General features: G+C 39.5%; 1 protein-coding gene across 1 annotated transcript; it reads left to right on the top strand.

Annotated features, from left to right (window-relative positions):
* Positions 1-10,490: 10,490 nt before the first annotated feature.
* On the top strand, positions 10,491-35,632 carry LOC139736894 (stress-activated protein kinase JNK-like). Its single transcript, XM_071647554.1, has 11 exons — positions 10,491-10,540; positions 20,278-20,469; positions 23,262-23,391; positions 24,966-25,163; positions 26,855-27,020; positions 28,858-28,929; positions 30,179-30,370; positions 31,442-31,566; positions 33,102-33,165; positions 34,270-34,380; positions 35,406-35,632. The coding sequence occupies exons 2-11, from the start codon at positions 20,303-20,305 to the stop codon at positions 35,540-35,542; spliced, it is 1,362 nt and encodes a 453-aa protein (XP_071503655.1). The 5' UTR covers positions 10,491-10,540; positions 20,278-20,302; the 3' UTR covers positions 35,543-35,632.
* The last annotated feature ends 25,316 nt before the right edge of the window (positions 35,633-60,948 follow it).

Here is a 60,948-nt window from a genome sequence, read left to right as displayed (position 1 = left end):
CATCATTTTCAAGCTTAAAGTCTGCTCTTTCAGAATATGGTCTTAACTAAAAATTCATGTCTGGCGATTTTTTGTTTGTTTTGAGGTGCAGGGTCACATTTGGAAAATCTGTTTCTGCCGGAAAAAAAAAAGAGTTGATAAACGCAATTATGAGGCTCATGTCGTTCATGATACTGTATGCCGGGCGTTAGCTCTAGAACATGATTCATGGCACTTCTTCACATTGTGCCATGATTTATTCATTCATCATGACTCCATCTTGAGTTGAAACAACCAGCTTATGAGCTGTCAGTCAAATGGTAGAATTATTTTCCTTTCATGCAGCTGATCTTGAGCAGAGTACCTGTCTTTCATTCACTATCATTCACTGTGTACTGTAAGAGCAATTATTTTTGCATACAGATGTTTGGTTTTCTTTTTTACAAAAGAGAAGGTAACAGACATTTTCGCGAGTTGTTGTTTTGGCGATTTTGACAGCGAGGCTATCATATGTGCACTTGTGCCTGTCCGTTTGCGACATTTCTGTGTGGTGTTAAATTCGCGGCCCAGCAGTGATGCGCGGGATATGTGAAAAGTAAACCCTCGCAAAATAACATCTGTAACAGTATGCTCATGGGATAGTTTGATGTTGATCCCTCAAAGGACTGATACTTCCAATGCCATTAATATCTACCACAGTGTACGTGTAGTTTGCAGATTACAGGGTTAAATACAAAAGTGTGTTTGGAATATATGTAGCTACTGCAAGCTTAGGCATATTTTTCTCTCAACTGCAGAGCAGCAGTGTGTGAAATAGTGGCTGTACCCAGAGACTAGCTTCTGTAGCTTTTGCGCCCGGTTCGTATTTGCTGCTTCTGCAGTGTTAGGAGCATTCAGTAGCAGGCATATGGGAGAGAGATAGAGAGCGGCCGAGAGATGGGGGAGGAAAAAAAAGTACTTTGGCATGAGTCATCGCCCACAGACAGCCAGAATACACATGGCTTGATAAACCTGGTAGTTCAGGGAATACCCTTTTTGCCCAGGATGACTCATACCTGATGGAATGTCATTTCATTCATGCTTTTTTTTTTTCCCTCCCTCTGTCTCTGGCCTGTGTAGTATACAACTGAGAGGGATTCCTTCCGCTAGTCTTGTACAAGGGGTATGCCTTGTTTTCTTCAAAATTTTGCCTTGCATTTTCAAAAATGAAGGCCTTATGAATATCGTGTGGTCGTTTTCACATTGCAAGGGCAGGGCTTTTACAATAGTCATGTATTACAGAAGAAAGCAAAGTAACATGTCTGGTCTTTTTTTTTTCAAAATTTAATGAATGTTGTTAGTCATCATATTAACCAATTTGGCCTACATGTACATTACAGATGATTTAGAGGCTCAGGTTATTATTGTTGTATGGTTCTTTTTCTGTTATCATCATTACCTCAAACACTTTACCATTCAGCAGAATGATTAATTTCTCATCGGGCTGTAGAAATGTATCATGCTCATTAAATGCCATTTTAGTGGCTTTTGCTTTTCAGTTGATTCATGATAATGCGATATTGCTCTACTTGAATTGGCAGACTTGAGTGCAGTGCATTATCAAATGATCATTTTTATTGGGTTAGTATCATGTTTCACATACCTATTATGTATTGTACAAAGGAAATGCTATGTAGTTGCTCCTGGCTTGTGAAAATGTGTGACGTCTACCGTTTGTAGCCTTGATCATACACTGTAGCCTGTTTTAGGATGATGCAAAACAAGAAGTATATATTCATGAGATAGATTGCATCAGGATATTAAGAAAGTTGAAATTACAGTTTGGCACTTAACATATCATCCATTGTAGGGTGAATTATTGAAAAATAGAATAGGCCACTAGATCGATGGCGCATTACAAATGCTGTGGTTATGATTATTGTTATTGTAATGTTCTGCAAATCTCATTAAGAGAATGTGTCATAGCTAATGTAAGAACTTATGGTTTTGACAGATTTGCCAATTGATAAAAAAAAAAATTATATATATATATATTTGTGATGAAACTACCTCTGTTCCAGTGTTACCAAGTACAGTGTCTGGTCAAAATTCCCAAGATTAGGAAATGAAACATGATACCTGAGACCCACCAGCTAGACTGACGTTCATACCAAGTTGATAGTGCACATATTTTCTTTCATAATCATTCTCCCTATCTCTGCTTTTCTTTCTGGTGACATACAAGTCATATTATATCTATGACGCGTGATCATGTACAAATGTTGTACAAGATGCATGAGTCTATTTCTCTCTGAGCTGTGGTACACAAACTCATGGTTCACATACTGAGCATTATGCATTGAAAGCCTATTCAGTCATTATCTATATTGCCATTGTCTGGCCTTCATACAGTTAGTCTTTTGGGTGGATGTCAGTGCAGACGTAGTTCACCAAAAAGCAATCCCCAAACCACACCCAAAAAACAACAGCATAGATTTCCAACCACCTGTGGAATTTACATTTTAACACTATATATATATATATATATCCGTTGGGTATATATCCGTCGGGAATATATGGTTTGTTGAGGGTCGAAAAGTGCTCAATGCTGTAAAGCAGAGCATATTAGGCGTACCTACAGCGTCAGCGTCACGCGACAGCGTGAAACCGCCGGTAGCAGACAAGGCACCAAAACACAGGTACGCCTATATATATATATATATATATATATATATATATATATATATATATATATTTATTTTATTTATTTTTTTTTTAAATCAGTGTGAGCCAAAATATTGTAGGACCTATTCAGTGTACATTAGGTCATATGATCGTAAAGCCCCTTACTGTGAGAGGGGGAAACCCCCCTTTTCATCTCCTCCACCCCCACCCCCTACCCCACCCCCCTTGGTGCCTTGCCTTCCTCTGCTGCCCTACAAAATCTCATGCCAAGCTGCTCTCTGAACTTGACATTTCTGTCAATGTCTTTGTCATTATGAATTTATTGGAAGGTACAAGGTAGCTTATGCTTTTAAAGCTAAATGTCATGATACCAGATGTTAAATAATGCAAAAAAAGACTGCAACTTTGACATATAGCACTTGCAGTCACAGTATTCTGTACAGCTGTACAGCAGAAAGCAATGTAAAGTGCACTCAGAAATGGCTACATAAACTTGTACAGCTGTACACTACCTACAATGTACTCTATCTGTATGCACAGTCTGGCCCTATCTGTGTGTGTGGCTGTGTGAGTGTGTGAATGTGTGAGTACATGTTCTTCAGGTTACAGCGGTGTGTGCTTTCCTGTATAGAACCATGTTTGTTTTCTTTGTGGTCATGTTTCCAATTTTTTTTTTTAACATGACTAGGCCTTTCTGGGTTTTTTTCCCCTCTATGTAGCACGCTAAGAGTGGTAGTGTTTTTGCACTATGTTTGTTTGGTTTGGTTCGCCCGTTGTTGTTGTTGTTGTTTTACTGGCAATGTTATGACTGAAAGTCATATAACTCGTGAGTGAGTGTGTAAAACCCAACTCATAGAATAAGAATATCTTGGACTATTTTAGCAAATTCACAGTTGTTACTGGCCCACACATGTACCTGTACATGTACGGTATGTATCTCTTGCAAGTTGCTAATTACATGTATATCACAGCTGTACTGTAATTGCAAAGATCTGCATGTATTGTACGTGGACATGTGCATCCAAGTTAGTTGCTGGGTAATCAGTTCTGCCTAACAAGATCAATCTAAACCAAGAACATGACCGGGGAAAGGAATGCTATGTTTATGTACATGTACATTAAACAGTTGTAGATACTGACAGGGTTACTTTGTTGTCTGTCTCAGAGCTTGTCACATGCTGTCTAATAACACTACAGGCAGTATCCTTCATTTGACGCTGGCTGTTGTATTTTTGGATTGCCAGAATTATATGCCAACCACAGGTGTGTACCCATTGCCGTTTCAATAGTAGTCTCTTGTCCTTTTATACCCAGTTGCCACCTTGTTAACACACTGAGATCCACGCTGTCGCAATGTGTGAACAGGGCCAAGACTACGGTGATCTATCACTTGGTCTACTCCCACTTCGTCTAATAGCCATTTAGTCTCAACCCACACGGTCTAATCCCATTTTGTCTACAAACAGTTTGTCTAATGACCATTTAGTCCAATTGCCACTTAGCCTCATTACCAGTTCATCTACTACCAGATGGGCTATGCCCGTTTTGTCTAATACACATAGGTTATTAGACAAAATGCAAGAAAATCTAAGGAATAAAAATTGCAATTAGACCATCTGGTCATTAGATGAAACGATAATTAGCCAAACTGGACATTTGACCAAGTGAGGATTAGACCAAACGGGCATTAGACGAAATTAGTAGTAGTGAGTTTAGCCGTAGTGGTGTTAGATGAACTGGGAAGTAGACCATCTGATATTAGACCAAGTGGTAATAACCCACGACTACCATGGTTTGCATGGATTGTGCTTCTGACCTCTGTGTTTGATCATATCACAGGATTTCTTAGGGAGGAAGTTGTACAAAGGGAAACTTCCCTTAGACTTCTGATTTATATATAGGGCCTATATATTTTTTTCATATTGATGTGGTCACAAAAACGGGGAAATGATAAAAGCTTCAAAGAAAGTGTGGCCAAATCCTGAATAGTTATCAGAATCTTGATCAAATGCTTCCTAATTCAACTGATATTTTCTCTTTTGTTCTTATGCAATTTCAATTGTGTAAAGGTTACTTCTAATTTTCTGGTCAGTTGCTGTTCAAATTGTTTAAAGATACGGCACATGTAATTCTGGACATTTTCATGACTGCATATAAAGCTGACAAAAAGGTTGTTTGTGTTGGTACTACATTTGATAAAAAGAAAATAATACACTTAACTTTTTATGATATCAAAGCTGTTTTATTAGCGGGGTGAACGCATTTGCAAATTGGGTAGTGAGCGAGGAGTCGACATTGGCGCATGCCCAGTGCGTAAAAAATATGTCATAGCACGGTGACCCTGGTGTCAACGTGCGAATCAAAAAGTGCCTAAAAAGTGTCCATCTCTCCTATCTCCATAGACTGTGCCTTGTGTAGATGAACTACACATGGACATTCAATTCTTTATTTGTGCTTGCACAGTCTCTGTCACATGATGTATTTTGACATTCACAAGGACACGTATTACAAGTGCCTTCATGTACAGTGGGCTGTACATAAAGGTACAGGTTTGGCAATGCCTTTTAGAAACATTAAGTGTCATTCCTGGTTGTTGTACAGTACACTGTATATTTGATTGCCACTAAAAAGAGAACATATTGAGATGAACAGTTGATCTAATACAGAATAGCCATGTACATGTATGACCCTGCAAATTTCCATTTGACAGAGTCACCAAAATTGATAATGCACATCGAGGGATTACTTGGCATGCCCAGTCTTGAAATGTCGCAGGGGAAATTGGGTATTTTACCAAGTTGCTTTTGTTTGTTTCTGTGTGTGTCTTTTTTTAATTAGATCTGTTGTTTATTAGTGTCAAGAAGCTTGCAATTTTACTGCAATCCTAGGAATGACTGTAAGGCCTCAATAGAGAAACATTCAAACTCTAGAAGGACATAGCAAGAGAGAGAGATGGACAGAGGCAGAGAAAGCAAGAGAGAGCTGCTGCGATTTTAATTATCATTCAATTTGATGACGGAGTTGTCGGCATTGCCACTGGCTCAACACGTATCTTTGGGTGTACAGGTGCAGACCCTCTGGGTTTTTGCAGTGTGAGGTTTGTGTGTATGTGTGTGTGTGTGTGCAGGGAGGTGCCTCCCTGGTGTGTGTGTGTGTGTGTGTGTGTGTGTGTGTGTGTGTGTATGTGTATGTGTGTGTGTTTTGGGATGGGAAAGTGGGAGGGGAAGGGCAAGATTAATCAAAGGGGGATTGGAAGGAATTATATTGAAAGACATTGATTTACATCATAAAGGCCAATTGTAGGCATGTCACGAGATGATCTACATGTACTGTACCCTTACATGTACCCTACATGATTTTCATGTACAGTTGAAGGTATGTGCAAAAATGACAGTTTGATGCCCTGACAGAAGTACTCTTATTAATATTGGAGTGGTGGTGGTGGGGGTGGGTAAGTGCATGCTTTGGTCACTAGTAGCATCCTCCCCCTCCCCTTTCATATCTTCTGGAAAGAAAGAGGATAATTATTTCAATGCTGAGGATGGTGAAATATATTTGGAATGGGCATTGAGGGAAAGAGGTACTTAACACTACAGGGGAAAAAAATGTTAATGTTCCCATACAGTCTGTGCTGCAAAGCATTCAAAAGGAATGTATAGATGTAAATATGATAGATGTAGGACTGACAACCATCAATGATTCAGCTAGGTTAGGGAGAATGAACTGATACCGAGGAGCTTGAGAGGGATAATCCATGCTCAACTTTAGATAAACTGTCTAGTGGATTTCATCGAGAAAAGACGGATGTAGTGGATGAAGAGGGAAAAACAAAAGACAAAAAAATGTGGTATTTGTGGGGAAATGTAATGTGTCTACCATGACCAAATTCTATCAAATTAGTAGTTCTTATTATTTTCATTGGTTCAAGGACTTATTTGATGCATTTACATTCTGCAACATCATAATGACTGGGCACATTGCAAATGAATGAGATTTGTTATGGTGCAGTGAATGTTTGGTTAGTTTTGTTTTTTTAATGGAAGAGTAGGTACTGACACATTTTGATGTCTGCAGCATTCTCGGGCATAGACAGAGACGTTGCAAGGGACATGCGCTGGTTGATGATAACTATGCATAAGAAATGCATGCATGCATGCATTGGGCCAGTGCTCGCCTCTCTGCGATGCACCGTACGCACGCACGCATCGGAGAGGCACCCTTTGTTATTTACTGCTGGGCAAAGAGAGGGAGAGCAAATTATCTAAATGCGGCAAAGTGTGTGTGTGCATGCTCGTGCATCCTGAATGCCCAGCGATATTGGATGTGTTAGCCAAGGCCACGCGTAGATGAAGATTGTCCTTACCCCCCCCCCCCCTTTCTCTTCATCGTCTTCTTCGTTGGAGGAGACTGCAGGGCGGCCACTTGAGTGGCGCGTGGAAGATTTGCACAGATGATTCGCTCTATTCGATTCCAGGAGCCTTGAGGGGAGAATAATGCCTCCTAATGATAATCAAAGTGGGGTTGGGGGATTGGTGGTTCCGCAGATGGTCTTCAAATGTGCGGTAGATGTGTGAACTAGATCTTCCTGATTGGTGAGATAAAGACTAACGATTGTATTAATGCACCTCGTCTGTGTTTGTATTTTTTTTTCAGTGATTTCTGCTATAGGTCACATACAACCAAATGTTTTTTTTTTTTTCAGTATTGACAGAATGTAGCTTCTTCAAGGTGCTGTATAGCAAAACTACCATAAATCTAAAGCTATGGTTTAAATTTTTAGTGACATGAAATTGTTTGTAGTTTATGTTAACCATTTGATTTTTCTTCTATTGAAACAGAGGCGCCATGTCAGATTTTTACTAATGTGTTGTGAAAATGCAAGTTGCTATAGACCATCCTGATCATGCCCGTTTGCTTAAGTTAACGTATACCTCATTTATACAGGGCATTTACATGTAGAGTACTCTAAACTTTCTATAATTAGACGCCAATATTTAATGAGCCCTTGAAGATTCATTCTTTTCTCTCACTGCATCACCGAAATTTAAAGATAATGTCCAAGGTTACAAGGTTAGATTACTTTAGAGTATTTTATCATTCAAATTGGTCCTGTCCATTTCTCTGGCTGCTTTGCCTTTTTGATAAATCCATAATATCAATTTTGTCACATCCATCTTCCTTTTTTGTATAGTATCATTCCATCTTCATGGACTTTGTGGCAATACTATTATAAGTACCTTACATGTAATTGCCGTGTGCTGATCTATGACCATTACCGTGTCTGGTCACCTTGTTTGGTCATGCGCCCTACAATGTGTACTGTAAAACGAGGAATGTTCGTGTGCATTTCAATTTTGTGAATTTTGCAAGCATCAACATTCGCGAAATGAAAATGCACACTTAAGTTCTTGCCTACATGATATACATTGGATGCCAGTAGCAATTCGCGAAAAAGTCATGGTGCGAGAAAGGCCGTCGGCTCCAATTCGCGAAATTTTCATGCCGCGAATATATCATGTTTTACAGTACCCTGGTACATGTTTTCAATGGCAACTGGATGTCTATTTCCATCTGCTCAGCTGTGAAGCAATCAATACTTAGGTTCGTTAGCACATGCCATTACTACTTTGGCTAATTAAGGTCTTACAGTGTTATTATTAATTCTTGCTTTCTTTTTTTTAAGCCGTCGACTACAGATCATTTATGGCATTGGGCATTGTCGGTCAACATTTGAGCAGCAATTAGGCAGTCTGTGTTGTTGGGATAGAGTATACTGCATTGAGCAGTCATGCTTACAACATGTTCTCACAGCCTTCAAACTGTGCACATAACATGTGCAAGGTTCTACATGATACAGCGTAGGTTGCAGTGTCATGGTAATATTTGCCAAGGGTAAAATCTTCCTGCTTGCAAGACAGTCGTCTTCAAAGGCCGTCATCATAGTAGGTCGAGAAGATTGACCTTTTTGGGCAAGCACGCTCTGTGAAGAACGGATATACACAATGCCCAGACTTATGGAATAAGTGTAGGCGGGTTGTGGAAGTTCATGGTAATACTGGAGAAGCTGTGTGTAAGCACCTAATCAAGTTTTTATTTAATGAAAATATATATGCTTATAACATGTATATATATTTCTTTTCTAAAAAGAAAAAGAAGGCATTGTTTTGATCATCTATAAACAGGATGATAAACAAAAAGGAATCACACAAATTTGCTGAAGGGAACAGGCATTTTAACTTGCTGAGAAAGAATTGGGTATCATATTGGATACTTTTTTTTAATGCTTGGCAATATATTGTCATTAAATGATACAATTACATTTTTGCTTTAAGAGTTGTTTATAGATACATTTGCCTTTTATGTTATGCTTGCAATATGATGACCTTCTCATGTTGTATTTAAAGTTATCTTCTTACATGTATTTCATTTTTTTCATATCATATTTTCCCCATATCAGGTTATTTGTTAGCTTTTCAGTGTAGATTAAATTATCTACATGTGTAGATGATTGTACTCCTGCCAGGTTATACACTGTAATATGCTGGAACTCTTAAAGAATATCACAAGGCCTATGCATAGTTTAGTAGTTTACGTAATCCTCCTGTATGAGCGTTGCATGCAACATGAGTGTCAGAAACCACAATAGCCACCATTAGTGCACGTCACGTCACGTCAAGAGGAGTAATGCTGTCCAAATATTTACATGTTTTACGTTGAATTCATCATGTGCACTGGGTTCTTTTGACGAGTTACGCAGCCATAAAATGATACAGAGGCTGCACAATCCTGTGACGACATGTATCATACTGTTACATGCACAGTTTACATGTACAATGGTACATTGTGCATGTCAAGATGCTTCCGACCCACTTTCCCTGTTTGCCCAGGGCAATAAAAACTCACTGTTGTGGCAAGTAATGTGAGATTGATGAGTTGATGATTCCATGACATTTTATCCTGTGACCATTGCTCCTGTGAAATATTTGCACTCTAAGCCAAACATAAATTCTATACACAAACATAGCACTAACCATAATCCTAATTCTTACATCAAACTAAACCTTTTACCCTATCACAACTCTAAACCTAACCCTAAGTCCTTGGAGAATATACATGTAAGACTGGAGCGATTGTCATAGGAGCAAATGTCGTGTCACCTTTGATGAAATGTATCACTTGCCCACTTCTCATTTTCTTGCAAGTGGAAGAAATGGCTGCGGTAATACCCTGCACCGGATTTGAAATGATACAAGTACATATACCTCAGAACCAACTAGTCACAAATGTTACACATCTCCTGCATGGTATTTGCCCCGAAAGCCTGTGATGAAATTACAATGTGTACTTTGTATATTTTTCGCTAACGTTAGGCTTGCTAGATGGGGGCTTTTCTGTCATCTGTTCGCATATATATTAGCCAAAATTTGGAGTGAATACAAGGAATTGATTCTGCAAAGTACTGTACATATCAGCCAGTCAATGATGACTCCTATGTTTGCTCGTTTGTACCACCGCCAGGAGTAAAGATATGACCCTTTCTCGCAGTGAGTTGCTTTTTCTCATTGTATTCTTTTATTTTAATTATTATAATTGTTATTGTTATTATTATTATTATTATTATCATTATTGTTGTTATTATTATTATTATCATTATTGTTGTTATTATTATTATTATCATTATTGTTGTTATTATTATTGTCATTATTGTTATTATCATTATTATTGTCATTATTATTATTATTATTATTATTATTGTTATCATTTTATTTTGTCTTTGTGCAGAGCTCACCTTGAAGGAAGGGAGGACTAACAAACTCGCTGCCGAAGCTGTAGGGACTAACACCAACCAGCAGCCGCCAAGAGCTGCTCTCTGCCTTCGGGATCCTATTCTTTGTATGTAAGTACTTTAAGATTTAGTTTCATCAGGCGTCGGCACAGTATCTACATGTACGCCCTGTAGGCAACTTGAAATTTGCTGATATTTACAGCACAAGACATTTTAATAGTAGGCATTGTTGTCTATAGAGTACCAAAGTGATGATGTCATACATTTTCTCTCTTGTTTCAGCTTAGGTTGGAACCAGGTGGGCGCATAAACACTCAGGCCAGGTGAGTTTGTTTAGAACCAGTTACCATGGCAATGAATGGCTATGACATCATGCTTTGGTACATGTACCCTAGAATCATTGAGCTATTTGTATACTGTACCTCATCAAGATTGGATTCTTCAGAGAATGGATTTCACAGCAACACAAAAATGAAATCATAGGGTGGTATCAGGTGTCAGATGGCACAATGGAATGCATAGAGAAATGGAGGATATATTCCAATATTTTTGTGTTTTTGTTGTACCCTTTTGTACAGGCCAAATGTATCCATATTTGAAGTTGAACAGTACGGTCAGTTTTGTTTTGTTGTTATTTCGAGTTGGGCTTCCTGCTTTGTAATGTCCGTTGTGGCTACCTTAGGTAATTGTCAAGTTCTCATTTTCCTGCTGTTGTTGGAATTATTATTATTATTATTATTATTTATTTATTTATTTTTTTTTTTTTTGGGGGGGGGGGCTTTCTATGATGTAGAATATACTAGCCTGCACAATGTAATCTTGTTTACCTTCATCATATCCCTTTATGTAACATGTCACTAAGCTGTTCAAAGATTACTGTGCAGTGTGGAACTAAGAAGTCAATTGATAGATACAAGTATACCCAGATAAGCCCCCTTAAATGGCCACAAGCTGTACAAGCCCCGGAAAACATGTTTACGATTTGCCTGTTTATGGTAATCTTATTTAAGTTTCCTAGTCCCTGCTTAATGAGGATTACCAGACCTTTATGAAGATTTTGTGTTGACTTGTGAGCACTCTTGTGTTACTGGTTAGATTTGGTACTCAAACTCACTGAAAAATATCAAATCTTTGTGGACAGATTGTGTCATTTTCAATACCAATTTCAGTTGTGACGTTTCTAAAATCCTGATGACCTACTCTACTTCAGGCAGAGATAAAGGTTGGTAAATTTGATTGATAGCAAGCGATTTTCCTGTTTTTGTTTTGGTTGTTGTTTCGAAGTATTTGCATCCGCAGGCACACACTGGAATATTTGCATGGTCCAAACAGGGTAGAAGCAAGGAATCATTTCAGGTACAAGGAATATAAATCATCAAAGTTGATGGGACATAACCATGAGAACTGTTCCACTTTCTGAAGGTCTTATTCATTACAAATGCATCTGATGAAACATTTTACAACAATCTCTGGAATATTTGTAGAATATCTCTTCTTCATAAACACCTACAGTAGTCACACTTTCTGTCTTAAATCAAAGAGGCTCCAGGCATTGATGTTTGTAGTTGGCTGTGCACCCTTTTAGCAGAGAACAGCCATCAAGCCTATAAGTCTTTGAGACTATTTTTGTCAAAGCACAAAATATGAAGAAACATTGATGTCGTGTTTATAGTGTTGCCATTGTAATAGACCTTGGCATTTTAGAATGATTAAAGCAAAAGTTCAAAACATTCCCCCACCCTCCCTATCCAGTTAACCCCTCTATGTGCCCAGACACTAGTTAGCCTAACTTGTCAAGCCTTTTCATTAGCAGTCAGTTATCAATCCAAAGGGCTTTTTACACTTGTACATGTACATTTTGGCTTAGCCCCGGACCTATAGTACGGTACTATCTGGCCCTGCAAAATAGCAGGGGTTAGCACCGCAATCGCGGTGCCAAACAAGTGAGTGTAAACAGAACGAAAAAATAATCCTGGGCTAAGCGACGGAGACGAAGTCTGACCCTCACTGACCAATCAGAAACGAGGTAATCAAGTGCTGCCGGTGCGTGCGTGTACGTGTATAGTACACAGCGTAATTATGAATATTCATGTGGTTTGGAAAGTCCGGGGCTAAGAAATACGAGTGTAAAAATGTCAGTTTTCTCCTTAGCCCCGGACAAGAGATAGTACGGGACTAATTGGCGAGTGTAAAAAGCTGAAAAAATTGGTACGGGAATAACGATAGTCCTGTGTCAGAGAAAGTCCGGGGTTAAGAAACTTAAGTGTAAAAAGCCCTCAAGTTGTAAAGTTAGTACTCAGGTGTAGCAAAGTGCTTCAGTCCAATAGGATGGTCATGATGACACAATAGGGATTTAAGGAGATTAACTAATCTCTATTCATTGACAAGTAGTGTCCCCAACATCTATGCTAAATAGGTGAAGAAAGAATTTCAGCTTGTGTGCCAAATCAGGTAGTGAAGGAGGTTAAAGGTCCATCAGATATGCAGGCAAAGTAGCAACTATACCTTGTTGCTACATGTAGTCTCTGTTAATGTATACCTTTCCTGTAATCTAGTGATTTTTCTTTTGTAGTGAGCTTTATTGAAAAGACATTTTAAATAATCCACACATTCACATTTGGACATTTTATGTTAGCTGAATGAATGACACATGGTGTAAGTTTTCAGATATTGCTGCATGGAAAAAAAAATAAGATAAAAACACAAGGTGTCTTTGTAGTCAAATGCAGACACATGCATGCAGTTGTGATATGCGACTGAAGTGAGACAGAGTGGGGCTCAACATAGGCGATGTCATGGGGCCACTATAAATTGATGTTGGGACACCAAATTTCCAAAAAAAAAGGTTGTCATTTTTTGGCCAGATCAGGCAGCTATGATTAAAGATGACATTTTGTATTTCCTTTCATTTTGGGCCACCAAGATGTCAAATTCAAAGATTTTAGTGGCCCAAACAGGCCACCATATAAAGTGTTGAACCCTGCAGAGAAAGTAAAAAACAAACAATGAAATCAGTTGTACATAGTACATTACTCTCAATCACTACCCCAATCTCAACCGTCCCTTCTTTCGTGGAAAAAAAAGGAAGTTGTATATTTTTTCAGCATTTTTTTTTTTAGCACACACATGCACACGCATGCAAGAGCAAAGTTGTTTTTCTAAATCTTCTACATGTATGCTTCCAAATTATGCTTGATGATAAGACTTTATAGTAGGTGAGACTGATTTATCAGCAAGGGGTTTCAAAAACTGTAAAATTTACAAGGAACTACAAAAGATTATTGATCGACAGTATTTATCCTGTCTTCTGCTTGTGACCTTTCATATTTGTAGTAGGGTACTATACCCTTTTTAAAATATCATCTAGCCTAGAAACAAAAAAGAGGGAATGATTTCACTGGTGCTGAAAATGGAAATCCATTATTGTTAATGTATGATGAAATGAGTTCACGGTCATGTTGTAACAGCTACCTCATCAATCACCCTACAAATTTTTCACAGTTGGAAGATGAATCAAGTGTTCAAGGAAAATGGCATGAAATTAAAGTGCATCGGTATCTTCCAGTATTTCATGTTGGGTTATAAACTGACAGTGTCTTTTAAAACCGTATGAAGCCACCCAATGAAAAACAAATAAACAAACAACAACAACAACAACAACAACAACCTATTCCCAAGTCCTGTTGAATGTAATTTACTAAGGTAATGTCAGGTCAAGACATATAAATTTGATAAGCACAGTTATTGTTGTGCCGTGATGTCTCAGTCTTATGTGCACCCCCCTTTAACAAGTAATGTCGTCATAAATTGTGAAAGGGGAAAATAAAAGGATGTGCAGCTTGGGTTAGCTGCAGTATATTTGCATAAAAAATGTTCTACGTACTTCTGTGCACTAGATTCTCAAGTTTGCATGTGGACCTACTGTATACATGTAGTGGATGTTGTTTGTCATTATTTCCATAAATGTGATGCACTTGTGCAATTATATCATTGTACATGTGCACACAGAGACTTAGAGTGGGAACATGGGAATTGGTTTTGAGTTTATCCTTGTGCATTCCTACAATGATGTATGTATGGCTCACAAATTTGATCTTTTGGTTAAGAATACTCAGTAATGGTACCCTGTGAAGAAGTGTCAGTGTCATGCACAATGGAATTTCATCTTCAGGTTTAACTTAATTGGCTTTTTGTTTCTCTTTTTTTTTTTGGGGGGGGGGGGAGGTGGGGGAGATGCTTCTACTGCATGGTTACAGTGCTACACATACCCTAAATTGTGTCAGGGAGGGCATAATAGTGATGTAGTGTTTGGTTTGGATTGTTATCAAGGGAGGTCTCCTGACCGTCTAACTGCTTTTGATGGACAGACAATTTCCCTTTGGAGGAAATCAAGCACAGTTTGCTTTCTTGATAAAAAGAGAGGGGAAAAATATAACCAGATTTCAGGCAGTTGACCTTCTCTAGATTGTACCAAACAACGACAAGACAATGCAATCGGGGGATGCACTAATGAAAGCAGTACAGATGTCGGTATCTCGGAAAAGATGTTTAGTTACATGCAAATGTTTTTTGTGTCAACGCTGGCGGTGTTTTGGCTGTTCTCTGCCAAGGAATTCTACTTCCTTGTTTTGTTGTCACGAACTGATGCAAAGTCATTTCATCACGCATTTGCTGCGAATGGAAAAGTGTGTTCCCATGAGACGGGACAAGTTATCTTTTCATTAAGTCTATTGTGCAGTCAATTTGGGTGTGTCGATAATGAAATCCGTAATTCCCCCCACCGTTTTTAGTGTTGACATCATGTGCAACAAATATAGTTGCCTCGTGTTAAAGCAGTGTCAATAGAGAAAAGCCTTTATAGGTAGATAAAAGGTGTGCAGAATGCACAATTCAAAATTGATTTACGTCGATGTAGGGCCATTTGTCAATCAGTTGCAATTTTTAAAAAAATCTGTTCTCATATACGATCCATATCCACTATGCAGAGGTGAGGATTTCAGAAAAGAAAGTTTGTGTGAGTGAATTATAAAGTGGCAGTTAGACATAATTGTGAGTAATTTAAAACCAGGAGTGAGATTGAATTCAGGTTTGGAGGAGTCAGCCCGTGAAGCAGTTTGAGGACAGTGTGAGATCCACTCTGAATAATCTTGAAAGTGTCTTCTGTGTACCATATAGTTCATCTCTGATGTATGAGTATGACCATAATGCTTTTATCAGCGTGTATTCAGGCTGTTCCTTTCAATGACCTGTTGGAATTGTTTTGCATTTATGCCTTATAAAGTTGCCCCTATGGAGTTTCTTCTATTCATGAAGCAATTTCCAGCTTTACATTAGAACAGTGCATGACAGTACGTGTATTGCTGTTACTGTTTATTGCTGATTAAAAGGAGGTGTGACGCGTACCACTTCAGTGGATGTAGCCAACGACTGGTACAAACAAAAACATTTGTTCCACGACTGTCTTTATTTTTATTTCTATATTTCTTCAAAATAGCTTCCATATTGTAAGCAGTGAAAGGATTACATTTTTTTTTCTAGGAGGCAATATAATGAAGGACAGGAATGTATAATTTTGGCACATCCATTGTAAAAATAACCTTTGGATTGTTCCTAATAGCACACCAAGGCCAAGCAGCTCTCCTGTTCATCTTTTGTCTCAATTTCCCCCCTCCAGATCTGTGGTTACAATTAATTTCGGTGCCAAGTAAAGGGGTAGAAAAAGTGCAAATGGGTGCTCGTTAGTAAAATGCCGAATTCAGCTCGCGGTGTCAGCAAATGTTCCAACGGGAATAACTTCAAGGTTGATTTAAAGTCATGATGCTCCCCCATGAAAATGTAACAACATTAAATTCTCTTCCCCCCCCCCCCCCTTAGAGAAAAGCCAACAACACCAACATCAACCAGTTTGCCAGTGTTCATATAAATGTAAAGTGTGGAATTTTTGTTACAATTAACAATAACTTTTCTGTCATTAAGACATCAGTAGCAATTCTTCATAGTGGTACATAGGACACCTATATAATTATATACACATGAACATTGGTAAACATGTTAGTGATTAAAAGCCACACTAGGAAATTCATTACAAGCTGTGTTCGGCTAGAACGAACATTGCAGATATGACCTTTACCTTGTTTAGAATCCCCTTTACCAGGAGGACCTTCAGAATGTTTTGTTTTGTTCAGTTTTTATTCTTTGGAGGGGGGGGGGATGAGAGAGAACCCAGTTTAGAGTTCCTGGTTGCCTTGCACAAGGTTAGCATATGTTTCTATGGAAACCAGTGGGCACGCTTTTCCTCTCAAGAGAAGTGGGCAGTTTCTCTTGCGCACATATATATGCGCACTCCGCCGTGAACAGCGCAGGTCACCGAAAGTGTGTGCCATGTTCACGCCGAGACCGATGAGAGTATCCTCGTCTACAGTAAACACAGCATTACCTCTAGACTCGAGCTAGGCTGTCTGGCACAACATTCACGCCAGACTCGCACCAGACTTACTCCAGACTCACTCCGGACTCGCTCCAGACTCGCTCCAGACTCGCTCCAGACTCACTCCAGACTCACTCCGAACTCACTCCGGACTCACTCCGGACTCGCACCAGACTCACTCCAGACTCACTTCAGACTCACTCCAGACTCGAGCGTAGTGCTTTGTGCCGTGACCGTTTAGAGTCCCCATCGTCTGAGGTAAACACGTCGCGACCTATGGAGGTTGTGCCATGTTTTGGGGGACTCTAAATGGGGGTATATGTCGAACTATTATCTATAAGTGTGATGATTGTGCGGCCATAAAAACCTTTTGTTGGGTTGAATGAATTAGGAGACGTAGAGGTATTGTTACATAACCATACATGCATGCATACTGTATTAAGTTGAGATCTCCACATACATGTACAACCTTGAAATAGTTAAGTTTCTTCAAATCTGAAGTGCGTCCTCCCGACTAGAAGGATACATGAAACTTAAAATGCATTTGAAAAGAAATAAGAGTTCACATTTTGATCACTAATACCAAATGATACATGTATTTGTCATTACAGTTTTAGTGTTAAATTTAGATTTTGCACGGATGCTTTGTCTTTGTTAAGATTTTATTGACTGGATAGAAATATTAAGAATGATTTTAATTTGTGTCTGTGTCGTCTACATGAGCTAAAGGGATAATGACATTGACATTAAAGTTTTAACATTTCTCAAAGTAGAAATAAAACAAAACAAAGAGCTTGACTTTAGAAGACATTGTGATCTGAAACCTGACACATAGTACAAGCTGATGGTATTTGCTATCTACAGTGCACTTGCATGATAACGAACACAGTCACCATGAAATATTGTTAAACCAAGCAAAAATTGGGGTCCCAAAATTATTATCTATGTATTGTTTACGTTATTTCTTCGGCTTTAACAAAATATCAATTTAAGGATGAAAACTGCTGGTCCCGAGGACTTCCTAATAATGAGAGCTGCCTGTGTATTAAACTGAATTTTGTTGATGCTGTTGTTGACCTTGTGTTGGCTTGCAGAAGCCTTTAATTGGATGTGCTTAAGCCTTTGCACAAAGCAACTAGGGTGTTGGAATTCTTATGGGGGAGGTTGAAAGGGTATTATACATTTGTTTTCACTTCCCATGTGTGCCACTATTATTAGTCTGAATGGATTATCAGATAATTTCATGATTTCCAGTGTGATGTACTTGTTCCCTGTAAACATTTTATCTGCGTGTGGTCAATATCACACCTTACAAGGAGTAAGTTCTCTTTGTGTCGAGAAGTATGGTTTGTTTTGGTTTTGTTTTGTTTTTTGCCCAGTGGGGCTAAAGTGATTAAACTATATCCCAGGGGTGCGTCAAAACATGAAATCTCATTCTTGCAGTTGTATACCGGAGCTAATGAACCCAATTTCCCCTTGCCATCCAGACTTCAGCTCATGGCACTCTGCTGCTGAAGTCGGGATATAAATACAAAGTTGTGACGTTTACATTTACGAACTGTAACTATGGTGTCATTCAACTCCGATATACAACATTTCTATCTTTTGACTTATTTTCTCTTCAAGTTTTTATTTTTATTTGTCAAGTCTTTTCCCATAAGTTGAGACAGTGATGATGTTAAGCACAGAATTTGACACTATTTCAAACACTGTACAAAGTGAAAGCCTGGTAGAATTGCTATTCATTTTAGTCGAACAGCCACTGGTAATGCAATGTACACTGATGACTAATCAATTTAATATATTTGTATGCAGTATAGTATACAAATTGTGCATTAAGTTTGGGGGGGGGGGGCAAACAAATTTCTAATTTAATTTTGAGTCATGAGCATTGGAAATATTTTACTGTAAGCATACACAATGTATATTGAGTCATGAGAATTGTAAATGTTTTACTGTAAACAAAAATAAATGGGAAGAATTAGATACAGTTGTACACAAACATAGATTTGTAAGTAATGAGAATGAACAGCATTAGAAAACCTGTCCAGTAAAAGTATTATGCATAATAATTTTTTTTTTCCAATAGGCATATCTGGGTCTCTTACAAACTTTCTTTGCCATAAGGAAGCATTTATTTCTGATAACAACTTTCCTTGGTCTCTCCCAACACCACATAAATCAGAGACAGCTACCCTTAACTCTTTGGATACCAAGGCAACTAAACCAAGGTAAAAAATTTAAAAGCTGCAGTGCACATTCGCACTTTGAAATGGAGTTTGTTTGGGATGCAGCGAGTTACAAACAGCATCGGGAATGCGGCATTTTCAGACAGGGCAATACATCACGAGCAGGGGGAGAGAGTGCCTTATGTTCCCAGCCCCGAATTAGAAAGAAAGGGAAATAATTAATAGACGTCAGTCTACCGCAGGACGAGCCTGTGGCGCCTCGCTAATCTCGGTAAACATTTCGAATTTTGTGGGACATGTGGGTGAGCCTCTCAATGAGCGTGTGCTTGTCAACATCGCTGTGCTCGTTTACAATCTCTGTCTCTCTCCTTCCCTTTCTACTCCATTCACATCTAAAATCTTAGATGTGTTGTATGTTTACACGACTGAAAAAGAGTGCTATCACCATTCTTTGTAAGAGTATCTTTTTTTTCTGTTGTTGCTGTTGTTTATTCTGACCTTTTGGTGCAGAGATCTCATCAATTGACACATTGTAATGAAATCCTTTGTGGATGTACATGTATTGTCAGTGAAGTTCTATAGCATCCTCTTTCTAATGTCTCAGAACTGTTCAACAAAATCATACTCTGTACTTGTGTTTCAACATTTCAGTTTTCAAGAAATCAAAGACTATTCATCCTATTTTTTTTTCTCTTTTTTTAAGAGAGAGAGAGTGAGTAAAAGGAGATATAGTCTGGATAATTGATAACAACAATATTGGTGATAGCTGACCATTATATGCCTTTTTCACAAATAAACTGTCAGTATCCAGTACAGAATTATATTCTCTTTATTTATAAAGTTTTTAAGTTATTGCAATGACTTACATTGATATGTAGTGTTTTGGATTTGATTTCAGTAGTCAGGACAGATTTCCAATAGCTCAATGCTGTTAAAGAGGTTTCTTGAACATTTATCAGAATTTCCCTTCAATGTGATATGTGTATGCATTTTAGTGCTGTCTTGCAATATGACCTTTGGCTATGTAAATTACAATGAAAAATTATTGGCACCAAGCTTTTTGATGATAGTTGCATTTAGTCTAAAATGGGGGAAGAGAAGACAATGGTATTGGAAGAGATATAATTTTCCATGGGGCTTTAGACTGTGGACTCACATTCAGACTTTGTAGCTCTACTTTAACCGTCTGCTTCCTTGTGCTTTGTCTCCCTCTGTTGTTGTGAAACGTGTAGGTGCAGGCCCTAGCGGAAAGCGTTCATGGCAGGCACAAAGCTCAACCACCACCAACCCAACCACCACCAGTTCAACTACCACCAACTCAACACCCAGTTCTACCATGTCACCATCGGCGACACCCACTTCCAGGTGCTCAAGCGGTACAAGAACCTCAAGAGCGTCGGCAGTGGGGCCCAAGGCCTCGTCGTGTGAGTACCCAAAAACCTTCTCTACCCAGAGTGCCACTCTCCCACAAGGTCCGTTTTTTTTCCCTCCCATGTCTCCTTAAAACATGATCAAAATACTAAATATTGATGGTGATGATATCAAATGATGTACTCAATATTCAAAAGGTCATGAAACAAAAAATTTACAGCCTGCAGCTGTTGGTATGTTTTAGAAAGGGTAGCATTGGTGGAGCTTGCGATGGGAGACTGGAGAGGCAAGGGTTGTGGGTTGTGGAGGAGATGGCATGTTATCATAGTACGTTATTGATGGGTCCCACTTGGTCCCCATGTGTGTCAATCATCACCCTTTTTATATACCATAGGCCCACACCTTGCTCTCCATTGTGATTGAAGTTTACTGTGCAAACTGTCCGTCCGTAGTGAGGGTAATTTGTGGGCAGAAATCTCTTGACAGTGCATCCTGGCCTGTCACATGCATTTTTCTGTCCTAGTTCCACTCAAATTGAAAATTGCCTGTTGTCCGTATTAAGGTACTTTGCACTCTGCTTCGTGTGCCCCTCCCTTCTTCTTTCACATCACCATCCAAGCTTCACATGCAAAACGAAGATTTTCCCTTCGATCAAAATCCCTTACATATTTTTGTAGCTATTATACCAACTGGCCCCTTGGAGCAAATCATATCGCAGTATTTTTGTCAGCCGACGGTGGAAGGGGCTGAGCGAGCATTGATCCCGCAACGATGGCTGCCAATTTCCCGGCCATTTCCAGCCAATTTTGTACCATCCGCATGTCACTCGTCTGTAGCCATCAAAGGTGAACGTACAGGTAGAGAAGCGGTTCGTTGCTTCCCTTTTCTTGCTACCATTACATGTCTTTCTTTCTGTTTTTGGTGGCAATAAAATGGAGCAGCTTATAAAGAGGTCACCAAGGACGCTGCTTTCCAACCTCCCAGGCATCTCCTCCATCCTCTTCATATCGTGTGCGGTTCCTGTAGTCATGGTGTTTGAGTAGGCAATGCTTGACACTGGCATGGGTCAATTTCAATTCAATTCAAATTGATTTTATTTCCATATAAAGTAATACAGAGCAATATACATAATGCTTACTTGAGTACATAATATCTTAAGTACATAATATCTTAAGACACTTTGAATCACGTCTTTGAATCTGACTGTCCTAGACTGGTAAAAATCACTATCGGGCCACTGGCTTCACTAGAATTGCCGAATTTACTGGTCTGACATGACCGGTAAAAAGAACAAAACAAAAAAGTGACCAGTCCAAAAAAAAGTGCAGGACTAATGTATTATAGGTTCAGACCAGTAGAAAATGAAAAAACAAAAACTAATATATTACAGGTTTGGACCAGTAGAAAATGAAAAAACAAACAAAAACGGTGTGCAGCCCTGGAGTAGGGTAGCTTTGGCTATGTTGGTCGTGCGTGCTTCCGCTGGTTGGAACACATGGCTTTAGACACCAGTTGTAGCTAACACCTACTTGTAGGACATTGTAAAGAAGAGACGATGCAATATCAGTAGCTGTTCTCTAACCACCAGGAAGTGTGAGCACCCTTTGTAACCTTAGATCAACTCATCCCAAGATGGAATCATGGTTCTCCTGTGGCTTGTTTAATCGTTACGCACCACAAAAGGCAGGGAGTATATGCGAGTGGGGGCGCACTTGGCATTAGCAAGTGCCAAGAAAGTCACACCAGCTTTTAGCACGCAGCAAATGACACCTGGCAGGATTCAAAACAAAACAGAAACAATGGGGGGAAAAAAACGGAAGAGCGCAAAAATAAATGTTTTACCCCGCAGGGACAACCCGCAGACTTTTGATTTCCCAAATGTTTGTCGTGCAGTTCCAGCGAGGAAACTATCAATTTGCCAAAATTATCGCAAAGAGCTCGAGATGTCCGTGATAGAGGTTTGTAGTGTGTCAGAGAACATGAGTAGATCGATGAAAGCAAATTTTATGGACTGTACACATTACAGCAAGAGAACAAATTGGATGCGGAGGAGGGGCAGAGGGGGAAATAAAGTAAATCCTGTTGGAGATATTTTTGACGAGAGTAGATGGCTACTCGATGCACCCTTGTCATGTGATTTGGGATAGTTCAATGAACACCTGTAATTGAATTGATTTTTAACAGAAGCATATATATATCAATGGTAGCACTAGGCATTCAGAAGGGTCTTTTGTAGTATCATACATGAGCATTGTACCAAATTACAGTTATATCCTGTTTCTTTTGTGATAACCTTAGTAACCTTGCACGAGGGCACATAGAGCAGCAGCTAGGAAAACATTAATTAGACTATTAGCACAAAGTAAAAATTACCGACTCCATTATGTGGACTAAATCTGGGGAGGAAAAATAGTTTGTATGATGCAAGATTTGATATTTTCAGAAGGAGCGTGCAGTGATTGCTGCTGGATTTATGAACAGTTGGCCAAGAATTTGAAGTTTGTTGTGTTGTGTGTGTGTGTTTTTTTTGTGTGTGTGTCTGTGTTTTGTTTTTGGATATTAATCAGCATTTCGTGCGTGACACTACCACTCTGCCCGTTTTGCCCATTTCTCACAGAAACTTGGAACACATGCAGATAAACAGGTTTACTTGCCATAGCGATAACCAATCATGAGCATTTAGGTTGTTTAGTTTATAATTGTTGTAAGTCCAAATCATTAAAAATGTTTGAAAAGGTGCCATGATAAATCAGTACAGGAGTTGCGTGTGATTGCGACATCTCTGAGGTAATCATGGATGTTCATTATATTTCTTTCTTCCTCTTTTCTTTATTCTTTTCTACAGAGCTGCCTACGATGTGCTCACAAATCAGAGTGTTGCCATCAAGAAGTTAAGTCGGCCGTTCCAGAATGTCACACATGCAAAACGAGCGTACAGAGAGTACATCCTCATGAAATTGTGCAATCATAAAAATGTGAGTTGGTCTTTTAAAAAAGAAACACCACAAAATATCCTCAAATAGTGTGGTAACAGCATTGTGAATGATAACAGTTGGGTTTATATGCCTTGAATAATGGATAATGTAAACAACGCTGAATCAGCAGAATTTGTTAAAACCCTCAGTATGCTGTTGAAGTACTGACACAGTTGTGGATACATTGGACTGGCGTGGTGATTTTTAAGAGTATGATGTTTCAGAAAAGTATAGTGATTTGGTCCTGACATTACTTTTTTTTCCCCCAGTTCAGTCATTAGTTGTAATTTGTTATGTACTGTCTTCAATGGATGATAAACAGAGGGGAAAACTAGAAATAAAAACATTTGGCCAGCACAGGTGGGCTGGTCTTTTGAGGATAAACATAGTGTCAAGGAAATATTCATCAATCACATTTTCATACAGATTGTTTAGTGAGGTAGTGATAAAAGGGGTTGACAGAACAGACCATATGGTCTGAGCGGTGAAAGTGTATTTGACAATGGGCTAAATGTACTCGAGGAGAAGGTCATGGTTAATTATTGATTCTAGTTTCTCATTAAAAGGTCAGGATCAGGCCACTGCAGATTTACCTGGCTTGATCTGATTGAAAGCAATGGTGCTGCATTTAGGAGGGTGGGGGGAGGGGAAGGATTGGAGCGCAACTGCCTTCCATAAAATTAATTGTGATGACAGAGTAGGAAAGTGAAGTGGGGGATGGAATGGGAACAAAACATTTATGATCTGAAGTTGACTTGTTGCTTATTTTGATCTTGCATTATTGTACATATGCAATCCAGAGGTTGATTTTTGTGCATTTTGTGATCCAGTGTAGATTTTTGTACATCATAATCCTGTGTTGATATTTGTACATTTGTAATCCAGTGTTGATATTTGTACATTATGTGTACATAAGTGGGCATTGAAGGCGGATGATTAAAATGTCCGCGTTGACTTAAATAACTCGCTATCTTGAGGGTGTCACATGATATGATAACATTGATCCAACACCACCCCACCACCTGCTAGAAACCAGACAGCATAGAGTGAAGCAAGAATATTGGAAGAAAGAAAAAAAGAGGAAAAGGTGAAAAATTGTAAATGTAAGAAAAAGGGGCAGAATATTAGCAAGAAATGTGAAGGAAATAAGTTATTTCTGAGTAGTAATAAGTGGTTACGTGTCTTCTTTCTGATCTCTATCATAATGATGCTTTCTCTGTTTTAGAGAGGAGACAGAGGTATGATGATTCTGCACAAAATTGTAATCTTCGTTGCCCTCCTTCAGCTCCGTCAACAATCAAGATGTTGAAAATAGATCACACATCATGCATCCGTAGCTGTTCGCTTTAACGTGCAGATATGCTCTATCACCAATCAGTTGTCCATGTTACAGTTGGCACGTTTTCCTTTTCTTCACGTAAAGTTCTGCATTATCTCCAAACTGACTTCTGTATAAAAGCAAATTTGCATTCAGCAATGTTGAACTGGACTTATACTGAAGGTCAGAAAATGCTGCTTCTTGATGTTAATCATGTAACTCTTTTTTCCCCCTTCCAATGTTTTTCCTTCTGCAGATTATAGGACTGTTGAATGTCTTCACGCCTCAGCGGACATTTGAAGATTTCTCCGACGTGTACCTCGTCATGGAGCTGATGGACGCTAGCCTGGTCCAAGTAGTACAGATGGACCTGGACCACGAGCGGATCTCCTACCTGCTATACCAGATGCTGTGTGGCATCAAACACTTACACAGTGCAGGCATCATACACAGAGTAGGCCATACACTGAGGCTACGTTCAATTGGCCCTGCTTTTTTTCTTTTTTTGCATGCCCACTCACTAACTTTTTTGTGTGAATATGCTGTTTTGTAAAGTGGCCAGGTTTAGCTCAAATTTTAACGCCCTGGTTACCCCTTAGTGCCCCTTTTCCATGCAAGAGACTGACAGTTGATAGTGGTAATAAGAAATGCAGCACTTAGGCTACCATCATTTTAAGCTACAGGTTTTGCAAGTTAATTTCGATCAAATATGTCAAGGATGTTCAATCTCCTGGAAAAGGGGCAGTGAAGGGGCTTCGTATTCCAAATGAGAACAGTATCACGCAATCCAAGTGAAGGAATGATATTGTGAAAACTAGATCTTTTCGTGCATTTTGATGGGTTTTTTTGTGTGTGCTTGAATTCCTGTGTATTTGCAAAAATCAGTGCAGATCTTTTCTTCTGATTGGCATCTGTAGTCTAGTGTTATATTGCATCAGTTAATCTCATGCTCTGATACAGCAGTTTCTCTAGCTGCAGAGCTTTGCATTGCAAATGAGAGCTAGCGCCCTTTAATCAGTGTAAATATCTTAGCGGTTAGACGGCAGCCATCACGCAGCAGCATTGTAAGGAAGAAATACAGGAGCAAAAAAATAGGTTTCATTATAGCTCGAAATGTCAAGTCATTCCAGAAACACATTGCCACGTTTGACTTAAGGTTGCGAGGTGCAACATCTATAAGAAGAAGGTGAAGGTCACTTATGTATGTCTTGAGGCGACCGGGGAGAGGCCTCTACATCTCACAGGAGACAGGGGGAAGGATGTGCTTCTTCATTTCCCAATTGCCTCTCTGCGTATTTTGACATCCATTTGTAGGTGACGTTAGATGAAGCTGTGGATGAGTGGTGAGAGATGGCATCACCAAGGGATGGGAAAAGAGAACAATTCCTATTCAATTCGGCTGCCAATTTTTCAGATCGGTTGGGGAAATTTGCTGTCTGCATGACTTATGCCCCGTTTTTAACAGAGCATTTCATACCTGAGTGACCGCGACAATGTCCGGGCAATCTCTTTTTACCGTGCCTGTTAAAGCGGTCCCCGCAAAATGTTGCTCTGATATTGTCGCGGTAGCTTCTGCCAAATTCTACCCTAGCCAGCCAGGGTAATTAATCCCCCGGCATTACCTTAACATTACCTCAACATTACCCTTCTTTTAGAATACTCTTGCGGTAACATTCCATGAATACACTCAAAACGCGTATGCATTAGTCCAGATAGAATGACCTGCCGCTCATCGATCACATGCATGGATTGCAACCACATCCCCTTTGTGCTTGAATGGATAGGTTTTTAGGACAACCTACCCGGAGGTTTTCTTTGTGTGTCTCTTAGTTGTGGTTTTATTGCCCAAGACAAGGAATTTTTTCTCCGGACGTTGTCCCGATGTTGTTGGGGGTAAGGTCTGTTAAAACAGGGCTTTTGCTGCTACTGTGGTCACGGTACAAGCTCTTGTGCAAGGCATGTTTTGGTGCGCTAATAATGTGGCATACATACAGAGAAGGCAGTCATGCACACACATGTATTGAAAGAGTTGGTGATTTCAACACTAAATGCATTTATATGGGTAAATACTGTAGTCAAATCTTTGATTAGAGAGTTCATCAGCCAAATCCAACATCCTTGTTCTACCGTCCTTCCAACCTACAGGATCTGAAACCCAGCAATATAGTAGTGAAAACAGACTGCTCCCTGAAGATCCTAGACTTTGGTCTGGCGAGGACAGCCAGTCCTGGCTTCATGATGACGCCTTACGTGGTCACCAGGTACTACAGAGCACCGGAGGTTATCCTAGGCATGGGTTACAAGGAGAACGGTGAGTAAAGCAGTGTGCCAAGAACTCGCTCAGAGTGTCTCGGAATTACCGTATGAAAACAGTAGTGATCTGATCTCATTTATCCAAGAGAAATCTCTTGGTTGCTAGTGTTCATTTTAGAACTGCTTTCTAGACGTTGGTGGCATGCATATATAGTGATGGAGAATTTTTGTGTTGTAATTAAAGGGATGGTATATAGTTTTGGTTGAGATGGGAATTAAGGTTTTAACTTTTTATGAGATAATTAGAAAACTTCTTATATAAAAAAAAAAGAGCATACATTTCCAAGAGAAATTAAGTGGTTATTTGACGAAAATTAGTTTTGAAATAGCTGAGATATCCAGAAACAAAGGGGTCCTAATAAAATGTGGGTTCCACCTGTTATTAGGACCACTTTGTTTTACTTTGTTTTTTTATCTCTTTGCCATTTCAAACCCGATTTTCATCAAATAAACTTTGAATTCCTCTTTATAGATTGTATGCTCTTTCATATTTCATATAAGTGGTTTCTAATTATCTTGTAAAAAGTTAAAACCTGAATTCCCATCTCGACCAAAACTATACCATCCCTTTGAGAGTGTTACTAAACCTCGACATTTTGCTGTGGTGAAGATTCCAGCAAAATTTTTTAGCGCATTGATATACATTATACATGTATTTGAAAATCATCCTGTCCAAATTTGTTGGGGCATGTGTGATAAGGGCAGACACATCTGTACCAAACAAATCCTTCTTGCGTCTTTCCTAAAAGTTGTAATTCTTAAAGTCTTCCCCAGCAGAAGTGAAAAATCTCATACAAATCTCACACTGCTATTCCTATTAAACTTACTGGTAATGTGTTTCTACTTCATTCTTGTGTGATCTCACACAATCTGTCATGCCTCTGTTAGAGTTGAGCAGTGTAGATCTTTAGTAAGTGTTGGGAGGGAAACCTTTATGTCCTCGCAAGCTTTCTTTTGTGAGATTGTAATTAAGAATACAGAACTTTGTATGAAAATGGTATGTATTGGATTGCCAAAGCTTTTTAAGACATCTGAAGGACGGGAAAAAATAACATTCGGTAAGCCAATTTTATGGGAATGAGTTTTATCATTCTCTTTCTATTTTCAGAATTTTTGACACCAATATTTACTTCAGATGAGCAGATATGCTACCAGCAATTATCATGTTTATATTGTGCATTCTGTGTCCGGTTCTGCAGCAATTGTTATGATCCCAAAGTAAACCAAGGTCTAGATATTTGATGTCATGAAACTTGATTCCCCATCTCAATAAACATTTTCCTCCCATGTGAAATCCATTGATGTTGATTAAAAAAAAACAAAAAACACACACACACAGAAAAAAAGGCTGGTACTATTAGAGGGATTGTAACATAGTTGATTTGAATTGAGAATGTGATCTTATAAATGTTTACTAAGAGCTGCATATTTATACCAGTGAAGAACTGGCTTGAATCTCTTAGGTGAGTATCCCACATAGAAGAGAGATCAGGGAAAACTGTTAGACAGAGCACACACGGTGCCCATGGTGGTGCGAGAGACATTGTGAACACCAACCCAGATAGCCTGATCATTTGTTCGTCTACAAAACAAATTGGTAGAATTCAAGAGAAACTGAACATTTACTGAATGAATTATGACAGTGTAGAAAATTTGTAAGATTGTCTTTTCATACACTGTGGATGGAAACCTTACACAGAGCTATCTTAGCTGTGGGAATGTGACATCACTTCACATTAAAATTCTTTTGTCTTGTACGTACAATATGTATATTTCTGTAATTGTATTTCTGATTACACCTCTTTATTCTTTTCTCTGATCTCTTCTTCACACAGTTGACATCTGGTCCATTGGCTGTATATTTGGAGAAATGATACGGGGCCAAGTTATGTTCCCAGGCTCGGATCGTATCCTTTCGACTCTCGTAGTCTATTTCCACAAGTTTTGAGATATGGTGGACAGTGCACCTATTGCAAAACAAAAGAGGGGGGGGGGGGGGGGGGTGGGGAGAATTTGGAAAGATGAATACGGTTAGTGTACGTATTCTTTTTATTCCTTTACTGGAGTTATGAGGCTTTCCAACTCTTAAAGATCTGTTAGTTATGCTGTGCTTTCCAGTGCATGATGTGGAACAGTCACATTCAAGCAGATTTACTCAACCAAAGCAAGCTACCTGTGCCACAAAGTATTTATTACACCATTAAAGTGACCATAAATGCAGTTTCACATGGGTAAAGTCACGAGGAAAAATGTATTTATACATGTTTCATTGTACATTATGGCAAGCAAACTGGAAGACATTTCAAGAATGAAGTCTTTATATGTAAGGTAGTTTTTTTTTCCTACAAGTTATGCATAATTTTGAAAACTGCTCCTTGTATCCACAAAAAAAAATGTACCTTCCAAAATCCATCAATTATCAGTGAATTGTGTTTTTTCTATTAGCATTTGTTTATGCAACAGTATTCATGTACCATGTATGCCAGTACAGTGGAAAGCAGCTTTTTCTACTGCAGACTTACACGCACACACATTTTGGGGTGTTTTTGTCGTTGTTGGGGGTTTTTTTTAGCATCTCCATAGATATGTTGGTGACTTGAAAGAAAAGAGATGACTGGGATCCATTCAGGTTTCAAAATTATGTTCTCTTTCTGGGTCATTGGGAACAAACGGATTTTCAGGGGATCACAATTGACTGTGCGGCTATCACCACTAGCGGCTCTGTGATTGATTGGGCAGTAACCCTTGGCTTTCTGTCTCCTAATGCAGCGTATATCCCTCTCACTTGAAAAAATTAGAAAGATTGGAGATATTGATGTGAAAGTCATCAGTAAAATATTATGTGAACCACAATTATGACTGTTTTTTATGAGGTCAATATTCATGTTAGTGGCACTCATCAAAGAAGGTGTCACAAGAGAAAAAATTACCTTATTTGAATATCCAACATATTAGCTGATCACTTGATACTTGATTTCTTGTAAACACTTTTGTGGTAAAATGCTTACATCTACTCGGGCTGTCCCAAATCATGAACAAGGTTTACATGATATTCTAATTTCTCATGGTTTGCTGGCTTCTGCAACCAATTGCTAAAGATTCCATTCTGGATTTGAGGTCCAATTCCTTAACCCTTACACCGCCACCTACGTGCAGACATCGATCAGTGGAACAAGATTGCGGATCTCCTGGGAACCCCCTCAGACATCTTCCTCTCCAGGCTCCAGCCCATGGTCAAGCAGTACGTGGAGAACAGGACAAAATGCCCGGGCTACTCGTTTGAGATGCTCTTCCCAGACGAGCTGTTCTACCAGGCAGAGAGCAGTACAGAGAAGACCAAACTGTGTGGTGAGTGGCGCTGGACTAGAGGGCTCACCAGAGTGAGGGATTTATGAGTGTTGTGTAATTTGCGATTCTGGTCATGATACGAGCGGTAGTGGTCAAAAGGATGAGGATGAGAATGAGGAGGATGAGGAGGATGAGGCAGGTGATGATGATGATAATGATGATGATAATGATACGAGCGGTAGTGGTTAAAAGGATGAGGATGAGAATGAGGAGGATGAGGCAGGTGATGATGATGATGATGATGATGAAGATGATGATGATGATGATGATGATGATGATGATGATGATGATGATGATGATGAAGATGATGATGATGATGATGATGATGATGATGATGATGATGATGATGATGATGATGGTGATGATGATGATGATGATGATGAGGAGGAGGAGGAGGAGGAGGAGGAGGAGGATAGTGATGATGACAATGAAGAAGAGGGTGAGGGTGAGGAATAGGATGAGAATGATAATGATGAGGTAGAGGAGGATGAGGAGAAGACAAGGATGAAAATAGTGGCAATGACACTGATAAGAAGAAGACAGTAATTACATTGATGTCGCTGCTGATTTTGATTGTGATGAGGAATGTAATAATGCTAACTTTTGTGGTGATGGTGACAATAAGAATGTGTGTAGATGTTGAATTATGATGTGAAATTATGGAGGCATATTAAAGACTTTTTGATTTTCTTGGACAGCCTCCTTAGCCACATGGACATCATAATACAGCATAATTTTAGTGAGATGCTGTTGAGTTTGACTTAGGGAAAAGGAAGTATATTGTTTCTGTCAGATGCTCAAGTTATTTTGGTGTCTTCAGCCTGTCTTAAACAATGAAAGACAGTTCTAATGTCAATGTCTCTCTAAGACCATGAATGAAATTACACGATGTGTTTGTCTGATAATTGTGTTTTGTTGTTTTTTGTTTTGTTTTTTTTTCCGTCTGCAAATGTTAGCATGGAGCTTTAACACTTCCCACTGTGATCACCTGTGGCAATCATTTCTGGGAGAATGATGTAAACATGTAATTTCCCATTCATCGTTGCCATATCTGTCTCCACCTCAAAACAGTCGCACAAGCAAGAAATCTCCTGGCCAAGATGCTGGTGGTAGATCCTGAGCAGAGGATATCGGTAGACGAGGCACTCCAGCATCCCTACATCAATGTATGGTTTGACCCAAGGGAAGTCTATGGGGTGAGTATAATATGGCCATGGGTTCAAAATTTTGTGATGATAATGTTTCAAGGAGAACATTCAGTGACCTGTAGTATGACGCGACAAAAGTCTGTGAGACTATTCCTCCAAACCCTGCACTCCAATGTGGTTTAACCTGAGAGTATATAAGTTGAGCCTGTGTGACTATGGACTGAAAATTATGATGGAAAAGGATTAAAGGGAAACATATGTGGTAAGACCCAAGGATTAAATCTTTGGATTAACGATCTTTGGATTGAGTACAAGTGTCTCTTAACCAACATGTATGAGGCATAGCTTCAAGGGGACAGTCCTTTGGTATTTGTTTCAATGTGACTTCTATGTCTCTAGGCTAAATGAAGACAACTTTGGAGTCATCATTTGTGATGTAAGGCTTTGAGGGGAAAAAAATTGGACAAATTATTTCATCCTCTGTAGTACAGTGAGTTGTGCATCAGATGAGAAGACTATGCAGCACTCAACTCAGAGGAGTGTGAATGATTGCTGCAAATGGTTTGATGATAAAGTTGTCTTGACATAAATTTGAGGAAAAAGATGGTGACTTTCTTTCTGCATTTTGATTTTTAATCACAGTAAATAGATTTTTTGTCTGTGTGCGCCAGTGTTCAATGGTATGCAGAATGTAAGTCAGCCAGGAAAAACTGTCTCCTTAAAAGTTGTCAGACCTGTCTGTTTGTTTTATCTCTTTATGTTGTCAATGTGGTCAGACCTTTGTGGCTATTCTCGAGTCACATCTGATTATTGTGTTCAGTGAAAAATTGCACAGGTCAAGTAAAAACTGCTGGTGGAGGAAAGTATATAGGACCAATTTATGTTAGCTTTGGAGTCCATTGTGTAGCCATTGTTGATTGAATCAAATAGTTAAGGAAACCTTGTTAACATTCATACACACACTCACACACACACACACGCACACACACACACACTTCTCAGTGTTTATTAGGTTGAATGACTAAAGAAAACCTTATGTCAAACATCTACCCGTCGCACAGCCATCTGTACTGCCCTCACAGACTTAGTATGGGTATGTTGAGTCTCAACATCAACAGAGACTCCAACCCCAAGCACCTTCTGATCTGGAGATTCTCCCGCCTGAAACCCCTAACAAACGGGAGACTCCAAGTTTATGTGTGCGAAGCGCGAAGTTCCTAGGGTTATAGATGCTCTCTGGTGCTATCTAAGGCTTATTTTTGCAACATATGATAGCAATAAGTAAGAAATCCTTTCCAACGGGAGACATTGAGCCAGGACGGGAGAAATTAAATCTCAAACGGGAGAACGGGAGATTTTGCAAAAATGGGTTTTCGGCGGGAGATCTCCCGTCGAAAACGGGAGAGTTGGAGTCTCTGCATCAAATTCTGTGAATACAAACGTTGTGAATAGTTCAGAGATGAGCAAGATTTCATGTAAAATGCTATTGCATGGTAAAGTAGGTATGTACAAGGCCTTATACCAGGCTCTATAAAAGACTCTTAATCATTTTATACTCCCCTTTTGCTCCTCCTTTCATCCAGCCGCCACCCATACCATACGACCACTCAATAGATGAGAGAGAACATTCATTAGAAGAATGGAAAGGTAAGTTGTGGGTGTTGATTCAGTCTCATCATTTCTGGAAGGGCCCCTTTCATTTCCTTCTTGTGAAGATGCCATGATCTATGTGTACTGGTCGCTATGAGGACTCACACCATATGTTTTGGTGGGCATTTTGTAGCCGTGGTATTATGTCACAGTGCCTTGAGTAAAGCTAGAGGTTCAGAGGTTCTCTGTAGCAACTGCTATCTATGTCCCCACATGATCCGTATGATATGTACTCATAAGGGTTGTCGGCAAAATGCCATGTAACATTTCTGTAACAGCCAAGTAATTTTTTTTTTCTTGAAGTTTTGTTTAATTATCTTTTGGAAGGGGGTGTAGCGCAGTTGCTTGTCCCCCCACCAACATTTGCTCTTGGTAGAGGGGTTCCAAAAACCTTCACAAAACTAGACCCACTAGTGCCATTGTATGGAGAGGCTTGTTGTTGTAAGATCATCCAGTGATACTAAAATACTCAAACAGAAATCAACAGAGCCTTCTGCCTTCATGAATCAATACTAGGTGTAGTTATTTGCTTGATATGTTGTAGACCAGACTGTCGTCAATCTTAGGAGAAGTCTTTATGTGGCTCTAATCAGGTGATGAAATAATGCCTAGTTACAATAGGAGATTCTGGCCTCTGCCAACCTTTAGTAATTTGCTGGCTAGCTTTCGTCCACTCCTGTGGACTTCTTCAGGCCAAGTGATTGGTAGAAGCCTGAATCTCCTATTGTGTGATCTCCCCAACTGATGAAAGTTTTCTGCATCAATGCCTAGTTAGTTTTCAGCTATAATTTGAATAAGTAATAATTTCAATAAATATATATATCTTTTTCTTTTTTTAGGTAGATAGATAGATAGATAGATATAGAGAGATAGATATATATGGAGATATATAGATGGATAGATACATAGATAGACATATATATATATATATATATATATATATATATATATATGACCACAAAGGATTGAGTTGTAGCAGGGTAATGTTTGCTTTCTAGTATCTTTTCCTCTACTTCCAATCTATATGAGACCCACCTTGTCTGTCTGATGACCTGCTCATATGTCATGATCTCAACTCACTGCACTCCCCCCCCCCAACAGAACTGATGTTCAAGGAGGTGATGAGTGCCATGTGCCACAATAACTCGATACCCTTTGACCCCGTCTCCGACGTCATGCCAAGAGAGAACGGTCACGAGGAACACCACCAAGGTGAGCGAGCCCCTTTCACTCGGGACAGGATGGATGGATGAGGAGAATGAAATAAATGAAGGAATAGAGAACTGAAAGGATTTGATGGAAGGACAGGTGTGAGGAATGTTAGAGAAAGTTCTCCAAATAGATGGATGTATAGATATGCCGGTAGATAGGCAGGGGGAGAGAGAGAGAGTTACTTTTACAATACTGTATATGCCGAATATTTCGCAAGGTTTTTATGTTCGCGAAGTTTGCGAGTCGGGTGCTATTCGCGAATTTAAAGGTGTGAAAATATTGACTCTCATCCCGACATAATGTGACATGCACACATACCTTTCTCCATACAGTACTGCACTTCATGATTACAAATTTAACTAATCGTTTAATCGTCAGGAAGTCGCGATTCAGGAAGAATTAGACTTGCTAAATATATGCCTTATACAGTATGTGGGCTATGAGGAGGTAATATATATAAGAGATGAAGTCATATAGTAGTAAGAGGGTGAAGATTTCAGGGTGCAGAGCACATTGAAGAAGACCAGCAGTATGTATATTTTCTGTGGAAGAATATTGAAAGTAGCTCATTTCCTAGTTAGTTGTGGCAAAGAATGTGCTATTCAAATGCCTGTACTAGGCATCTTGACAGGAAGTCTAGAACGTGAAAACATCCATATGCTGATAGTGTTACGTCATATTCGCCAGAAGGCTGGTATACGGATGTATTCAAATGCATTTAAGTATTTTCCCCTGACCGGGTATGGGGCTTTTCAAGGTGCCTTTTCCTATGATATATACATTTCAATGTGTGTGTCCACTTGCATTTGTTAGTTGCTATGTTGGGCAAACTTTAGGCAAGCTTTCTACTTCTCAGGAGCAGCCTTTGTGATAAAAAATACACCTATTCTTTGAATGAGATTGAAACTGGGTCTAGATGAGGAAGCAGCACGAGAAGCCAGTTTGTACACACACAGTTTAGAGACCAATGAAAAGTTGGCAATCACATCATCTGCATTGCTTTGCTGTCTTTATTTGAGTTGCAGATCTCAGGATGGGCGCCCGGAATACGAGTAGAGCGTACCCCAAGGGCCACAACCACTGCGATGCCGGCGAGGAGCTTCAGGGCGCCGCCTCGGGGACGGCGGCCGCTCCCCTGGCAGCCGCTGCCGCCAAGAGGTAGCCAGGGAGGATGCGTCAGCGACCTTTGACCTCTGGACCGCGAGGAGACCACCCCCCGGGAGATTCCAAAGACAGCCAGCCCCCCTCACCGTTTGTCGTTGCTCAAATCGGAATATCACGCTGTTGTTGTTTTTTCTTTTTGTCGTTGTGGTTTCAGATTCATCTGGCAGAGACTCTTCTCGATTTCGGGCGCATCACGACGTTTATCGGATGTGCTAAGTGTGAAGCATATATACGTGTGTGTGTCACAAATGCTCTGTGTGATGTTGCAAAAGTTTAATGGGATGTATCTGTCGCTAGGCACCCAACAGTGTAGTATTAACATTTGAAATGTAACATAGTTTGATTGTCAACCGCAGCATATCGGTAAAATTACATAAGCCATTACAGATAATTTTCAACTTGATGGTGGATTTTTCTTCATTTTGTTCTTTCCTCTTTTTTGATAATGTCCACTTATTAAAGCCACATCCTATATCAGTACTTAATCCTGCAACTTGGAAATCTTGTCCATGATTGAAAAAAAAAGAAGGATCGAAGAGATCTGAAGGAAAAAGAAAAAAGCAAACAAGTAAACTAAGATTTCACATAGTTTTGTGCCTTCAAGGAACAAGCTTTAAAACACAACTTCTCCATCCTATGAGGGAAGTGACAGATATACGAGATGAATTGCACACATTGCAATCTATGATGCCAGACTCTAATTCGCTCCTAATTTCCCAAGGCTCTCTCTTTTTTTAAACAAAACTTTTATGTGTATCAGTAAAATGAGAAATCCAGGATGAAACTTATGGTGTTCATGACTCTAGAGATTTCAATTAAAAGAGACACGTAAGCTTCTATTATGGCAAGTCGCCGATTTGGCGCCGTCACAAGAAAAAAATGATATTAGTTTGCATTTCCATTGCAAGGTAAAAAATGTGTATAGATATTATATTTAAGATTGTACATATGCATCCAATATTTCAACATTTTTCATCGAGTCTTCTCTCCAAATTAACTGAAAAAGAGAGAAAAAAAAACAAACCTCCCAAACATACAGTTGATTCCATCAAGGAGATATAATCCTTCTCTGATGTGAAATTACGTACTGTAAAAGTGGATATTTTTGCGAGAGTTATTATTCGCGCTCTGCCGAGTAAGATGAATGCGTTTTTAATTCCACGGAATTGAGGCATTACATAGTGGTACGTATAACAAGCAAAAATATTTGCATGCTTTTATTTCCGTGCTAGTTTCTGATTTGGCAAAATGCACGAAAATATCCACACCGTGAAAATTTCCGCTTTTACAGTATGTTCCCTCTACCACCCAATCTCTTCAATCTCTCCCAGCCTCTCTCTCTCTCTCTTTCTCTCTCTCCCCTGCACCTACACTGTAATTTTGAAATCTTTGTGATTGAATATTAATCATAGAAGCTTGTTAACTTGTTCCCGCCCAGAAACCCCTGTCTCCGTAGTACTCAATGTTTCTGCATGCTAAACTCGCAGCAGTCAAAGTCGTTGGTGTCGTACATTCAAAACGCCCCCAGTTATGACTACCCTATTCGGGGTACCTGTCTTGCGGTACATGCATGTACGTTGTGTGTCGTGGGGATGGTACATGCATGCGTTTGTATTGATTCAAGCTTTGCACGGTTTTGCATTCTTGGATTTTTACAAAGACGAAAACAGTGGCAGGTTAACTGTTGTGTTTGGTCATCAAAGAGCTAGGCTTATTTGTTCCTGTGATTTCTGTGTGAATCCATAAATTTAGAAGAAAAAAAAAGCCCACGCATATCCGATAGGAAGAATTAGTTGTTCTCGGTATAGAAAATGAAACACACACAGTGGTCAGATTAGCTAGACCCATGTGTTCTAGGTAACTCGAGTGTCTTTTCACATCGTGACATTTAGCCAGATAGAGCTTTTATATAGTTGAGAAAGAACTGACAGTGTGCTCTAAATTGTGTCGTTAGTATGCACGTGTTGGCAATGACACATTTTGTCATTTCACTTTTGAAATCTGCTCTCACGTAACTGTAGTTTTCATGCAACCAGAGTAAAGCTAGTGGGACTTGATTCCTACAAATTTACTTTACTTTGACTGGTTTAGAAAAAAACAAAAACAAGAAAAGGATGAAAATAGCACAAGCGAAAAATATTCTGTTATACATGTGCAGCACAAAATAACAGTCAGCCATCTTCAGAGGTGCCTTCAGTAGACAACTTGAGGGTTGCGCCTCCCACTTGTCAGAGGCGAGGGATTTTGGGGAGAGGGAAGAGTCAGAGAGAGGGTGTCAAAGGTCGTGTCAAGAGGTACAATGAGGCTCCCTCCATCACAATCACAACACACCGAATCTTTTTTTCGTACGTGTCTTGAACAGCTTCGAGTTGCAGTGGTTTGTTTCTCGGCACGGCAAGCCATGATACGAGGAACATGCCACTGCGCAAGACACCATAATTCAACACTCCCGTACTAACGGATACTGCAAGAGGAGTCTTTGGTCTCGCCTTGTTAAGAACTTTTGCTGTTCTTTGTTTGTTTGTTTGTTTGTTTGTATGTATACAAGAGAAGTAATAACTATTATCTGTGCAGAGGAGTGTAGAACACACAAAGACGCTTTGTAAATATTGTTGATAAAAGAGAACAGAGGTTAAAAAGAAAAAGCCGCTGACAATGTCACTGTGTATGAATGTTTCTAATAGTGTAAGAAAAACTAAAAAAAGAAGAGCACACACACACACACACACACACAAACGCAAACAAAAACAAACTGCCGGGGCAGGATTGCCCCATGGCTGAGTGTAGTATCATCTAGATGTAAAGTTGACTCTTACCTGCCTGCCCGAGCTCTATACAAAGCTACAGAGTGACAGAGAAGTGCATTAGACACATGGTCCTCATTCGCCACCAAGCTCCTACATGACTCTTTTGTATCAGTGTTAATTCCACAACATAATGCTGCCATCAGGGACATATCAACTTATGTCATCACCCTTACCTTACCAATCTTTTCTTTGTCTTTACTAGTTCATGGGGGTTTTCGTTTTTCTTGTTTTCATATTCTAAATGGGGCAAAAGAATAAATCCACTCCTGCTGGAATAATGTATGTATGCTGGGTGCACAAATCCTTAACAGTCTCATTCTAATTGTGGCTCAAAGACATTGTTTGAAATCTTATATCCTTCTGCCCCATGAGATTATGTTTTTTGATATGCAGAGAGAGCTCCCTAAGCAAGGAATCTGGGAAAAACAAATTTAAATGAGGAATGTATCATCCCTCCTCCATTGCCTCTGAGCACGGTTAACAGTGCAATAGTGATTGCAAAATGCGAAACACCGGTGCATGTGAAGGGTTCCCTCTTATAATGAGTGGACAAGATGAATAATGACACCACACCGAATGCATTGACCCAGAAAATGTTGAAGAGCCTGCTTTTAGGGAGAAAGCACAGTAAGCAATATTCTTGCCCTTCCCTCTGTCATTTCGCTTGATGTGTGGAGATCCAGAAGCCCCGTGAAATCATCCAAGTTTTGTGGTATCATATTGAATTTTTGAAAGAATTGTTGGCCAGAATTTACTTGAGTATCCTTAACTAGAAATTTATCTTTTGCCATCTCTCATAATTTCCTCCAAATTACCCCCAAAAACTATGCACTCAAGTGTTAAGGTAAACAAAATTGAAGGTCTAGAGGGACGTATTTTTTATTCTGTTGAAAGACATCAGTTGCTCAATGCAGTTGCTTAAAGTTAGGGTATGCACCTCCCCCCCCCCCAAAAAAAAAAAAAAAATGCATTACTGATGATCAGGAGTTGAATTGGAGTGTCTCCCATATTACAGACTCAAAGATGTTGAAGGCTACAACTTTTCTGAAGGGCTTTAAAGGGTCAGTTACATCAGACAGCAAGAATCACTTTGCTGTAAGACTTGACGTTGGGCATATCCTGCCGCTTAACTGGAATCACATTAGCTCTAAGTTTCCAGAGGGAATAATCTTGCGGATGTAGCTCCTTTGCAGTTTCTTAAAGTCAATTTGTCATGTTTTTCCATGGCGTTCTTCATCACACGGCAAGATAAGAGTCACTGGGAGGTGGCGTGAGGCTAACTAATTTCACAAACCTTGATTTACTCGAGTGACAGACGCTCTGCAAGCTTGTCGCTCGTTGCAAGCCAGTAGATACCTGTGTGCACACACTGAACTGGAGAGACCACACATGAGTAAGGGAATGTGATGTGTGAGAGAGTAGAGGGATGAGGTGGGCAGCCAGCCAAGGAGAGACTCTTTAGAGCTTGTACTAAAAAACTGTCTAGGTTGTATATATATATCTGTGTTTTGTGGTCGTCCTTTCATTGTTTTGTGTAAAGTCATAGACTTACAGCTCGTTTCCACAGAAGGCTGTTAGTTTGCCATGAAGACGGGAGGGGTCTTAAATTGCGCCAAATACCGAAACCTTCTCTCTTTCTGTTGCTTTATCTCTCATTATTTTGTTTTCTTATCTGCGCGCCAGCATTCATTCAACTGCCATATTTTCTTTTTGTTACGTGTGTGGTTCACGAAGTGTGGTCAGCATACTGTTGACCAGATCTCAGACGGCTAAAGGGGTTTGGAAGTGTGATTAATCAACAAATTAGTTCTTCAAGTTGAGATGTTCTTGTAATGTTTCCACTCCTTGCATTTCTTTTAGCATGTCATTCGTCAGTGACCCGTGAAACGAAACCCAGAAAATGTCCTCTGGCACATTTGAGATTTCGCTGAGATTTTTCATTACCAGGGAACAGCGTAGGTACAGTCTGCGCACGCGTCGTCCAAAGATTTGGGATAAAATCTGATCGCCTCAAACGCAAGGGAAGAGAGAAGTGGTAAAGCTGTCGGAGGTGGCAATTTAAGTTGGGCATTGAGATATTTGTGGCAAATCTAAAGCTCTTTGTGGAAATGAACTTGTATATCATATCCTTGATGGCTATCATTGGAAACGAGAAGAATAAAAAAGTCAAGTCATATCTATGATGTTTCCAACTAGAAGCAGTGATTGCAAGGCGTAATGAGCTAGTGATTAACATGTACATTTATTACCTATGTGAATAGAATTACTGTCTTTGTGTATGTATAAACAGAGTTTTGCCAGACATGCTGGCGGAACTTGTGGAACTGTTGAAAATTGGAAAAGAAAAAAAAAAGACAAAAACGAAACAGAAGTAATCATGGTGTGTTGCGTAATCAATATTCAACGTGTTCGTTATCATTTCTATAGCGTTGAAACTTTTTTGACGAGAGAAGCAAATATCACAGTACAATAAAATTGAAATGTTGGAAGAAGAGAAGAAGATAATGGTGAAGAAATATTGTTCAAATGATAATAAAGATGTTGGTGTTGATGGTAGAAAATTTGTGAATATTTGAGAAACAGATGATAAAGTTGTCAACACTGTGAAGAAGAGGTCCTTGCACTAATCGAATGCCATCTTAGTGCAGCCTCGATTTATTTTTATTTTTGAATGTGGCTTGAATTTGAAAAGAAAATGCCTTTTGCCGTGTCTAGATTGAATATGAAGCAGGGAAGATATCATGATTTGAGTGGGAGAAGGGTTTGTAGGGTTTCACGATGAGGGGCATAACAGATTAGATTATTACATATTTCTTTACGAAATATTGTTGTTCCACTTTATCCCTTCCTTTTATATACTGCTTATCATAGTATCTTATGGGGTTGGTGAGTGAAATGTATGATTTATGGTCTTTAATGCAAGAATCGTGGAAGAATTCGTGTTTTTAGGTGCCACAAGTCTTCAGCATTTGTGTTGCATGGCAAGAACATTATAGAGTGAAATGTTAAATGTGCTTATATTCCTGGGGTGAAAACTAACTTTGATCTGATGAGCAGCACGTAGTGTTCTGCCCTGTCTTGTTCTCGTGGTTCAATCTCTGACAGACTGCTGACAGTGAAATTTTTAAGGGAGGGGGTTTGTGAGAAAATTGGAAGCAACAGACCAGCCAGATCCTTTCCGAGCTGAAGACGAGATGATACAGGTCAGATTTGCTGCCACGCCTGGCAACTTCTGACCTGAGTTATCAAGGTAGTGTGAAACCTCCTCGTGGATTCAAGATAATGACTAACAAAATCATGTAAACTTTTTCTGACAATTATTTGAGTGGGAGAATCAGGAAATGATATCAACAACTCCGGGCTTAGAGGGCCTGCCCAGTCGGACATTGTTGTCCTTAATTTGTTCATTTTATCAGTCTTGCCTTTGAGGGCATTCTCTTGACTCTGTCCTGATCCTCAAGGTATCTTACACCATGGCTATCCCTGCTTCATCTTCAATCTTGACTCAATCATGTAAAACCTACTTAATTTTGTGAAAAGATAATATCTTCTCTACTCTTTTCCTTTGCTTTCCTGCTTGTATCACTCTACTTTCCAATTATGTTTTCGAGACTCCACTCTACACTCATTGTGGTGTCCTAAAATTTTTTCTCTGCATTTCTCTTTTTTTTTTCATTTTTCTCCCTTTTCTCCTAAAGCCTACTCTATTCCTATTTCTTTGTTTTCTCCATACCTTCTTCTCTGTATAGTTTAACTCCTTTTATTTGCAAATTGAAGTTGTCTATTTTTTCCAAGGTTTCATTTCCAGCTAACCTTGTAAAATGGATGTAGTGTTGTACAAAAAAAAATACAGATTTCATCCTTTTTTGTAATTTATTGGTCGTATGTGAAATACTATGTTAATGTGGTGTCCATTATACTGTTCAAATAAAAACTTCAGTTATGAGACTTTATGTGCGTTAATTGTTTGGTTCTGTACCTGTTAAACCATTTCTGTGGACAAAAATTTCCAAGACATAGATGTGATCAACAATGTCTTCTGATTTGCAGTGGTATGTGAAGCAATATGCTCTCAGATGTTCTGCATTTTTACATTTGTTTTTTAAAGTGCACACACAGCTGTATAGACACACACAGTGCTATTACAAAGTTATATTTGAAACACATGGCTATGCATGAGATACTTGTGCGCAGTTCATTTACTCTTTGATGCAAAGGGTTGTTAGAAACTGTTACATATGTGTACACAAATCTTTCAATAAAGTGCTGTTGGATACTATGTCATGAGATGCACACAGGCAATTCAATACACAGTGTTGTATGATCAACACAGTTCAATTCAACACTACAGGAACATGCAAGTCTTTGTCACAAAGCTCTGTTCAATGCACATTGCCAATTTGATGCAGTTTGCCAACACCCATTTTTTTCCCCATACAATGCTGTTCATTACTAATTGGTGTTTGAGACAAAGTGATGGCTGTACTTGGTGCTACTGAGTGCTTTCAGAGACAGTTATTGTGTGTTCAGCTTCATTAGCTAGTAATGATTCTGATTATCAACATTTCTTACGGTATGAAGTCTTATGCTTTTTTATCTACTCATAATTAATATGACTGAGTACGTGCGTAATACGTTTGTTAATACAGTAGTAGGACGATATATATGTAATGGGAAAGGGGAGGCGAGGTAAAGCAGCAGAAGGAATAGAAGAAGAGATAGAAAATAGAAGGAAAGATAGAAGACAGAGGAGGAAGAAGAGAAAGTCCAAGAATACATAGAAACAAAGTGATTATTGAAGGAGGCGGAGTAAGAGGTTATATGGGGCAGGGTTAGATGACCTGTTAATTTTTGACAGATAACGCTGGTTAGCTTGACAGGCGTAACTGCTTTGGTTGCATTGCTGAGGGGAGCCTGTAAAATCACGTGAACAACATACCTCATATACAAAGTTTGGATAGTGATCATGAAATGACGCGCTCGCTATAAAATCTGTGTCGAGGCATGACTCCAGACCTGATTTTGAAAGGATCTGCATGCGATGACCCACGTCAGGTGAGACGCTATATGGCTTGGAAAGTCCGGAACATCATACAGAACGGTCGTCTTTCTCTACCGTGCTCTGCTTCATTTTTGCAAGGCGTCTATGCCATAAAGATGTCGACGGGTCAGTAGTGCGGCTTTACTGTAATGTTTGACAACTTTGATCATGAAACAGAGGGGAAATGACAAATTACTTGGACTCGAACAATATTACATTTTCTTTTTTTTGTGTGTGTGTGATTACAATGCACGTGAAGAAATTTCAAACACAGAATATGCCTACACTTCTTATATCCCATCCAGTGTCGCCACATTGTTTATTAGTCTGTGCATGGAAAAACAAACAATACTTCTCTGGTCTCGTTTAGTCTCCCGTTCTGATTCTCCAGTGAATTCTAAACTAAGTGCTGCCGAATCTCCACAGTAACGAATATAAAGCAAAACTTTTTGTTTGATATAGACCGTAAGAATTCATCATCGACAAGATTCCTTCATTTTCTTTTATTGTTCTGTAATTCCCGTCTTTTGTAAGTTTGTTTCCTAATCCATATGCTGTTTTTCTCTCTGTAGTGTTACCTTTCCATTTGGTCGACTTCCTATTTTATTTTTTCCAATTCCTTTCTGGAGATCCCTGTATACCTTCTCGGTCGAAGATGCCACGCGTAACTGATCAAAAATACCAATTTAATTTGTACGTGACTACAAATAACACGAACCAGACGAATATGTCATAAAAGGTCAATGTGTTTAACAGCTAACAAGACCCATCATCGTATTTCTATCTTTTCCCTACAGAAGATATAATTGAATGCTATAATATCCACAGCGTTATGTCTCATCGTGATCAACATCGTGACCACATCACTGTATACCATCGTGATCGTCGTCAAAATGGTCATCGTTGTCAACATGGCATTTGTGTGTCGTCATGATCATCATCAACGCGGAAGTTGTGAGTCATTATGATCATTATCGTCTCTATAGCAATATGTGTCGGCTTGGTCATCATCAGCATGGTGTTTGTGAGTAATAGTTATTACAGCCTCAACACGGCAATGTGTGTCACCATAGTCATCATTGTCAACACGGTATTTTCATGTCATCTTGATCATCGCCGTCAACACGGCACTGTGTATCTTCGTCATCATCGGCAGAAGAGTATTTGTCAGTCATCGTCATCATCGTCATCACAACATTGTGCGTTATCATGGTTGTCAATGTCACCACGACATTGTGTGTCACCTTGGTCATTGGCATGGTGTGTCATCATCGTCATCATTTTCAACACAGCATTGTGCGTTATTTTAGGTTTTCCCGGCCAATTTCACACTTTTGTCAGTCCAATTCCTAATTGCTGCATTCAATTTAGCAAAATTTAGCGTAGATGACATGTACGGTATTTCAACTTCATGATCTCTTCATTCAAATTCACTTTGGAGCATTCAAATTACCTTTAGCCTCATTCTAATTAACGATTTTTCAATTGAAATTCGTAAAACAAGCACCATTTCGTTATTCGTTCATTCAATTTAGAATGACATAGTCACGTGATCACGGACATGCTGCACTCGTTCAATCGAATTCATTTTTTGGCATCCAATTTAACATCTTTTGCAGTCAAGTTAGCACGCATGTTTATGCTTTGGTTCTTTCTTTATTTTTTCAACATAGTTATTGTTTTGCAAGCGTCATTACATGTCATATTTTAGTATTTATTTTAGAGATTTTGGCAACAGTTTTTTTTTCTTCAATGTGCTTATTGAGTCTTCCAGTCCGTTGCCGTTGCCAGTTCCTGGCCGTTGAGCGCTTTATTCCGAGTTTGTCGGCCAGTTCTAGGAAGTCATGGTTATGATCATCAAATGTTCCTATAATTTTTTTTTCTGTCTTCTTGAGAAATACGTATGTATCTAACTTGTGCTGTCATGACTGTAAGAAGATGAAGTTAATCTGTAGTATTGGTACATGTAGGCCTAAAATGACATGTATGGAAGAAAAGGGGCGTTACAGAACAACAAACTCGAGTTATATATGGTCAAAAATATGATACTTTTACTGCTTAACAGTGCGTGGATGAAACAAAGAGTCACATAGAAATACGCGTTTAAATGTTCTCACCTTTTCAAAAAAAAAAATAACATGACGTTAATTTGAATGAACATTTTTAGAATTTGACTGCCCATACGCGAAATTGAATGACTGAAATACCCTTTTCGGCCAGTGCTGGCGAATTTGAATGACTGAAGAGCACGTGCCAATTTGAATGCTCGTTTTACGAATTCGAAAGGCACATGTGCAAATTTCATTGATCGAAATGCTAAATTGAACGACCAACTTGCAATTTTGCATGACAGAATGTGCAGTGACGAGGATTTTCGCTAAATTGAATGAACCTTTTATCAAATGGACCGACAAAAGTGCGAAATTGGCCGGGAAAACCTATATTAGCATCGTCACCATGGCATTGTGTGTCATCATAGTCATCGTCAACATGGCATAGAGTGTCATCATGGTCATCTGGTCATCATCAACATGGCCTTGTGTGTCATCATGGTCATCGTCGACATGGCATTGTGTGTCATCATAGTCATCGTCGACATGGCATTGTGTGTCATCATGGTCATACTCGTAAAGATGGCTTTCATCTGTCGTCTTGGTCATCATCGTCAACACACGGCATTCCGTGTTATCTTGGTCATCATTGTCAACACGACATTTGTGTGTCATCGTGTGGGTCTTGAAGGTCGACATCGTTGTCCCCAGGTGTTTGTGTGTCATCGGCATCCATGACATTGAATGTCAATGTTGTCATTCTCGTCACCACGGCACTGTGTGTCATCTTAGTCATTGTCAATAGTCACTACCTTCATCTGCCATCATGGTCATCATTGTCCATCATGGAATCGCGTCATCATTTATGTGTTATCAATGCAGTCATTGATAGTCATCGTTACCACGGCAACGTGATATCGAAATTATCGTCGTCACCACAGCATATTGTGTTCTTGTCGCAATTATTGTCACCATATCTCATGGCAGTGTGGTCGTCACTCCTCGAAAGTGCGTAATCGTCGCCACCATCTCCACCCATGTCATTGTGTTTCTTTGTGGTCATCGTCGTCACCACGGCAATGTGCTTGAAATGTGGTCATTATTATCGTCACCTCGGCATGAATCCGTGCCAATATTGTCGAACTCGTCAACACATCATTATTATTCTGTCCCTGTGGCCATCATCGTCATCAACCGTGCGTCACCGTGGTCTGAACTGCTCAAACGGATTATCTTTTTTTGTTTTGTAAACTTTATTGTCAACATACCATTGTGCATTCACCTTCCATGCTGCGGCTGCTTGGCTAGCGATTCCTCTCGTCTGTCATTATATTTCTTAGAAATCACAATTTCTCGTCGAAGGTGCTTTTGTGAGAAGCGATTTACATTCATGTTCAAGTGATTCACGGTGTGAATACAGTGAGATCAAGGGTAATGAAAGGGAAACTTTTCTAGCACTAGAATGATATTACATGTATTAGAAAAACACCGTGAAAATCTATTTTACAATGTAACAGATTTCACCAGCAAATGCACTGTGTCACAAGCCCACACACTATCTGTATCTCCCGGGGTATCACCCTTCTTCGAAAATGTGTGTCACGTATTTCTCATATTGTTTCCGTTTCTGAATCAAGCATGTCCGCCAAATAATTACAGTATGTAGCTCTTGATTGGAACATCATGTGTATTGAAGTTTCGTACGTCTAATGGAGCTGCGTTCTTTTTCTCGTCTTCACACATCACGGCGTGGGATAGATGTGAGTCGTATGTTTCGCTGACACCTTTTCCGCTACATTGACTGGTCACGCTGCATCAAACACAACATTTGACAGTTGTGAGCGTTATGTCCACGCACATACAGCAGATTGATTATCCCTGCAGCAGGATTGACTACATAGTTTCCAGGAGGAGGAGATTGTTATCTTCTCGACAAGATGCAGGTGGTCATTCATTCTGAAGAATTACATAGAAGAGTGGTGGAGAATTCTCGAACAAATATCAGGAGATCCTTGAAAGCTCAGCTTCCACCATTGAATATTGCATTGTGTGTGTTGGTATTTTTACCTCAATAATCTAGATTGCACTTTGGGAAAATTGCTTCTTTTCAATATTATTCCCTATCTAGATTCAATACAAAGATCGACCTCTGTCCACCTATAAGACATCTGTTTCGCGTCTGTGTTCATTAATTTCCACATGTGCTATACAGGGCTCGTCATTAGCAGTAACCCGTTGATGTCGGACCACCAAATCCCCCCCCCCCAAAAAAAAAGATCTTTTTGTGGCCCAATCGGAGAGCTAAAATTAAAAAAAAAAACCTTGTATTTCCATTTATTTCGGGCCAGTACATTTCTTTTTCGAGCCGCCAAAGTTGCAGTCCCGGGGTACCAAATAAAAATCAGCCAATTTTGTTGAATTATTTTTTTTTTAAGGTTGTACCCTGGGTGCGAAAAAGTGGGAAATTATTTTGGTGCTGGAGCTAACGCGCGCTAGCCACTGCACTGCACTGCGCGGCACTGCACTGAAGCACACGCTATATTGCCAGCACAGCATACCATGCATGCATAGTATCACATGCAGTGGCATGGGAATGACTGTAGACGCACACACAGTGCATGCATTTGTCTGCGGCTGTCCTCGAGTGGACGTGAGGTGGCGCTACACAACGTGGTACCCCGGGGTACAACGGTACCACGGGGTAACGCGTGATGCATCGTATATATATATATAATTGTTATGTAAATATAGCATTTCAACGGAATACAAAGTAGTTTTTTTTCTGTTAAACATTATCTTTTGGTTGTTTTTCTTTCAATGAGAAGTGCACACATATCTTTGAATGTATTTCAAGTTTCTTTGTTTGACATGTTATGTCACCTTCCGGTCACCTTAATTATGAAACCTTGAATATTATACACGAATTTTACTTTATGACAATGGCTTCAATACTATTTTGTGAAAACTTGTAATGAAGATAAATCATGAACACCTTTCCGTAATTTTGGACTCTAGTCTAAGCGATTCTTGAATCGATCAATGCGCAGAGTCCCTCGATCTTATCCCTCTTCCCAGTTCCCGAGTATTAGCTTCATTGACTTTACAGGTAAAAACTCTGCCCCGGTTTGCAGTTCGCAGGGGCCGACGAGTAGACTCGTCCGAAGTCTGTTTTCACTTATCTTTCCTTGTTCCTTCCATTATCGCCTACACTTCCCTGCCAAGCGTTTTCCAGGAGCATCGACCCTTTGCCAGAAACCCCATATCTTCCACCACCGTTAGCCTTGTTTTTGCCAATTTTTGCCCGAGTTGGCGAGGAAAGAAGGCTATCTCGTAATGATTCACGGAAACTATGCATTTTGTTTTACGATGCCGTTGAACCGGGCAAACCGGAGTCAACAAGGAAATAACGAGACAAGGAGAAGCGAAGAGACACTTTTGTTTACAATTATTCATTAGTGGAGTTGCTGTTCCAACTTGGCAGTGGTTTGGTCCCTTGGCGAAGTGAAGAGGATATGCGAATTTGACCATCGGCACTATACGTGTCCATGCATATAGGCCTACATGCGCCAAACAGTTCTTGGACCCGACAGGATATTTCGTTTTTTGTTTTTTTTTTCGGTTCGGGTTTCTTATGTTTGTTTGTTTTTGTTTTTGATTTTTTTTAAATGTTTGTTTGTGTTGTGTTTTGTTTTGTTTTTTGCTTTCGCTCGGTTACCTGCGTCCAATTGTACGATGGCTTTGGGGTGAAAATGCTTATCTGCATATTTTTCGTCAGGTAATTAACTTGAATTCCGCTCATGGACTGAAAGAGGGCAAGTCTAGAGTTTGCCAATCTGATAGCATGGCGTTTTCGGCGAATTGAATTGACTTCAACTACGAAGTGTATTACGAAAAATTGGGTGCTAAGGTTTCAAGTTTGCATTCACATCTCGAGAGTTTTGTCGACCTTTTTTTTTTATAACGACGCTCTGTGTCATAAAGCCAATACTATCTGGGTTGCAGTGATCGAAAGAGTCATTATTGCGACACTGCCTGGCCAAAAATCAGATCAGATCGAAAGGGACTGGCTCTCTACCCCTCCATACACCCCCATACACATACGCACAGGCACGCACCTTTTTAGTAGCTCTAGTTCTCATACGAACATGTTTGACATGGATTACGCAAAAATACAGCTCTTGAAAGGGTGCGTGCGCAGGAGTGTATTTTCCATATTTATCATATACAAGAAGTCGAACTGGGAAAATAAATTAGAGAGGGAGGAGGACGAATAAGAAAACAAACATTTATTTTCCGTTTGGATATTCTGTTCATATCCCCTCTCGAGGGGAAAGGAGGAGGTCATTCGAGCCCCTCCCCCTCCCCTGTCCCCCCCCCCCCCCCCACACACACACACTTCAGCTCCTTCCGCCTTTCCAATCATCCCTTCAGAGGAGTAAGGTGTACATCGTCTGTCTGTGTAGACCAGTGGTTAAACAGTACAACACGTCGCCGGATACACTATCTAGGTGAATTTCCAGGCGATTCACATGCAACTTTGTGCGTGAAAAGGACGAGTCCAAGTTTCGATACAGGTGAAAAGTTCGAGAGTTCCGCTCGAAACTGGTTTGAATTTTGTTGAGGAAACTATGACACAAATATATAATATTTTTAAGGAGTTTTTCAGTTCATGTGCACAGCTTTATGTCTTATGCTTTTCCTTACTGCTTTCACTTACTGGGAAAGCGAGAGCAGTTATCAAAACCGCAAAACAGGTCACCTACCTACTTTGTTAATTTGCTTGTCTGTTTATTTCCTTTTAATGTTTTAGTCGCCCACATACCTCTGATACCCATCTTAAACAAGCGTTTGGATAACACCAATGCTTAAAGATAAGACAGCTGAAGTGGATTTTGTCCAACTCTTTACCATCATGAAATTTTCTTCTTCTATGAGGAGAATCTTTTTGTTTGGATACGCTCTACATTTTGTAGGCGTATCGGTTCGTGATTATTGGCAGAGCAGAAGAAATCAGTTATTCCAAATAATTCCAGATGGAATTGTTTTAATTTCTGTTTTCTCTCCCGTATCTGTTTCATCTGTTAGATTCAAACATTACGTAGTACCCTTGTTCAATTGACTTTATGTTACATTTATGTATGAAAAAGAAATGCTGGGGGAGGGGGGGGGGAATCGATCAATCATGAGTCGTCAAGCAGACAAGTATCCGTTCGAGACGTCCGTAAGACGCCATGCTGGTCAGTGGCGGATCCAGAGGGGGGCGCAGGAGGCGCACGCCCCCCCCTTTATTTATCGGTAAAAACAAAAGAAATAAAAAGAAAAAAAGAAATGAAACCCGGAAGTGGCTCCAAAAATAATAGTTACGCCCCCCCCCCCCTTTACAGAATTCCTGGATCCGCCCCTGTTGGTCGACACTAATTTGGACACACATTTCTTCACATTTCTACGTTACGTGCTCATACACTTTCTTCACAAACTTTGTTTCCAGCCAAGCAAAGCAAATTAAACATAAAAAAGCAAGCAAGCAAACATACAAAATCTTTGAAGAAAAAAACTACCATCAAAATTCTGCATATCTCAAAACCACCGTAAATCTTAGGTGGGTGAAACAGTGCTATTTTATACTGACTGCTGATGTAATCACGTCATGAATATTTCGGCATCTTTTGGCTGCGTGCACCTCCACGAAATTTTATAGCAATTAGTAACCATCAGGGAATTTACTCATCATGGTAATCTGCACCTGACGGACACTATGTAATCTTACACTGTAACCATGGTAACGAATGTAAGAAGGACCCCCCGTAAAGAATGTTAAAAGGAAATTCCCAGTCAGGGGTTTCCAGTTGACTTTATTGTGAAGGGCAACGCTAAATAAACAGAGTGGTCAAATTTCCAATAAATTCGAGCTGTCAATTAATGTTCAACAGATTTTAGCCAAAAATAAAGAAGATTAGAAAAGTGCAAAGTTTAACATATTTTTGGGAAAGACTGATATCCGTCATAATCACATAAGTCGCGACCATATTGACAAAACATCGTGAAGGTTAAGATCGCGAAGTTTAAGTTCTCGAAGATTTGCCATCAGTGTGACCGCGGTTATTGAGATATGCAAATTAGACCTCCCAACTATCTCACTGGTTTTTCTACAATATATCATTAGAAATATTTTATTGTCAATTACATTCTGCAACTGTGCCTCCCTTCGACGTCACAAATTTATCATCGCTAGATCGTTACAGTTGCAGATCAGTCAAATATACATGCCATAATTTAATCTTCTTAACTCGTGTAGAAATTGAAATATGAATAATGGATACTGCGCAAGCGAATGTTAAATTTATGAGGACAAAGCAACATCACATTATATGATTTTTTAACCAGTTGTGCAAGTTGTGGAAATAAAATGAAATGAAAAAATGAAATGAAATGATTTTGTATTGGTGACTATGATAGTTAATACTGTTCATGGAAGACTTTATTAAAAAAGTGAAATTCGGTCATTTATATTATGTCTCATGTGATTTTTTTTTAAATTTATTTGTTTGATGCACACTATGTACATTGAAGTAAGTTTGAGCATAGAATGGAATTTCACTTTAATACAGGATGATTTAACTCAAACAGTCAAATATTCTGTTCTTCTTTGAATGGCTTTTCTTTGTATGAGGTCATTTTGATAAATAAAAACTATTCCTCAACGTAAGTGGCAAATTATTTGGAGAATATTCATTTTTATGCCGAGGGCTTCCCATCATATCCCGGATTTAAAATGCGATGATTCCACTTCATATGACTTGAAATAATTTTGGCGGCCTGTGAGTTCTACTTCCTTCAGCACATGTATATGTGTCTACTTCGGAATACCTGTATGTCCTTACTGGGAAATTTAAGCTAGCTTCCCAGCATACATCGGCGACCACGCTAACTACCACGTGACTTCCGCTGTAAATCTCGCAATGTATTGTGGCGGATTAGCACCTTCTGCAAGTGCTGATGGGTAACAGTCCATTTCTTACATAACGGGCATTTGTCCTTATTACGGAATGACACCAGGCTGTTCTATTTCCTGCATCCAGTTACATTGATCCCACCTCATCCACACAAATTAGCGAGTGGCCCCCTTTTTGTATGTATCCGGGGCGCGCTTGCATGCACGGTTCCCCGTTAACTGACCTCGTCGCGATGTAAAGCTGATCATTTGCGAATCCGCTAATCCTCTGATTAGGAACAGGACAGTGAATCAACCATTGTCACACCATAGTTAACTGGGATCAGCCTTGTCAGATTGGACTTCATTCCCCCTCCCATCTCCGCTACCAAATTTCCGGCCAGATTGTTCATTTCTCCCCGTTTCCTGAAATTATCTGTTCCTGTATTTCACGACAGACGAATCTACTAAGCCTAATTGACGTTAATACATATCTGCTGCGAACTATACAATGCTTCGCATGGAAAAACTGGAACCAACTCGGATAACATGTTCAATTCAACGCAATTCAATGCAGATTTTCAATATCACGTAAATTCTTTCAAATACAATAATGACAAGAAGTTAATGTGATACAAAATATATGAAATATTTGAAAGCAAGTGACATGTAATGAAATCAGTCTAGTAGAAATATGTGTGTTATCAAATGATAGTTAACAGATGCTTTTTGACGTAAGCAAATATATATATAGTACATTGTATATCGTGCGTTCTACAAAATTTAAGTAAAGTACATTAAATCAACAGGGCGAGGCACTCACATTGCAGGTCCCATCTGGATACAGCGCTAGTTTGGATTTACTGCAGGGTGCTAAAGCGTCCGCATCTCTGAAGTTATCTGAATTTTGTTTTCTTACCTCTCGTTCACTTCTTGTGTTTTGCTCAGTGATCATAATCTCCTTCATCATCGTTATCATTATCATCATCATCTTTATCTGTCGTCGTCATCATTATCATCATCACCACCATCATCATCATCGTTATCATTATCATCATCATCTTTATCTGTCGTCGTCATCATTATCATCATCACCACTATCATCATCATCGTTATCATTATCATCATCTTTATCTGTCGTCGTCATCATTATCATCATCACCACCATCATCATCATCATCTTCATTATCACCTTATCTGTCACCATCATTATCTTATCTTTATCCGTCATCACTATCACATCATCATCAGTCATAATCATCAACTTTATCATGAAAACGATTCAATAATTATAATCACAATCATTGTCAGCTCTATTATCACTGGCATTATCATCCTCGTTATCATCATTATTGTTTTCCTTCTTCCCTTCATCATATTTCAACGTCCCAGGTATAATCTAATCTTTTCATTCCCCTTTCTTCACCTGATTTACTATTTCAAAGTTGTCCATCCTTCTCCTTCATAACCCTTTCTTTTCTTAAACCAACCTTCTCCTTTTTCTCTTACCTACTTGTCTCTGTCGTCGTCACCTCCTCCTAACTCCTTCATTCTCCACCTTTTCATCTTCTTCTAATTCCTCCACACATTCCCTCTCTCCTATTCCTTATCTTCATCCTTTTCACCTCCTCTTCCTCTTCCTCATCTTTCTCCCCTTGTCATCCTCCTCCTTCTCTTCCTCATTATCTTCATCCTTTAATCTCCTTCCCCTTCTCCTCCTCCTCGCCTCTCCTTCTCTCCATCCTCTTCCTTCTCCTCTTCCTTCTCCTCCTCCATCTCCCTGCCCCCTCTCCTCCCCTGCAACCGCTATCCCCCTGCTGCTTTCCTTGAGCCTCGGGATTCTCTGCCACTTCCTGCCCAGGGTAGTGAGTAATACATGGTACGGCAGCCCCACTCCGTCACTAGACACACGGCTGCCTCTGAGTCACGTCAGTTTCAGCTTGTTTTACGGGCTGGCCTTAAAGGAGTTAACGTCCTCTTGCGAGTACACTCAATTTCCCGAAAACATTTCGTCCACAGAATATCATTTGGTGGAAGAATAGCACGTAAAAAAGTTACGATCAAACTCTCTACTTTTAACTTAAGAAATGAGACATTCCCCAGGTTTCCTTCCTGTGCGTTTTTAAATCAGTTCAATCGTTTACAATAACTTTTGACGGCAAAGGAAACGTTAGCTACCATAGGCACGTGGTTATATTTTGGCCTCGATTCAAAAGTGTGGAGGTGTTTTCTGGATAAGTCATTATTTCATCTTTTTGTTTAGATCTCCAGGGAAGGCTTGCAAATCATGAACATTTACATGTCTTTTTTTTTCTTTGTAAATCATTAAAGGGGAGGTGTGGGTAGGAAGTTTTCTCGAGGGAAAAGGTCTTTACGTAGTGTGACAGCTAATCTGGAGCATACATTGCTGGAATGAACTCGCAGGAATATTTCAAAACACATTTATGCCATTGAATGATGATAACAGAGGGTGACAAAATGTCATACTGGGCAAATTTTGCGACTCAGGTCACATCTTTTGTAATAATTGCTACAGTATGAGATATTTAATCTACACGGACAGCAAGGATTCGGATAGATAGATAGATAGATAGATAGATAGATAGATAGATAGATAGATAGATAGATAGATAGATAGATAGATAGATAGATAGATAAATAAATAAATAGATGGATGGATAGATAGACAGCTAGATGGACGGATAGATGAATAGAGATAGATAGATAGATAGAGAGAGAGAGAGAGAGAAAGAGATCGAGGGAGAGAGAGGGAGGGAGAGACGGTAAAGAGAATATCTATCTCACACTCATCTATTAATTCTCTTAACCTGTTCCTTCTCATTAATCCTCTTGTTGCGGTCCTCGACCGACCTTGTTCTCATTCCTCGTCTCTGTGAATGTTGCTGTCATCATCCTTGCAGCTCAGTTTGACTGTGTCACTCATTGTCTTCTTCCTCCCTCTCCCTACCCCCCCCCCCTACCCCCCCCCCCCCCTCATCTCTCATTATCTTTCACGGGCATGTCAGAGACAGGTATGTATCTCTGGTGATTTCATGTTTCGTTTAATGTCAAGCAAAGTTGCGGCTAACCAGCCTCGTTCAATCATTGCACCGTCGTGCATTACTCATGTTGCTGAATAACTGAATTAATGACTGATAAAATTGAAGCACATACTCGCGAAGACGCTCACACAAACACACACGCACACACACACACCCACTATCAATTCGTCGAACCTGTCAATTGTCAGCCTGTCGAAACCCGCAAGACATTTTGATACAACTTTCTTGTGAGAGCTGGGAAACACTGTTCGCATCCACAATTTATACTCTGCACCACTGGAATTTGCGCCTTTAAAGTTCAATGTACCCAAAATATATTAACGGATAACATAAAGATTATATAAAGAGGAGTTATCAAAGTTTCATTCTCAATGAAAAGTACACATCATTTCCTCGACTTGTACTGGCATTACATTAAGGGTAACATTATCCCCCGACGTCTTCTGAAGGAGATAAGTCAAGTGCTCTTTCATTATGCTAGACAAAGAAAACTATGTGTAAGTTTCTGCATTATTTCCACATACAATTATTCCACTATCTGTGACATCACGAACTGTTGTAGCCTTCCTGTGGATTTAACCAAATATAAAAAAAAATACATAGCTTTTAAACGGATTGTCCAATGTTCCTCAAACTTCGCTGATGCGTTACACAATTTTTGTTTTCTGTATTCACCGAATGAGGTTAATTTCTCTTTAACTGAACCCAATAAACATTTTGATCTCATTCAACTTTTTCAACTCTGAACTTACGCAAAGATCTAATAAACGTACCTACAAAATGTAGTTGTGGTTCTCTGGTAACACTAAGATTGTGCTTACTTAGATTTTACTGGCATTATGTGAAAAATGAATTCGGGTTTGTTTTTTTTTTCGATATTTAGGGAGAAAATGTGCAAAAGAAAGCAACATGACTTCGCTTTTTGTGAAGAAAATCTATAAACCCGACTCGGAAAACAAATTTTGCCATCCACCATCATGACCATTTGTCAAAAGTCAAAAGTGGTATCTATATGAACAAAAAAAAAACCAACAACAAACAAACAAAGAAAAAAAAAACACACCCGACCTTGAAAATGAATCTTTGTTGAATGAATGAAGACGCATTTACCAATATATATTGAAGAAATCGCCGGTGTAAAAAGTGTCAACATGATTATAATGAGTCAAATTCAAGGTTTGGTGCAGAGGCACATAATAACACTGTCCCCTCCCTCCCTCCCTACCCTCCCCCCCCCCCTCCCCATCACCTGCGACAGTGAGGTTGGCACCGTTACTATATCTGGACGTTGCAAAGCCGGGGCTGATGTACCTGTGTGGATCCTCTTTGAGGGTTTAGACCGTTGACGAGTCAGACCGGGTACAACATAAGAGATACAGAGAGCGGGAGAGAGATATAAAGAACAGATAGACAGATAGATAGATAAGTAGATGAATAGATAGTTAGATATGTAGAATATATAGATAGAGAGATAGATCGATAGAGAGAGAGAGAGAGAGATAGATAGATAGATAGATAGATAGATAGATAGATAGATAGATAGAGAGATAGATAGATAGATAGATAGAGAGAGAGAGAGATAGTGTAGAATATATAGATAGAGAGATAGATCGATAGAGAGATAGATAGATAGATAGATAGATAGATAGATAGAGAGATAGATATATATATATATATATATAGAGAGAGAGAGAGATAGTGTAAAAACCAAATCCCAGAACACGATAGGATATTGTGTATTATTTGATGAAACAAAGTATAGATAATAATGTTCTTACATAACAAACAAAATAAACAAGACCGTTAAAGATTTTGTTACCGTGACATTGGGATATCATAATCGAAGGAGCGTATTTACAAGTGTAACACTAATTTGATAAACGGGACTTTGTTCTTACACGCTCGGAATAATCATATATAATTCAGAGATATTGCTATTGTCATTGTGATTATTTACTACATTTCTCTCTTAGCAGTTAGAAGTAAATCATGTTTTATACTTACAGAAAATCGATTGAACTTGAACGCAGATATTGCAAGATAAGTCAGCCTGATTATTTTCAAGAAAGCAAACCAGTGTTGGTGCTTCGATGAGCGGGAAGAAATGAATGTGAGATATTCAGGGCAAGGACGATAAGGGCTATCGAACGTAAAACCACGGTTATCGTTATCATATTTTTTGTTGTTGTTCTTTTCTTGCCAAAGAGCTTACCCAGCACCCCCATTCCCCTCTCTCACTTCTATTTTCCCCCACCCCTTTCTCACTGTGCACGGGATAGGAAGTGAGTTCATCCTTGTGACTCGGCCCGAAGGAAGGGGTATCTCGACGCAGACGGCAGAACGAGCGATAGAATCGATCGATACAGGCTAGCAGGACACACTGTGCGACGAACACCGCGAGCCCCCGATGCGAGTTGGCCGTCTGAATGGAGATCCGTCCGGACGTACACGCAGCGTACACACACCATCGTCTGCTACCAAAGTTGCCTGTCGTTGGAGGAGAGTTTTTTGCTAGTATCGTGGGAAAGTTTGACCAAGCGTCCACGATGCGACCCTTGGCCAAGGAAAGCTAAGCCGTCAGACACTGTGTGTCACTGTCAGTATTTCATCAAGTCTAGCATCACTTTGCTCATTTTTGGGTCTGAAACTTACGGAGTCAGAATTGCAAAATGATAGCTGACAACATCTTCTCAAGAGAGACTAGCCACATCAGCTAAAGCGGAGGAAATAACTAATGGATGAGGTATATTGCTACTTGTACTTCGGATGATCACCTGTGACTATACTACATTCATGCCAACAGGAATTTAACCGTCTGGAGATAACTAACGTTACACTGTCGGCATTAGTTGGATTCCTTTTTCGTCAAACTTCATCTCGTTTTAGTGTTGCTGGGTTTTTTTCCCCGCAACATATTTGAAACTTTCCAGCCAGGATAGGGTTTGCCAAATTCATTATACCACCAGTAGCTTGAAAACTGCTTTTGAAATTGCACTAATTGGAGTAACTTGACCACAATGGGACCGCCTTGGAAAGTAACTTCTTGTGGATGTTAACGAATGGAGCGCTATCTGTAGGTTTTTACAATATACTTGCGGTACGAGTTGCGTAATTCCCCTTTCGAAGTCGCTCAAAGATATCAAGGTAAGATCTTCTCTTCCGATCTGGGTTTGAACGTTTCATGTGCTTTATTATATTTTACTATTTCACTACTTTACCGAGTGATTTTAGATAGACTCTAGTCTATAGATCTATTATCATGTTCAAGAAATGTATCAAAGTGTTAGTAATATTCTCTCTGGGCAGCATACGTCAGCAGAAAATTAGATTGAGATTCAAGGAACCCTTATGTAGGAATCATCCAAAGTTTTGTTTTCTCAAATCTAGATAGACCTTACCATCTGATGTTGCAAAGAGTAACAAAAAAGTAGGCCAAATGAATATTGAATTTCTTTTAAAAGGCGACTTCAAATGAATACGGTTATCAAAATCGTATAAGATGAAAATCACGTAAAGTTAACGACGGTCCACTCTGTTCCAGAAAATTCAGAGTCTGTTTTTATTGGTAGATCGCTTTGCATCATCTGCAAAATATTAGATAGAGGTCTATTCAATTTAAATCATTGAATGAAAGGCATACTAATATGCACGAGGGACATACAAATAAAACTTTCTAGGTATAGACAACTGTTTTATTTCCAGTAACAATCTTGCACTGGTCTAGACGCAAATGTAAATACAATTTGTATATCTATGGCCACAATTTAGCTCTTTACATGGCCCAGAGCCGTTGCCTGGGGAAAAACATGGTTAGCAGCACGGACTCAAATGAAACCGGTCACGTACAAACGATTTATACTTCACCAGTCGCTGTACGTAGGCAGGCTGTTCCTATCAATAGCCTTTCTCTTTTATTGGGAGGGGGGAAATCGTAGTCATCGACTGTTATGCCTCATAGCGATAGCTGGGGCGGGATAATAAACGTCAATGAAAAAATCATAACTAGGTCTCCAGTGATTTGATGTGTATCAGGCTTCGCTCATATCTCGCAGTTGTTGTTTTTTTTTAATTTGCCTTATATTCTGCTTTAGATACGAGCTCCGTTCCCTAGTTGTTCGTGTTTTTTTTGTGAGAAGTCGATTGAATTCTATATTTCCTGCTGTGTGATAATCATAAAGGGAACATCATGATTCCAAGTCGTAAATTACCTATTCCAGAAAGCATTAAAGACAAAACTACCTCGACGTCGTCAATTCATTTCCCATAAATGTTGAAACAAGCGATGATGATGCATTTTAGGTGTTAGAATTTCTTAGAATGATAAACAGCAAACAACAGTCCGGCACACACGTTTTAAAAGTAAATAGCGTGAAATTTCCCCCACAAATTCTCCAGGGTAACTCACTGGTGTGAAACAAACGAGAAAAACTCGGTAAGGAAAATCGATGTAATCTTTTGCTTTGATTTTGACTTTTGAATTAGATTAAGATGAAATCAAAGGAGGATACCTCAGCTGTGAAACTTACAACGAGGTACGAACGTCCCCCTGTCACTGTAAAATTGTAGTGGCAGTAGTTTACTGTGGCACAAAATGATTCACTAGGGCGATGTTTATCCGACGCGCCGTGCTATATGTGGTGCTAAGTGATGAGTAAGGCTCGGCACTTCCTTCAGATCGTGATCGATTAATACGCTGATGCGATGCCGTGATATCGCTGCGGGGTGATACGATCTCGTTTGTTTTCTCTCTACCGAAGAATACGTACGTACAGAAGACCTCGATACATTGTGAAGATGATCGGTCGATCGCTCATAGGAACAGAAAGAAAACAGTTGCGGGATCTCAAGTCTGAGCAAAGTTTGAAGAAACGCTGATCACTTCTCACGCACGTAAGGTAGCAAGCACAACTCATAACAAAATGTTAATGCGTTTCCATACGCGGTAAGGTTATAGATGATGGTAAACTCACCCGCTATTTATGAATCTATGGTTTGAAAGAAAACAGTTGGTCTATAAGTTGATAGTGAGGGGGGAAATGTGTTTCATATCTATATGAAACAGAGGAACTGTGTCAAAAGGAAGTCATGGTTGATGCCCAGTAATGCAGTAATTCCAGCACTCCTATATGTATTGTTTATTATTAAGCCGGACATTCAAATCAAACCTTGTATAACAGCAGTTTTTGGGTGTTTTTCTTCTCTCCCTAAGGTGTAAAACATCAGACATGATAAATTATCTATGCAACAAAATACACGAAGTAAGCCCTCATTCAATTTTGCAGGCACAAGTTGCGGCAGACTCTGCATTTAGCTGTTCCAGACCTGAGAGTCGTAAATAGTTATTACATAATATAACATTGTCAACTTTAAGGAGAAGTTACTGGTAGACATGCGGGATATAGATTTTGCTGAAATTGTTTGTGGCAGTATGTCAAGAACTAAATCTTTCTCACAATTTTTGATATGGAGTGAGTGTGTACGCATGCGTCAATGTGTGATGGACATTGTACAT

The sequence above is a fragment of the Diadema antillarum genome, unplaced genomic scaffold (assembly GCF_040938485.1).
Source record: "Diadema antillarum isolate AM-2024a unplaced genomic scaffold, OU_Dant_1.0 seq00000674_RagTag, whole genome shotgun sequence".
Classification (NCBI taxonomy): Eukaryota; Metazoa; Echinodermata; class Echinoidea; order Diadematoida; family Diadematidae; genus Diadema; species Diadema antillarum.
This window is presented reverse-complemented; position numbering and strand designations above follow the sequence as displayed.

Excerpts from the sequence above, each read along its gene's own strand:
- LOC139736894 (XM_071647554.1), top strand. The coding sequence starts at position 20,303 with ATGGCAGGCACAAAGCTCAACCACCACCAACCCAACCACCACCAGTTC. Across the intron at positions 28,930-30,178 it reads TATGTTCCCAGGCTCGGATC|ACATCGATCAGTGGAACAAG; the intron begins GTATCCTTTCGA and ends ACCTACGTGCAG. Across the intron at positions 34,381-35,405 it reads TCACGAGGAACACCACCAAG|ATCTCAGGATGGGCGCCCGG; the intron begins GTGAGCGAGCCC and ends TTTGAGTTGCAG.